Consider the following 72,089-nt stretch of genomic DNA (forward strand, 5'->3'; position numbering starts at 1 on the left):
AAGTAGTCTAAAAAATATTTAAATCATATAAGTTAAAATCAAATATAACTGTCAGTGTAATAAAAAATTTATAAGTTACAAATTAAATCCGAAAGTCCTGACTCCTCCAATGCCTGACCATCCTCTCCCACTGACTCAAGAGACAGTTCTGGATCTAAAGAATAAGCTCCTCCACAGTGTCCCTATAATGCTCTAGCCACCCTTTGTGGAGTTTGACTTTGTAGTTTTGGTACAACTCTCCAATCTTTTATAGTCGGGCATTTCGAATCCCTTCATGATCTGAAAAGTCATACCTCCTCTGCACAAAGTTATCAGAAATCAATTATAAAATTATTCTAATCAAACATAGTGTAAACATATCACATGCATATATATAATTAAAATACACTTACCCAAATCTCCTCCCACACCCGATCTTTGACCGGAATGTCCATCAATCGTCAGTCCACGGACAGTACAAAAATGATGTCAGACCGCCTCACAAGCAGTCTGAAAAAGGAATACATCTCCCATATGGTCTCTCCTACTGGCCTCCCCTCCTGATTGTACTCCACCATACCTAATGCTGGTGGTTCTACACATGCGGCATGCATGTGGGACCACAAAATATCCTACTACATGATGCACCTGCAATGAAAATACATTACAAATATATAAGAATAGACAATAACTATACAATAAATAAATAAATAAATAATTGATACAATAAAAATCTACTCTCACTAGGATCATGTGACATGGATGTTGGTGGAGCTAGATTGGTGGGTAGAGTATGTACCAGAGACATGACTGTCGGTGGAGACTCAAATATGCCGGTGGGACGAAGATGTGCCTGTGAAGCCAAAGCCGATGCTGTGGGAGGAGTATATGCCTCCGAAGCTGATGTGGATGTGAAGGTGGATGCAGAGACGGAGCTATGCATAGCCCGTCAAGCGGTGGGGATGAAAGCTAGATGGCGTTTCGGTGCCATCGTGACCTACAATGTTAATGAACATGAATAAATATAACATGTTGTTGAACAATAATATTAGTAGAGCATAAATAAATAAGCACTAATATTTATACTAGATAATGTACACTAATCAATTGATGGGTCTATCATTATGTAATGCAATAAGGAAAAGCAACAAGGACTAAACAGTAATCCAAAAAAATTTATGCAATAAATTTTACAATAGAAATTATATTAATTTTATAGCCCAGAATCCATCGGCATAGTCCAAAATTCGATGGCTCAAAACCCATCGGCATGGCCAAGAACCTGATGGCCCAGAACCCAATGGCACAGCCCACAGCCACCAGCATGGCCCAAAACCAGTCGGCATGGCCTACAGCCACCGATACGGCCCAGAACCTACTGGCACAGCCCAAAACCAGCTGGCACGACCCATAGTCGCCGACACGGCTCAGAACCCACTGACGGGGGTTTCTTTAAATATTATTATGAAATTATTATAAATCTTATTATAAATGATTACAAATGTTATTATAAAATAAAATTTTAAAAAAAAATCATACCTGCTGCAGGGAGGGGGGTCGCACAGAGCTGTGAGGGTTGCCAGCGGCGACGAGGGGCAATGGCTGGGGGCGGTGCTAGAGGGAGGACGGCGGCCAAAGGGGGCTAGGGCCGAGGGAGGGGGATGACGCTAGAGGGAGGCGAGCGGCATTGGAGGGAGGAGGGCGGCGGCCAAAGGGGGCTGGGGCCGAGGGAGGGGGGCGGCACTAGAGGGAGGAGGGCGACGGCCAAAGGGGGCTGAGGTCGAGGGAGGCAGGGTCGAGGGGGGCGGGGCTGAGGGGGCTGAAGCCGGCAATAGGGCGGGCCAGCAGTGATGCTAGAGGGAGGGGGCGGCAGTGGGTGGGCCGGCAGTGGGGGGGTTCGGGTTTGGTTAGAGAGAAGAGAGAGAGAGAAGCGTGAAATGAAGAAGACAGGATACAAGGGAAAAAAAATTTCAAAACCTATGGCAATGATTTTTAAAACTGCTGCTATAGGTCAATGGCAGTGGTTATCAATCGCTACAACAGATATTCAGCAGTAGTTGTGGCAACCGCTGCTATAGACCTATGGCAGCGGTTTTAGAAACTACTGCAATGTATCTATAGCAGTGATTATTACTTAACCATTGCTATAGAGCCTAAATATAAATTTTTTCATATTTTTTTCTAAATATAATATAAATTTAAAATTTAAAACACATCTTCATAATTCATTATTTAAATAATTATTGTTAGAGTGCCGTGATAAAAGATCGCCTCGATCCGATAGCCCTAGCTATGTCAATCAATAAAATTTAATTTCGATGGTCACGAACGACCGCATAATGATATAATAGATAGAGACCACTAATGGATCCATCTCAGTGATATTTATAGCACACTATCAAAATTTTACTTCATTCGGATATCATTATCATAGTCAATTTAGTATGTAATGATTTCAACCGTTATATGAAAAATGAGTGATCAAAAGATCAAACTACATCCAATTAAGATAATTTTTTAGATAAATAATTTTTGCTACTATTTTAATCATTTGAATGATAGTGATCATAAAATTCAAACCGCATGTATATGAACCATCGAAGAATAGATATTGAAGTTGTAAGAGAAGAAGGAGCTAGCTCGTATTTGTTTCGATCAAGGAACGAATACTGAAGTTGCAAGAGAAAAATAAGCTTATATTTGAAGGATAAGATTTATTTAATTTTTGACTAATAATTAAAGTAGCTTCTTTGAGATTCTGATTGATATTTTGTACAACTTCAATATCCATTCCTCGATCGAAACAAATACGAGCTAGCTCCTCCTCTCGCAACTTCGGTTCTGCTCTTTAATGATTCATATACATGTGGTCTGAATTTTATGATCACCATCGTTCAAATGATTAAAGTGATAGCAAAAATCATTTATCTAAAAAATCACCTTAATCGGATGCAGTTTGGCCTTTTGATCACTCATTTTTTATTTAACGGTTGAATAATCGCGTGCTAAATTGACCATGATAATGATGTCCGATTGAAATAAAATTTTGATAGTGTGCCACAAATGTCACCAAAATCATTGTTGCAAGTTTTCGGATCCATCGGTGATCTCTATCTATTAGATCATTATGCGGTAATTCGTGACCGTCAAAATCAAATTTTATTGATCGATAAAGTTAGGGCTATCAGATTGAGGAGATCTTTTGTCATAATACTCTAACAATAATTATTTAGATAATGAATGGTGAAGATGAATTTTAAATTTATATCATATTCAGAAAAAAATATGAAAAAAATTTATATTCTGCCTGTATAGCAGCGGTTAAACAAAACTGCTGCTATATGTCTATTGCGGCAGTTAGTGTAACCGCTGCCATAGTTGCGAGATATAGCACTGATTATAAATAACCACTGCCATTGATTTGAGATATAATCGCTGTTACACATAACTGCTGTAATAGATCAAATCTATGACAGCGGTTGATTTATAATATATCAAACGTATGGCAACGGTTATATATAACCGCTGCCATAGATTTTGACCTATGACAGTAGTTATACAATAACCACTGCTATACGCAATTTGTGGCAGCAGTTACGAATAACCGCTGCTATAGGTCAAAATTATTGCAGCAGTTATGTATGACCGCTACCGTAGATTCTACGATAGGTTTTCAAACCGCTGTAGTAGTAAACACTGCTATAAATCCTTTCTGTAGTAGTGCATGTTCAACCTAATGTAAGTCATATTGGAATGTGCTATTTTTCTATAGTTAATCAAATGAGCAAAATTTATTTTTGCAGACATTATATACCTAAGAATCAGTTTTCCATAAAAAAAATATTTTAGTAAAAAAAAATTTTTCATAGACCAAATGAATGTCGTATTTGTATATTTGCCTTGGAGAAAAAAATTCAATTATTACAAAGTAGACAGCAAGCCTTCACGTGCAAACTTGCCACCTGGATGGTTATGCATCCTGACTCTTTATGTGCTAAACTGGTGAGTGTCAAAAATAAATTTAAACCAGTTAGATATATATTATATGGAGAAGAATTTGTTTGCATGCACCTATAATCCAATATATACAGCTTCATATGGTCAGTGAAAAATTGATCTAACATTAATGTGCTGCATGACCCTTGGCTCTCTACTATTTCTCATAGTGTGTGGCCTACTTATATTAAAGTAGAGGTGAATCTCTCCGATGTGCAGGTGGCTACTTTTGATAGCACTTGATAAATCTTGGGACCGAACCTTGTTAGCTGCTATATTCCCTGCTGATATGATGACCAACGTATGCAGTGTCCCCTTGCCAAAGGGACAACAGATTGATCAGCTTAATTACCTGGGGCAACAACAGGCTTAATAAGGTGGTAGCCAGAGAGATTTACCCCATGATGGAGTTGGATTTGGCACTTGCAAGTATCTATGCAGGTGAAAACTACTTCCTGGTGGAAATTGATGAACCTGAGCTGACCATGTAAAGTTATCCTTTGCGACAAGTGTATACTTAATGAAAATCTACAATTCTGTGATCTTTGTCCATCATCAATTGAGGACTGTGAACATATTATTATAACTTGTTCTTATGCAAAGCAATGTCGGTAGCATCTATGTGATCGGAGTGGCCTTGGTTTTGTTCTTTCTTCTTCGCCGACTCTAATGGATCATATGTCCAACACCTTGGTAGATGAAGGGCGCAAAGCTTTGGCTGCCCATGTAGCCTGGTTGATTTGGAGCGCAAGGAATGAAAGGATCTTCTCAGACTGTTCTCTCCCCCCTTGAAGTGGTAAGAAGGTCCTTCTTCTTATCTGTAGATTTATTAAAGAACGAACTTAGTTTCCCTTTCATTAATATTCAGTCAACGCACTGGAGAACGTTGCTGTTCATTACAATCTTACCCATTAGCAGGTAGACTTATTTTATGGCTACCCCCACCTGTTAGACAATTGAAGTTAACTCTGATGGCTCTGTTAGAGATAATGTGGCGGGTGTAGGTTTCATTGTAAGGGATGGTTATGGCCACCTGTTTGTTGTGGGTGGTAAGCAATTGCTTCATTCCTTAATTCCCCTAGCTGAGCCTGTGGGTGCATGCATGGCTTGGTATACAAATAATAGTGAATATTTTGGGCACACATCAGTTTTGGTTGGAAGGGGACTCTAAAAGCATTATTCGTTGGATTCATGATATTTCTATGTCTACAAATAGGTCTATGCCCTTACCGAGGGATATGTTGCAATGGAAGAGGCCAAGATGGGTATTCAAGGCGACATGTGCTGATGAGAAGGTAATGAGGCTGTAGATTAGATGGCAGTCAAAGCATTGCAAGGTGAATTCCATCTCTACTGCTGATCAGTTGTTGTAGATTTGGGATGCATACTTTTCACCTGATGCTTTAGGAGTTCTACTCGATCGAGCCTAAGGACAGGTTTTCTGTCTGTTGTCTGTTGTGGTTATGGTTTTGCTTTTAGCTTCTGTCTCCTTTCTCGTTTCAAAAATGAAAAAAAAAAAAAAAAAAAGAGATGGCGAGAGGAAAAAAATGGAAAAATAGAAGCAAAAAATAAAAGCAAAATGTGAAATAGCAATTGGCTCCTCTTACCATGAAGAGCGTATGATCATCAACAAGATCAGATGGCATTGAGGATTTTTTTTTTGATAAAAAAAGGTAATAAGACAAAAAGAGAAAATTAGGAGAAAAAAGAAGAAGAAATACAAGCTCTCCATCTCTCATCAATCATCAATTGTATTGAACCATTGATGGTGCTAGAATGGGCCGGCAAGATCAGAGGAAAAAGGGAACTGTGAAGCATTTTTTGCATTTTTTCAAAAAATGGCAACCCTTTCCTGGTCCTTCACAGTTGACAACATTATCTAATATTTCCTAATAATAATAATAGTTTTAAAAGATAAATTTTTGTTAGGTGGTTACTTCTAATAAGGTGCCTATTATTTGAGACTTTAAAAATTCAAAAACTTTTAGGTAGTTACTAGCTATAAGGAAATATGTTACAACATTAGAAAAATATTAAGTAAAGTTGCATCGGTTTTCAAAAAGTACACATTTGAATTTTTTACAAATCACAAATCCATCGGAACATGGGATAGACAATAACTTTCTTTCTACTTCTGACTTTTTTATTTCTATAACTCTCCTTCTCTACATTTTTTTTTACACTTTATCTCTTTGGGTACGATTCTTGATTAAAGGTGATATATCACCTGAGTTGGATATTGCATCCTGGAGATAAGATTTCCAACAGTCTTTTTATACAAAAACCACTGCTTTCGCCATTTATCTTTGTATATGTTTTGTTGCACCACTTTCTATTTTTTTGAAGTGACACAAAAATTTAAAAATGACTATTCTAAATAGATTCTATGGCTATCAAGATTCAAACTATAGCAATAAAAAAAGCTAGAAAGGCTTGATAAGTTTAAATATGGAAGATAAATGATAAAAAACTTCTTGAGACTCACATTTGTTATAGTTACACTTAATATTTTTCAAAACTTATATTTATACCTTTGAAATGTAACGGCGTTAAGTCATTTAAAAAAAATGAAATGATCAGATTACCATCCGTAATAAATTGATAAAAAATATTTGCTAGCCTTCCCCGTGATCCTCCCCGAGCTCCAAGCTCAGCCATCCGATGATGCTGTTTCTCTCTGTATATATTTCTCTCTCTACCTCTCCCTATCTCTCTGTTTTCCGCTCAGCCATCTACTGGTACAGGGTGATTGATGGTGCTACAGACCTAGAGGGATGAAGCTCCCCATCAGCTCCCGCGGTCAGAACTCTCTTGGAGACCTGAGTCACTGTGTTCTTGACAGCGCTCCTCCAAATGCCTCAGATCGATGGCTTGGCAGAGCGCGACCAAGTACGTGGAAGACATAAGCTTCAGGATCTCTACAGCCTCCACCGTCTTCCTCGCCGAGATGAATCCCAAGGAGTTGACATCTTGGTTGTGCTGTTCAGGACTTTGGACGTGGTTCATGATGGGTTCCTGAGGAATTAGAGCTCTGAGCAGTAGGCTGCCATCGCTATCTCGACACCTTTGAATCCCTAATCTAGGCTTGGGTTTCGTCCACTAGAGAGATTGGAAGGCGGCCCATTGTTGTAGAAGTCATTCCCAAGAGGTCGAAGGCACCGTCGTAGAGCCCCAGGTTCTAGTGGCCACACTCAAAAATGATGCCATTCACGCGGCGGAACTTGGTGGCAGTGCTGTTCGCGACGATGAGCTTGATGGTGAATGTCTCGAGGGCCGGGAGGACCGATAGAAGTAGGGGCAGGACCGGTCGCCGGCGCAGCAGGCCTACGGCTGCGAGGCGAGGCCGCAACAGGGATCGCCGCAGTTAACGTTGCGGTGGGTAGAGGAGGCGGTGGGGTCACAGAGGGGATTGTGCTGCTCGGAGCAATCATGGCATGAGAGGTCAAGGACTCCTCACCTCGACGGCGGAGGGTGACAGAGGCGTGGGCACCAAGGAAGCCAGCGGCACCGTTGACGAGGACAGAGAGGGCTTGCTGGTGCTGGGAGGCGTCGAGGGCGCGTGGGAGGGCGAAGGCACGCATTGGCTTTTCCTTGGAAGTGCCGACCCATGACGGGGTGGTGGAGGCAGCGCCGCCGACGACGGATAAAGGACGATGGGAGAACTAGAGGAAGGCACCACCATCCCCACCTCAGTCGCTGTCCTTTTCTTACCGGAGAACTGGAGGTTTTCGAGCGGGATGTGGTGCCTTTTCTTATTCTCCATTCGAGGCTATTTTAATCATTTAAAAATTTTATTATGATGTGATAATTAAATTTAAGTTAATATTAACAGACTACCGAACTGTATGAATTTGGTTATAGGATCGATCAAAACATTAAGAGTATAACCGTAGATTTTAAAAATTATTAAATATATCTATAATTTTGATTTATTTTCAAAAAAAATTTATAATTTATCTAAATATAAAAATGGACAATGAAAATTTATTTTTAATTTATCATTATTAATGTTACCTATGTGGCCTATGCCATATCCACGAGGGGAAGGAAGCAACGAAAAGTATATAGAATGACAAAAGAAGTGGCTGAAACATGACTATATGTTGCTACACTCTACTCTTAATGCCATTACCAATGGTTTGTTCAATATTTTTCATAACTTAATACAACTTTAGAGTTGTGGAATACTCTCTTGCAAAAATATATCAATGAAGATGTTAGAAATTATTATTTTCTTTTTAATAAATATATTAATTTAAAATGGATGATTCAAAATTTAATATTGAGTAAATAAATATTCTAAATAATATTTCTAATAAATGTGTTGACGTGGGTGAATCATTTCCTGAAACTTTTCAAGTTTCGATAATTATTCGTAAACCTTTACTTTTATGGGAAGACTATCAAAGATATTTAAAGCCAAAAAAAAAATTCTCAAATTGAATGAATTGCTATATTAGATTCAAATTAAATATAAAGCATGCAAAGAAAATGTATATGAGAATCAAAAAAGAAAAAAGCATTCATAACGTGGAAGTTCCAGCCCACCTCCAAAAGCAGAAATAAATTTCATAATGGAAAAAGGAATTCTTTTAATTTCAAGAGAAAAAAAGAAGGCTTTCCAGAAGAAGGGAAATAAAAAAGCAAAGATCCTAACCACTGGAAGGATGGATAAGAAGTTCATAGCAAAAATAAAAAAAAATTGAGAGCAGTAAACTGAAAAGATGTCTTAATAAAGAAATAGAAACTTTCAAGTATTAATTACACCTTATGCAGATTATTTACTAATATCTTATTCCAATATAGAATGTATAAATGAGAAATAATATTTTTTTAATATAAATATTTAATATCAAAGACTTGGGTCCAATAGATGTTACATTAGAAGATAATTAGAATTTTTTAAGGCAAATATTTTATTTTTCAATACGTTTGTTGCACTCCATTCTTTTTCTTTGCAACAGCACAACAATTCAAAAACAACCGACATGAACCAAGGTGGAACGGTTGGCAAAATCCTTACCTCCCGGCCTCGGTGTTTATTTTATTTCATCCGTCCCACGGATGGCTGGACAACGAAGTCCGTAGCATATGAGCCCCAGTCCGTGCATCAATCTTTCATCGAATTTTCCGGAAATGGACGGTCCATCCTTTGCCTGGTTCCCACTTAACAAATGGTGGCACCTGGCAGCTCCGCCCATTTAATGATGCTAAACAAAGGATTGAAATGTACTTGATTACAACAAAGACCACTGTAATCAATATTACTTCAATGATCCACTGAAAAATTATTAAATTTTATAACAAACGTGTTGCACCATAATAGGCGAAGGATTCTCCCCCACCTACTCTTTCTACAGAGGGGTGGATACTCCTTTCATCCATCAAAGGCGAAATACATGTGAACAAAATATAAAAGGCAGAAATGATTTAGCACTTCTTTCAGGATCAAATAGGACACAGACAAGCTTGCTCAAACATGAACGGATGCAAAAAGCCAAGACTAGCGGTCTACAAAAGCTATGATAACCCTAATATATTATAATTACAAGTGCTTATCCAAATTTGATGGATACATTTGTTTGTGTATCATAATCGGGCAACAAGCCTTTGCTAAATCAAAGTGCTGTGCTGAATCATGGTTTCTTGATCAACATATATGCACCCGGATATCTGTTTGTGATTCTCCAACAACGTTGCTTGCCTTTCCATGAAGCAACTTAACTTTGGAAGCGTTTTTTAAACAAGTAATGTCTCTTTGAGGGATCCTTTGGTTTGCTTTTGACCTGACCCGGCCCGCCTTGCTTGTGCTTCCCCGTGCTGCCAACAAGAAGCTCAGTCAAAATCAGAAGAAAAAAAAAAGGGAAGCAAACTAACCAAAAAAAAAAATCAAGAAAATAACAAGGACATGGAGGAAAAAACTAAGGATAAGAAATAATAAAAATCATATGTGATGAAAAGAGAATGGAAGGAATTGCTTGAAGAAAGAGGTTTAAAGAAAAGCTATACTTGTACTCCATGTACACCATGCCACTTGCTCCAGAGAGAGTGCTCATTGATGTTGCATAGCGTCGATGTTTCTGAAGGGCCATACCATCTTGATCTTCTTCCAACTGCTCTAGACCCACTGCATCATCCCCTGCAGTCAGCACCTGCAGTATAACAGATCACCATTAAGACTTCTGAAGTCAGTAAAAACAATCTCATGAGCGGCTAAGTGATAACAACAGTGGTGAGGATAACAAACTTTGCTCAGCAGGTCAAGTTGCTCATCGAGGCTGTGATAGCTAAGATCAACTCCAGTATCAGGTGGCGGCAAACTGGTGATAATCTGAAAGTAACATAACAATTGAATCCAAGTTCTAATACACCTGAAACGTACTTATTAAGTGAAGCCAAATGTGGACAAAACAAGCCATGTCCAAACACATCAGGAAGCATTAACTGACATCAAAAGAAATAATGCCATTTTGCCCCGGAACTGTCCTTAGTCTAGTATAAATTACAGGTCAAACACAGAAACCTAGGGTGTCAGTATACGGAACCAATTTAAAGAATAAAAGCCAAAAAGCCATCATGAACTGTGACCTCAGAATTATGAGCCCGGGCAGAAGAGGTCCAGTGAACAGAGAATTATGGAAAAATATGGTGTATACCAGTCACAACATTATCATAGTTCGAGCTCCGAGCACATATATGCATCAGCACACACACACAGCGGGACTATAGGCAACGATCTTCTTCAATTGTGAGGCAACAGTGAAAGAAGAGAAGGCGCCAAAGCCAATGAGACAAGACATGGCCAGATTCTAGTCGCGTCCATGGAACCATGCATCCTTTACAAATGCATGTGATAGGGTTCTGCTGAACACCAATAAAATAGAAGGTATGAAGCAACCAAAGTTATGTAAGCCAAACTCTACATGGAGCCATCCTTGATTCTCAAGTCTCCTAAAATAAGTCTACAATCAGCGATCTAAATTAGTCAGAACAGGCACGATTTCCTCAAAATAATATCCAAAGAAGACATTTTGACCTTAGGCATGCAAACAATTGGCGTAAAAAAATTCATGATGGAAACTACAGACTGACACTGGAAGTGGCCTGCATAAGGAATTAGAGCAAGGAACCTTGGCCTTGACAAATAAAATGTGATCAGCAGGACTTAAATCATAAGCTTCCTTCAAAGCATCAGAATAAACACTCTTTCCCCTTTTTTTTGGAGAATTAGGACAGGAGGAAGCCCAAGCTGAAATCAGGCTGAAGTTTTCGATCCTTTTTGTTCATAAACTATATACATAATTGGCATGTGAATATGGCAACCGTCCCCCCATCCTTCTTTATTTACACACTTCCCAAGGCTAAGATTGCAATTCATGTATTAAATTTCATGGCAACCTCTTTCTTTACCGCAGTCAGCATGCCCAGGTTTTTTACACATCAATTTACAGGATTAATGCCGTGCTGAAAAGCCAGTGATAAAAAGTTCATAAAATTCTGATATCATATTTTGATATCTATGTTGGGAAATTACACAGTTGACTTCCTCCTCAGCTGTGCTTATATTTTGAAATTGTAAAAACAAAAGGAATTAAAAAATCATCATAGATGAAACCTTCCACAATTCAAGGAATCTAGAAAGCTTTCAGCAAATAAAGAAAAGCAATTCATGAAAGAACTTCTGAGAGGTATAAAGATCAATTCATGTACATAAAGAAGTTGGTTCTGGATGGGGACATTAAACCGCACATCGACAGTTATAAAGATCAAATAATGCATAAGCAGTCCTTATATAACATGTACCATTTTATTGGACCACCAACTAGCGAAGAAATATAATCACAGTTGACTTCCTCCTGGCCTGCTAGTGTTCCTCTAGTACATGACTAATTATGCACTAAGTATGCAATATCCTAAAATAAGCAGTAAGCCAGAAGAAAGGACCATATTTCTGCATTTTTAAGCCTCAGGGAAAAGTTTATGGGAAAAAAAAGCTATACCTTAAAGCTATATCCTTGGTCAATCAAAAACTGCTGTCTCTTAGTTGAGTAATACATCTCCTGTACCCAATATCAAAAGCAAGTTACTTTTAAGCCATAACAGAAATATAAAAAACATACAGATAAGAATTTCTTTCCATGATATTAAATACTGAAAATTCAAGGACCAGTTGAAAGTTGGAAGAAAATATAGTCCCACCTGTGTATCTGTGGATACAAGGGAATAGAAAAAAGCATTGTACTCTTCTTTCCCGCCTGCCATCCTATCTTGAAGTCGACCCTGAAAACCCAGCAACTGCCTAATAACTAACAAATAAACAAGCAATTCTACATTCTTATGCATGTTCCTGTATGTACATATGCATGGGTATGCGCAAGAACATATGAATGCATGTATATGTGTATACATGTAATTATGGATGTCTAAATTCCATATAAGATATTTTTTTCAATTCAGAATTAGAAACAATCAAACTCATGTCAAGCTCATCCAACCAGAGAGAAGAAAGAATTCTTTCAACCTGCTCGAATTGAATCTCTCGGAAAAAAAAAAAGGAATTCTAGAAAACAGCACTATAAGGCTTTTGCTTTCATTAATTTTTCGTGATCTACAAACTGTGGAATGTATCAAGGGTCGGAAATAGACTCCATGCTCGTTCTTCCACTCATGTCGTTGGTTCTGGTACATGGAAAGTAGAAACTGTGCTTTTGTTTTCATTTTTCTATTATCGATCTCCAAAACCATGACATATGCTCTCTATTTATGCTATAAAGTCCTTTTTTGAGTTGGATTCTTCTTGTAGCTAAAGAGGAGAAGTGCAAGTTTTCTACAATTCTATAGAAATTCAATTTCTTTGTTTGAATCAGATTCTTCTTCCAATTAGAAAAGATTGAAAACTTCTCAATTTTTATGCCAGTGAAATCCGGTGCAAATTAGAATGGATTTCTCTCTTCACCGACAGAGGATATAAAATATCAAAAATAATAGAACATTTTAAAAATTCTCAAATTTGAGTAGAAGCTAAATCTTGACTCCTACATCAACTTCATCTTCAATCGCATCACCAAATTCTTCCCTATTAGAAGTTATGGCTTCTTGAAATTTTGATACTCGATTAAGACTTGGATGTAGTAGACTTGCTCCCAAAGTTTATCTAGACCTACCCAAAGAGGTCATATCAGTCCACAATGGGTCAAATGAACCTCCTAAGGGCCTGTTTGGATGTCTGGACCCAAAATCCCATGGGATTCGTGGCTTGGGCCCAAACAACCAACTAAATAAGACTGGATTAGGCTTATAATTATAAGAATCCACAGAATCATGGGAGTGAGCCGGCCCGAATCCCATAGGAAGAAAAAAAGATCTGTTGTCGGGCTGGCCCGCTTCAGTGATTTTCTAGGTTCTTATAATTATAAGCCTAAGTTAGTCTTATTTAGCTAGTTGTCTGGGCCCACCCCATGAACCCATAGAATTTTGGATCCAGACATCCAAACATACCCTAAATAACAAGCTACCTAGAATAATCACTTATATGATTCTAAAGATCTCTTTGAACCTACCATACCAAAAAAACAAAAGAAAAAAAAATTAAAACACACAATAGGAGCAAGTAAAGACCTACCGTCAGGCAGGCCCGCTCCAGTGATTTTTTAGGTTCTTATAATTATAAGCCTTAAAAAGTCTTATTTAGCTGGTTGTCTGGGCCTAACCCACAAATCCCACGGGATTTTGGGCCGAGCCATACAAACAGACCCTAAATAACAAGCTACCTAAAATTATCACTTATATGATTCTAAAGATCTCTTTGAACCTACCAGGACCAAAAAAACAAAAGACAAAAAATTAAAGGACACAATAGGAGCAAGTATTACACATAGGTGTTACTGCAAGGTTTTTTCTGCATGTATATAAAGTGTTTCTACAGTGGGATTGGGTACAGAATATAGATAAGTACATGACTAATACAAAGAAGCAGGTTTTCTTCTCCACTCAATGAAGGTTACTAATCCTAGCAGTGGAACTCATTGGGCATTGGTTTCCTAGGCAAGATCTAGTCCAACACTTTTACATTTTGAAGAGCTCAAATTTAGTTTGACTATTAATACAGAACCTACTTAAGCCATGATTCCATAAACTTCATATTTCAATAATTCAAAAAGCCCATATGCCTGTCACCTAGAAAATTTGAAGACAACAGTCCTAGGCACACAGAAAAATCACTGTAAAACTATCTTAAGTCAACAGTTTACTACAATATTGTGTTTTAAAGCAATATCCATGTGACATGCAGATAGAATGCTAATGGCCCTAAGCCAAACCCAGTTGGACATTTTGGCTTAGCAAGCCAAACAATGTCATGTCTCAATACTAGATCATGCACCAGTAACTTAAAGGTAGGGTACAATATACACATGGTACACTGTTGGATTAGGCACAAACAAATAGCACCATGTGCCGATATAGACACATACCAAGCCCCATACCAGTACCAATACCGTATTGGATCGGTACAACAAACTGAATACTACCAGTATCCTTTGTAAAATGTTGAAGCCAAATCTAATTTCAGCTCGCAAGCCAAAAAATATGAGGCCAGCCAGTTAAAATGAGCTAAAAATGTCTAAGCACATTGACACCCTTAATCATAATCTTCACTCATTTCAAATGAATAACTTAGTATATCTCAGTTCATGCATACCTTTGCCCTAAGAATACGGCCCAAACGTTGAGCTTCTTGACGTCGTGACCCGGCATGAGATGATATCTGTATTATTACATTGGCTTCAGGAATATCAATTGAATTATCACCAACCTGAGAAGAATAAAAGAAAGATATGATTTTACTGGCTTGAAATCAAAGATTACCATATCTATAAAAATTTTGAAGGCACATTCAACAGCAGTTTGCCACAGAATTCAATAACCTATAAAAATTTAAACATAAAAAAGGTTAATAAGAAAGGTTAACTCTAGCCAGTAAGGGACAGATGTAAATGTTTCAAGTACTGACCTAAAAACATTCACACATTAGTCATATATGTACCAATGTGAGGGTCTAAAGTTTAAACAATTAAAGCATGGGAAAGGTTAGTCTATTAATACTTCATTCTTATATCACCAACCTCACTTTTTGAGATGAATAATTAGGAAATACCCCCATACAGGATGTTTGCACAAAGTTAACCTTCACAAATGAACAACAGAGTTCAGAGCTTCTAGTACTTTTCCAATCCTTTTGCCGGGAATTTATGTTTGCATCAATGTGATGTTCTTCCTTGATATTGAGTTTTCTTCAACAAATAGCATAGCCCGTGACACTAATACATAGCACTCAGATGTGCTATCATGTGACAATGTTGATTGATAACCATAATTCTTACATGATTTTAACTTGTTGATACATATTTAATTGAATTTAACAAGACATGCTCAACTCCAAATTAGCAAAAGTACATCAGTTAAAGATTGTACCGTGGTGAGAATCCAGCATACCTTAGATAAAAAGATTGTATTGACGTCTGGGCTATTCTTGAATGCATGAAGAATTCTTGTCCTCTCTTGGTGGCTGAATTGGGGGAAAAAGAAGATTAAGAAAAGCAAATGCATATAAAGAACACATTAATTTCCAGTTAAAAGAAAACCTTGTTGCACCATATATCATAGGTTTCCGGAGCTTCATTGCATATGCAGTCAGTGCAAAAAGGTTATCAGAAAAGACAATTATCTTATCACCACGCTGCTGCTCATGAAAGCGAATTAGAAATTCACAAGCCCTGAATTTATTTGGATTCATCACATAGAGCGCCTGGTAGCAGGTGGACAATAAGAAGCATGAGAAAGATGCTGGAAAGATGATGGCATGGCCAAAATCATAACCATGGGACAAAATCATAATACACACTATAAAGGCTGGAAGATGTATATAGACATGCTCATGGTTTCTGTAATTATCACATAGAATAAGCAGGAGGCTAAAAATTGTTTTATAGCAGAACAGCCATATAATGTAGGAACATTACAGTGTTTTCAGTCTCATCTTTATAATATCATCAAGCCAAAATTTTAAATTGGAAAATCTCATTTATAATTTATTAGCAGATGTTGATAAGTTTCTGAAATAATTTCATTACTGACTCAATTTTTATCAACTAATTCATTGAACTCTAGGTTTTTTCTGAGGAAATCCTGAAATGCAAACACATTAGTAATTCCATACTATAACTAAGAAAACCATTCGCCAGCATCATTAAAATCCCCTCTCCAACTATCAGCAAAAGGCTGATTCAACAATAATTCCAGCACTGATGCACATCTATAACAGGATGTATGCTGGTCCAAGCATCCATACCATTTGATGTGAGATCATAAATTCATCCTAGTTTATCAAATGGTTTCTTGGGTTTTTGTATTAACGATCTCAATATTCAGTATTTCATCTCATCCAAAGTCCTGATGGCCATGTTTTGTAACAGATAAGGGGTCAAAAAAGATTTTTGATTTACCTAAAGCTCCATTTGAGAAAAGTTCAAATGTCAAATCTACACTATAAGGAAATTCTATGCATAATTTTGCTATTTGCAAAACTCATTAGCCCCATAGATTAACTATAATTTTTCCCCTCACTTGCAGCACTTTAAATATGATTAGTGCATATGTTGCACATGGAATTCCATATTAATAGAGGGAATTAAGTACTAATAAATGGAAGCATCAAATATGAGGGTGAAATAAAACAACACCTGAATACTTTAATAATCTAGGTCCCAATGTACTTGAAACAAAAATAAACCAGTAGGAAAATTAATCATAAGGGATGAATAGAGTGGTTCCACATAACATGTACAGTCTGTAATATAAAGATCTACCTGTTTCTTCTTTGAGTTTTCTTTTTTCAAATACTCTGCAAAGAACTCCTTAGTCATGGGACACCATACTTCAGCACACTGAACATTGGCAATAAACCCTCCTTTTACCAAATCCAACCAGTTTGCTTCATACAGTTTTGGTCCGATAAGGAAATTCAAATCTGTTATGCGCTCGTCCTCTCTCACAAGTGTTGCTGTCATAATATCCAAAGCACTATTCAGGCAAAAGCAACAAGAAATATATACATACTAGGCACAGCCAGGAAATGTAATTTATTTGGAAGAAACACTGACCAGTAAGCCCAAGTTTGCAATGAGATTTCGTGATACTGATCACCTTACGAAACATGTGTGCAGGAACAACATGCACCTGTAAACACCATAAAATTAAATTAACACAAAACATCATATCTCACAGATATTGAGAGGCATAAAGATCAATTAGAAGAATTACTCAAAGATTGTTCATGCATAATTGATAATGTCTGAATGGATTATGAGTAATTTAACAGCCTTCAAACGAAAGATTACCTCATCCATGAGAAGTAATCCCCATTCCCTATTCCGTATTTCTTCAATGATTTTTTCAGAATCTTCAGATCGTTTACCTCCAAAAGCAACCATGTTATAAGTGGTCACAACTACACCAGCCATACCACGAAACTTTTCCTTGTTATCAGATGTGAAGCGACTGATCTGATCATCTCTTATGGTGGACCAAAGCTTGAACTGGAAAGCCCACTGATCCACAGAAACTGCATTGGTAGCCAAGCAGAGGCAACTTTTTTTTATCCTGCAAGCTGCAGAAACACCAACTAGAGACTTCCCAGCACCACAAGGTAGTACAATGATGCCAGACCTTGCCCGCCCTGCAAATTTTTATGTTTAAAAAAAGAAAAAAAAAATCTATGCAGCTGTTATATTGGTAGATATCATTTAAAGGTTACAGCTGATAGCAACTGAAACAATGAAACGATGGGATCTCATTAATTGCAATTACAGATTACAAGGAGAGCCATGAGGTTTGATTGCAGTAGACAAATTACTAGGGAAAAGATTTTTCAGCATCTTTAGCCACAAAACAGCATCCATCTTTTTGGAGATACTTTGCATGTCTGCCAATCAAACTAAATTGAGGCTTACATGTACATCACAATCTAGAGAGAAATTATAGTGTGTATCTCAACACTGAGAGCAGAAGTTTACCTTTTAATTGTAGATCAGAAAAGATTTATCAATTATTTTTCAAATTCGCATAGTGGCCAGACCTCTCTCTCTCTCTCTCTCTCTCTATCTATCTATCTTTCTATCTATCTATCTATCTATTTCTATCTCTATCTCTGTTGTGTGTGTGTGTTTACTTTAAGATTCTCATGTTGGTAGATGCCAACAGCAGATCCTGAAATAGTGAGATATCATCAAGACCTTGATTGAAGTATATGAGAGACTAATAGTAACTTAGGAGATGAGATAATATCCATTTTCTTTCACATATATGGTGTCATTCAGATGTCACTACTTGTGTTGTCCTCACATACTATCTATGACACCTTTTTGGTAGGCTTATTATCACTTTTAAGTTCGTCCTTACATCTTACATAAAACTGCAGATATTGTTTAGATTTTTCCAATATCAAATTATGAAAAGAATGCCTCTAACCAATTTTTATTATAGAGCAAGAAAGATTAATGTGCACGCAGACATGAAATCTGCACATATCATATACTGCACATATGCACTAGAACCTTACCATTTCCAAACATCTTACTCAGACTTTTCTCTTGATATGGTCTTGGTTGCGCTTGAGGTTTCAATTCCATATTCAAATCAGGATTCACCTGAAAATTCAAAAAAAAAAAATGCATAATAATAAAAGAAACATGAAAGCCTCACGCATCAAAAAAAAAGTTTACTTGTGAGCAATCTAACATGCAACACAAAACTACTTCTAAATCTGCTTAAACTTCCTTATCCTATCAACAGATATTGTTCACCAGCTGGGATCTTACTCAAGTGATACCACTAAATCTATTTTTGATCACAAAGCTGGTACCACTACAAGAGAGTGGGTTGGGCATGGTGGTTGCATATTACATAATTCTAAGATAACTCCTTTTGATGGTGAGAATATTAACAAGGAAAAACAACAGTATATGAAACAGCAACTATAAAGATTTTACTTAATGTGCTCTTATAACACTGATGGTCTCATCCCTGTGGAACATCTCACAGGATATTGGGATAGGGCACCATCTCAAGTGTCAGGATAGGACCAGCACACCATTGTCCTAGCATCCCAATCGGCATGTTTTGAGACATTCTCTATCCCAAGTGTTTGAACGGGGTGGGACGGCAGTACAACCCATCCATGAGCAAATCGAGATAGGCCCAACCCATGAGATTTAAATTCAAAATTCAAACATTAAAAAAAAAAAAGGCTAAAACCCTTTCTCCCCTATGTTGAAACAAAGATGGCCAAAGACAAAGGGAGAGAGGGAGAAAAGGAGGAGAAAGGGGGAGGGAGAGAGAGGGAGGGAAGGAGGAAAGAGGAGGGTGAGGGAAACCCTAACCTGACCTAGAGAGAGAGAGAGAGAGAGAGAGAGAGAGAGCAGCTACCTACCAAAACACGAGCAGTGGAGGGGGTCAAACAATCGCATCTTCACAAGCGATAGGGGTAAGGAGGGGTGTTTGCATGTGCAAGGCAGGCAATCTCTTGAGGATCCTGAGCCGGGGAGAGACGAAACATGTGATTCAAGCGGTTTAATAGCCGGGGAATGTGGGTTTAACAAAGAACTGGGCTACCTCGTTTAAGCACCTAAACCATGCTGGTTCCCAAGCGGATCAGTTCAGCACATTCCGAACTAACCAGTTTGGCACGATTCAACGTCCCCTACTCTAAATAACTCACTGGAGGTGACTAAAAGGAGGAAGAGAAGGATGCTCTCAAACTAAAAAAAATCTGAGAATTAGCTGAGCTGCCAATCGATAACCAAGTCATAAGGTGTCATTGGATGTACATAGTTAAGTATCATTCCAAAAAGCTTTGTTGATGAATAAAAGGCTTTAAGTATCTTTGGAATGGAATCATCAATAGGTTAAAAGCTTGTATTCTATGACCGAATATACTTGGGTCTATGGAGTTAACTACTTTGAACTCTTTTCACCATTAAAAACTAAATTCATGCAACAACAAGGGTAATTGCAGGACTCATTATTTCAAATGAATTCCATGAAGGCATTCATTGTAATTAGCACAAGATTCCGGAATGCACTTCACGAGTTGTAATGTTTCACAAACCTGGATTTTGTTAAACCAAGAATTCATATGCCTTTCAAAAGAAAACAAGTCATTACATGTGTAAATCTTCGTACACAAGGGGCAATCATGACAGTTATTTACATGAATCATGTTACGATCCTTGTGCTAACAAAGAAGTTGAAATTGATATGGTAACTTCTTAAACAACATAAGTATCTGAAATTTTTCTTAGATATAGAAGCAGCAAAAGCTAAAATGAGTCCAAGTTTGGTTCCAAAACATAGTATGTATTTCATATTATGACAGAAGTCATAATGCATGGAAGCAGGACCATGGCTAGAAGATACACTACAGGACCAACTGGATCCCGTAGTGGAATAAGGATCTATAGTAGATGACCTATGAGCACATATAAGGATGGTTGGCAAGCTTTCAGTATCAGCTATCACCAGGCTAGATACAATCTCTATTAGAGCTCAGTTTGACAGTCATGAGTCTCCGAGAACTAATTCTTGGGAGAAAGTGGTTTAGGTTTGATATTATGACCTAAACCAATCCTAAGCCAAAATGGACAGGCTTCATCCAACCCATCCCCAAGCTATGCAAGTTTCAGCATGTTAGGTCAAAATTGACCTTTTTGATAAGATTTTGGTACGTTTGGACCTGCCATTCTAATAGATTTTTTAAGATTATTTTTCTGTCAGGATTCCTCATGGTTGAGGCCTTCAAGCATTTTCAAATGCTTAAATCTTAAGTTGTGAATTTCACATGGTTAAAAGCATGCAGATGTTCAGTAGAAAGAAACTCAAAGGACCATTAGTCCTAAGTTTATAGACCAAGAAAACAATATATAGAACACCAAATGGTTTCAAATACTATGATATGCTATTAAACGATATTATATATTTTCTTGAATAATTTAAATATCATTTTTATGAAAGTCCTATTTTTAGCTTCTTCAATCAAACTCTCAAACTCAATCTACAACTCAAGGCAAGACCTAATTGGATCAATGGAAGTAGAATAAAACCATGTCTTCAAACTTTTATAGCCTAAATTGTGCTAAATTAAAAAGGAAAAAATCATGAGAAATGAATGGAATGCTTTGTAGTGGGTGGATCAACTACAACTTGGTACCTTATTGTAATATAGAAAACCAAGTGACATGGAAGAGAAAAAGACCTAGGTGTTTCAATGCACTCAATGTCAAAGTCAATACAAGGTAATCGGTCAGAGAAAATGTTGAGAGTTTATGGGTAAAGACATTGATGCAAGCAATGAGCTTATGGTGAATGGTCCAATTATGATACATCGTGTTAACTAGGCCATATTCTATATTGAGGAACTAATGGTCAATTAGCTCTTGAAGCATATCGAAATTGAGCATCCTTTTATTCAAGAAAACATGGAAAGTCAGTTTATGTCAATAACATCAACTATATGAACTAAGTGAGCAGAAGGGAAAGAAATGCTCTAGGCTGAAAATCTATTTATCAGATATACGTAATACAAGGTGTGTAAGGTCTCCTCAGATTGTTATTCTATTCTATGCCCTTACAGTTTGAGGCCTAAGTTTTAAATTTGTAAAATCTCTACAGGTGACCAGCCTCGGTTACCACTATTTCTACACCCTAATATATGTACAAATGAGGATATGCTCAAGATCAGTGCGTTCCCTCCTTCCCTTGTTTCCCTTTTTTCTTCTTTTTCTTCCCCTTCCACTTCCTCTTCTGCATTCCAATCTTCCATTATCTTTCTTCTTTTCTTGTCTTGTTTATTTGCTCTCTAATCTAAGGCTTGGAGCCGCAACTTGGAATATAATACTAAAAAATTATCACATTGGTTAGATCTTATTGGAATATTAAGAAACTTCTAAAATTATATTTAGCAAGTGATGATGAGAAAATACGACAAACCGTATCATTTCTAAAGTCATACTCCTCCAGCATTGGAAAATTCAAGGCATTTGGTAAGCAGCGTTGCTTGACATTCTCAACCTGCATTTTTGAAAAGGAAGTATTATTTTAAGTGGCATTTTTTTTTTTTACATTTTTGGTATATAAACAAAAAATTACCTGACTTGGGTCTATTTCAAAAGAATGAGTTTCCTTTTCTTCAGCTGCAGCAGCGAGTTCTGCTCCATTCAGCAACTCTTCATGGCCACCTTCTATCTCCCCTGCAGTTTTGCTAATTGTAAAGGCTTCACCACCTTGAGAATTCTGAAGAAAGAACAATTAGATAAAGTATAATTTAGAAAGAAAGCCAAAAAAAAACAACTTTCTATTATGTTGGATGTGGCAATATGCAAAGATGACCATTTAAAAAGCACTCCGGCAATTTCAGAGTTTGGGTCAACAAAAAAATAACAAGTCCATTTGTTTGAAATCTCCAATTAGGGGCTCACTGGAAAAAATGGCCAGGGGATGCACTTAAACACACACACACACACACACACAAAAGAAAAAGGAAAATCTGCAAGGCCATTCAAATGCATGACATGAAAAGATCAAGTAAATCTGATCACACATAGCATACATCCTTATGTCTCCAACACATTTCTAACGATTAGATCTAACCATATGTATCAAAGCATGTGTCACTGAACTAAATGGTTAGACTTGAAAGATTTTGATATCTGACATGACTACATTTAACATGAAAAATTCTAAAATCCCAAAAAACACACATGCAAAAAGATATTTTAGTTTAACCAGGATATATAATAAGCTATGACAAAATCATGCAATTAAAGGAGCTCCTTGAAAGCATCAAACAACCACACTGCAAAGCACGGTATTAGAGAATGTTATGCACTTGAAAGGTTCAAGTTAACTCATATTTGACATCTTGCTTCGCAAATACCTATCCACACCCAACTGCCCAAAATAAAAACTATTCAGGACCACTGGAAATGCAAGAAAGTTGACAAAATCTCAAAAAAGAAGGTCTGGGTGCAACAGGATACCACTTTTGAGATCATTTGCAATAAACTAAAGAGAAAGTCCCGCTAAAAGATTGGGAATACCTCAGGAGTAATCCGTGCCCGGGCAATAACCTCATCTCTAAGCAACGTCTTTAGCACCTGCACTCAGAATATCAAGTTCTCAGCAAGCCAATTAACAAGCAACATTTAATGCAATTCAAGGGAAATCCAAATTCTCATAGTTTGAACAATCATTACCTCTGGAATAGGTGACTCCACAAAATACCGATTTTTCTTCAGCACAAGCTTTACTTTCCCATAATTGGCAGTGGAAGCATGGATGAAATCAATCATCTCACGTGGCAACTTCGTCTTCGACAACTTATTAAGAACACTAATGATGGTCTCCGTCTCAAGTCCAACAGAGACCGCAGCATACAAAGAGTGCGGCGTTAAATTGTACTCATGCATCGATTCCGGCCTATTCCCAAAATGCTCATATTATCGAAAAAACGATCAAACTGAAGAAAAGGACAAAAAGAGACATCGCCAATAGGGTAGGGAAGGGACCTGCAAACGGGCTCGGCAATGGCGATGAGGAAATCATAGGCTTGTTTGTAGAGAGTAGAGAACGTCTCCAGAAAGATGCGGCCATCGGCGCAGGCCCAAAGGGGGCGGTTGGCATGATCCGGCTTCAGCTCCAGCTTGGTGAAATCTCTCTTCTTGGTGTCCACTACTACCAGATCAAATTCCGACCGTCAAAACAGAAAAAACAAAAAAAAAACAAAAACAAAAACAAAAACAAAAAGCACGCAATTTGTTTCCCAAAAAGAACTTTAAGGATAAAATACCTTCTCGGCCATCTTCATCGAAATCGTCGGCATAATCCCCAATGTCATCGTCTTCGACGATCTGGGGAGCCTGAAAGAAGGAAGGAATTAGAGAGGGAAACATAAAGGATGTGGAGTTTCTTGGATTCGATCGATTGGTTCACCTTTGATGAGGTCTTTAGCTTCTTGCTAGGCCGACCCCTTTCTCCTGAAACGAAATTGGAGAGAAATTAGAGAGATAGTGGGAGGGAGGGAGATCGATTGGAGTTCGAAAGGAAGGAGAGAGAGGGAATTACCGTCGCCGGCCATGGCTTCGATCGAGGGATGAGAGGAGAGAACGAGGAGAGAATGGAGGGCGAACTTGAAGCCCACGCTTTGCGCTCGAATAAGAAGGGGACGGGACTTGCGAATCGCCTCTATGTTGGGAAAAAAAAAAAGAGAGAAAGGAACCGCCTCGAGAGTCTTAATATTCCAACATAACGCGGATCCGCCTTATGCGGCCGGTGGATGAGCACGGCGTGGAGGCGAGGTTGATTGGCACGGCGAGGCGGTTTCTGGCGGCGGCGAGAAGAAACCGTAGATTTGGGGAGGATTTGGGAGGGCGACGGTGGCCGGTCACGGACCTCACGGTCTCTTCGCGAGCCTGGAGGGACGGGTTGGGTCCTTTGGGCTTCGCCGAGTAGGAGTGGGACGGGTTCATTTAGGGCCGTTAACTTTGTTAGACTTAGCCGCTTAATCAATTAAATTAATATATATATAATTTTAAATATTAAATTAATATAATATTTAAATATTCAAATAGGTCCGTGAGCTTTTTAAATGAGTATTTTACTATTCAAATTCAACTCAAAAAATTAATCGGACTATTCGGACTCAAAACCAGCCGAATCAAATCGAATTTGGATCCAAGTTGAGTTTTGACAGCTTGCGAGCAACTTAAGTCATTTGCATCCCTACTCAGGAGCAATACCACACAGACCCTAATAATCTACGGTATCTTATAAAGCGGGTTGAGATTATGTTGGCATCAATGTCAGTTTATATAAAATCAAGGTTCAAAAAGTTTGAGATATATTAAGCCATGTTGTTATTTTCAGATAACGTAGCAATAAAGCTAGTTTCAATTTGAGTTCCGATCAATGTCTTTTAACTCGTACTGTTGAACCAGTTTAACTGTGAACCGATCTAGTATTCAACACAAATGACCCTTTTGTGCCGAGGATGAAAATTTTGGAGAACCATATAAACTCATTGTTGAACCATGGGTTGATTTGAACCACTCCAAGTTCAAGCGCGTCGATTGATTCTTTTCTTTTTATTTTTAGTAAGACGAGTCGGCTGATTCTTGAAAGCAATAAAAGGATGATGAAATTGGCTCATTAGGGATTCATTAATTCAACTCAAGCCCTCTCCTTGATTTGTCACCTTCCTTTCATCCTATGGACCTATACCCTCATCCTGCACATCCGACGTTGGTGTGATCAAAGGTGGGCCAAGGGCTAGCCACCAACCACCACTCTAGCATTAGGTACCAATGAGTCGAACCACTCACGAGCTACTCAAGTTTGACTCAAGTCCAAACTCGACTCGACTCGATTATTATCGAGCTTGAGTAATTCGAATAGTTTTTTGAGTCGAGCTCGAATAACAAGATACTCAGCTCAAAAGCTTGTAAGCTTACTCAAATTTATATATTTTTAATAATATTATTTTTATTTATAATATATATCAATACATATATTATTAATTGATTAAGGCTCTATTTCGAGCTCGAGTATGGCTCGGTTGATATTTGAGTCGAGTTGAATTGATCTCAAATTTTGCCTATTTTTCATTGAGTCAAGCTTGAGCTTAGGATATTAAAGCTCAGTTGATCTCGAATCGAGTTTCAAGTTTGAGTATTTTGAATTGAGACGAGCTCGAGCTTTCAACTGCTCGACTCAGCTAAGCTTGATTATGCCCCTACTCTCTCTCTCTCTCTCTCTTTGACACACTGTTCCCATTTCTTGCCAGATGTCAGTGAATGGTTGATGAGAGGCACCAAGACCCTATCCACCTTCCTCTCTTACCTCCCACGGTGGATGGCAAAGCTTGATGGCAGTCGAGACCAACTAGATGGTAGCAAAGTCAAGAAGCAAATCTCCCTGCCTCCTTACTCTCTATGACCATCTTGGTGACCTAATGACTGGAGCTTGGTGGGAAGCTAGAGAGTAGCAGCAAGCCAGCTTGTTGATAGGTTGAAAGGTAAGAAGGCTAGCAGCAACTGAACCCTCTTAACCCCCCCACCCCCTCTAACTCTCTTGCTAGACCCTAATGGAAGGCCGATAGGGATGGCAATTTTAACCAATATATTGGTTCCTACGATGGATATGGAATTTTAAAAAAATATTTGAAGTAGTTTTAGATCAGATACAGATAATTATATTTTTCATCCCAAAATTTGATCCTACAGAATCTTAATATATATCTTCATTTTAAAATTATAACTATTTTATCATGTTTACATGTATTCGATCTGATTCGACCCAACTCCTTTTATGTATCCAACCTGACTGGATCCGTATCTCTACTTAACCCGACTCGATCCAACCCGAGACAAATATAAGGTGAATATGGATATGGGATTTTTAATTACAAGATGAGTATGGATATTGGTCGATTCGATTCATAGTCAATCTATTGCCATCCCTATAGGTTGGTGGACAATAATCCATTGTTCTCAATAGTGCTACAAATGGGTCAAATCGGCCTGATTCGAATTAGGTCCAACTAGATTCCTGTTTGAACACTTTGGTTGGATCAAATTCAAAAATTGGATCCAATTTAAAATTCAAAGCATGTTCAATTCTTTAATTTTCAACCAAATCTTAATCCAATTTGAACCCAATCTAACTTGATCCAATAACCCAAATCATATAAACCTCATTTTTCTTTATTTCAAATATCTTTCTCAATTCATCAAATGAACTCTTGTTTAACTTAATTACTTTTTTCATCTTAATTATCATATATTTCACTTATTTTCACTCACTATATTTAAATATTCATATTTCATTATTTGTTTCAGTGGATTCTCATTAATGCCCTCAAGTATGCATTTGTGTATGTATATATATATTAAAAGTTATAGTTTGTAAATTGGACAATGCCAACTAATTGGATGAAATTAAAATTTGTGAATAAAAATTCAAGTTTAAGTTGACTCTTTTTAATTTTATTTAAAATTTAGTGACTTATATATCCCATTGTCAATTTTTATATTTTAGCTACAAAATGATATCTAGATGCTCGACTCAAATTGCAAATTTGATATGACTAGTCTCAATTTAAACTCGAATATTTTAGGTTAAGTGTAGGTCATACTTAAACCTACTCAATATGAGTGATTTGTGGGGTTTAAAAGCCTTTTTATGGATTGAACCCAACCTGATCAGTAAACGGATTGGTTCCAAATCTAAAATCATGACTCAAGTATGAATTAATTGAATCACAAAATCAAGCACTCCTCGATCTAACCTAACCTATTTGCAGCCCTTGTCGTTAGTAGATGGATCTTAGTAAGGGATAGACCCTTCTTTCCACTTACCAACCATGTCATCAGTGGATGGGTCTCTTATCCTAGGCGGATAGCTTTCATTAGTCTGACCTAATAAATGAATGCCTACATAAGATCCCAACCATTTAAACATTAATTGTCTAGCGCTAAATATTAAAGCTTCGTTGTTATATTTCATGAATGCGACCTCAAATTCATAATTTATTGATACTTAATCACTTATAACATATTAGAGAAAAATGAAATTTAGTACTATCAATAATTTATTATAATAGTTAATAGTTGTATTTTTCATACATATTCATAATTTTAATCTATTTTTATATACATAATTAATACATTTATTGTGTTATCATGATATTTGGAATTGAGCTGCTTCGGTGATTGAACTATTAGATTATGGAGATGCCAATCTAGCTATTCTTGCCTTCTTTGTTCTATCATCCAACTTTATGACACTAACCCCTCATTTGGTACGAAGGATGAATTAAAAAAATAATAGATGAAGGAGGAAGGATGGGTGAAAATGATTTCCTCCTCTATTTGATATAGGAGGAATGAAAGAAAAGATAGATGATATTTGTATAATATTTTACTAAACTATCTTTGATAAAAATATTATTATTATTAATTTATAATATTTATTTATTTAAAGAAGTAAATAATCTATAAACTTATAATCTTTATAATATATAATTATATTAAAAATTATATAAATATTTAATTTAATACATGATTTCATAAATTAATTATATAAATAACTAACTAATTTATAATTTAGTTTAAATAATTGATTAATATTATACAAATAGTTAATCAAAAATAGTAAATAGAAATAGAGAAATAGAAGATAATCTAATTTTTAATTATAAATATTAAAATTATATATGACAATTAAAATAATAACTAATAAAATTTAATAATATATGATTAATACTATATATAAAAATATATATAAATAATATTAATAAAAAATAAAGAAGTATTATATTTTTATCAAAAAATTAATAAGAGATAATTTTGTCAATGTTAAAGTTCATCCTTCAATGCTCCATCCTTTCTTTCTTCATCCTCTTAATTTGGGAGGATTCAAAATTGTGAGCCAGGATGGATGGACAATCTACTTTTTTCATCCATCCTCCTTATAATTTTTTGAACCAAACGATAAATGGAGGCTATCCAACCTTTCAATCACATCCATCTACCCTCTCATGACCCCAATCAAACACAGCATAAGTCTAGCTGTAAAATCTTTTGGCATCCATGGAGCTCCAAGAATTAGCAATCTTTGTTTGGAAATTGTTGTGAGTAACCTGCCCACCAAGCAATATTTTTGGTGAATAAACTATTGAAACTCCTACCTGACAATGTTTTCATGAATTTTCAGCAATCATGAGTCAATTCAACACAATGTTTTTTTTTTTTTTTGCTTTTTTTTTTTCCCTTCTTCTTCTTCTGGTGGAACGCACACATTTTATGAGGTTTGTAACATTTTTGAACAAGAGGTGAGAAGCATAGTTGCCATTCTTCGGGATATGCTGCATATTAGCCCAATTTCAAGATGAGGATTTCTCTCTCTTTTCTCATCCACCTTTTGGGGAACAAGAAAAAATAGACACCCATGCTTTGCATGATAATTTGGTTGAGCCTGGAGAGCTAATTAGGCCAATAATACATAGGGGATTGTCACCCAAACAACCATGTCCATTCTGGTTCGATGGGAGTTGATCCTGGCCGAATCGGCAAAGGCAAACACAGATGGTTGGTTTCTTTCACATCAACTAATCTGAGAGGAGATTTTGCTAAAGAATTCTTCTTTTATACATAATGTCCAGTGAAAGAGAAGCATTCTACTTTCTACAGCCACATTCATCAGTCTCAAATAGTTGGGACCGGCTCTTTATGAAAAGGTTGAAGAGTTGACAGACTTACAAAAGAAAGCTCAAATTATGAAGGTAAATCCTCAAAACCTTCACAAATATCAATGTAAGTTTACATTTGCCTCATAAGTCATCCCCATGTACCAATTAGAAGGGGCAACATTCCAAGCAATGATGATCTCCTGTGTGGAACAAGAGGTGATCTTAAAGGAAAGAGATTGGCCTCCCAAAGAAGTAAAGGTTTGGTAAGCGGCACCCCAGTTGTGGCTCATGCCGATCCAATCTGTTTGACATCCTTTTACCCACATGCTTGGCAATGTCTCCTCCACCTCCCACATTCGTCACATACACCAGCAACCAATACCCATTACCTTGGAATTGGAACCGGATTCCACCATCCCTGATGCATGGCACCCTGTACGTGTGCAAACACACAATAAAACCAACATTTTTTCGTATTATTTAAAAATATTTTAAACCAAGCTAAAGGATGAGCCTTCGCACAACTATTGTAAGCCCACTCCATTGTGCTCTGGAGGTCATAAATTTGAAATACAGGAGCAATCTCTTTGGATACGACTGCATGTATCTAACCCAGCAATAGCATGCAGAAGTCTGGTGCACTAGGCTGCTTTTTAGGAAAAATGAAGAAATATGTGAGGAAATGTGAAGGTTTGCAAGAATGAGTTTTGCAATGAGGAGTCCTTGAATTATGTTACCTGCGGTACATGATCGGCACGATACCGGCCTTCCAATCTGCAATCTGCATGAAGGCAGGCTTCGACATGTCGAAATGCACCCTTGGGGGTTTGCACCACCCGCCGTTGTTCGAGTCCTGGGACCAGTTGGGTGGGCAGAGGTTTGTGGCAGTCACGGTGGTGAGAGGGGAACCTCGGTAGCAATGTGGAGATCCATAGCAACGTATCTGGTAGCAGGTTCCACAGCCGTATCCGTCATTGAACATTGTGGTGCTCAGTGCTGCAGTATCAGTCCCATAGCCAGTGTTGAATAGATTTCCATAGCCACAAGCTCCACCTGTGGGAGAAAAGCACGATAACATTGATTAATAATGGTCATACCGGTTACAAGGATGAGTGCATCCCCTTCAACTAGATCAATAACTTATCGAGCCACATATTTGTTATTCTCTTATCTACCAACCTATATACTAGAGGATACTCTGCTCATAGAAAAGGCCTAGTGCATCATGCATTATTTCAAAAAATATAGCAGACCGGCAATGTTGGGAGGATGGAATTTGTGCCTTGCATGGTATGTTCATTTGTTGCTAGAGTTAATAGCAAACAAATAACCATGGTGCAAAATGGAACGATGGAAAAATAATACAGAATTAGATTGAAGATTGCTAGCCTCTCTTTTCCTATAAAAGAAGGACAAGAACAGTAGCATGAAGTCATACAAATGGACTTCGAGACTTAAGCAAGAAGGTTGATGTAGTGGAGACACAAACCCATAGTTTCAGATGCACTCTCATCGCCATAGAAGGTTGCATAGGCCAGTGACCATGAGCTTGGTTGAAACCGGGCACCAACCCTAGCTGCTGTCATCGCCATCACCGTTGCCACGCCCAAGAGTCTAAGTTTGCATGACAGTGAGAAAAAGGCCATGTTGCTCCTTTGTTTCCTGACCAAACTGCCGCCAACTATTTGGGAACACTTCGGTCCCTTTACTTCTTCCCATGGTATATATAGTGGCTAAGGAACTTTTACTTATAAGCGTTGACATGTGAGTTTGCTTTGAGTTGGTGGCACGAATTAGTTGTGCAATCACACGAGTTTAACACTCAAATTACTTTTAAGAGTGGAGAACAAAGTTTCTACTCATCTGGAATTGAGATATGGGGTACTTCAGAGGCTTTGGATTTTGACTTCTGAATTCGGATTCATGGGAAGCAAAAGGTATCAAAATTGGTCGGCTGTGGCAACGTGCCAGCAAGTTTCAACTTCAAAATGAACGTGCAACAAACTAAGATATACGTTGTCGTTGTTTTTATCCTTTTCTTGCTGAGAGGAGAAATACAATAATGAGCTTGAGGTTTGAAGATGCTAGATTTTATGGAGTTGTTGATCTCTATCATGGATAGTTCCATGTTGTTGATTGTTAGGTAGGATATCATCTTTTTAGTCATCCCTCATGTACTGGCATATAGGATGATGGATATCTTGGTTGGGGCGCAAATTCCTCCTACTGAGGTCCTGCATCTCATCTCAACCATTTTAATAGGAGAAGCTATTGTGACTACATTTTTGTTTTTTTTTTTTTCCTTTATCACTATGTTCTTATTTTATATCTAGACTTTTAAATAATGATTTACCTGCAGGTACTCGATCCCTACCCAACCCGGTTCCAATCGAATCCAACCCTGACCAAAATGGATTAGGTATAGGTCCAAAGTTTGACCTCTGAAAATTTGGATAGGGTCTAGATTTGAGGTTTTTAGCCCTCCAATCCAACCCGACATACTTAATTTATATATATCCTTCATTTTACATGCAGATGCTTCATTTTGAAACTTTTGGTACATGAAAACTTGTTTTATAACTTAATGGGATAGAAAGAGTAAAAACAATCACATGTTAGAACATATCTGGATGTTTATACTTGATTCGAAGTTAAGAGTATTTTTCAAGTTCTAATCAATCATTGTTATCAGAAAAACTATCAAGTATTTGTTTCTTGTGATTTAATTCTTGGAATTTGTAGTTCAGTATTTCGCTGATATGCTTCTTAAAGCATTGGATGGCTCTAATTTGATTAATTGTTCAAATTATATAGCTTGATACTCGATGTCCATCCACATCAACCTTGGATAGGGCATGGGATTTAAAATACTTGAACCTAACTTAAAATCTGATAGGTCTCATAATATTTTTATTGCCCAAATTTGGACCCAACCTGATGCTTCAATAGAAACACTAGTACAAGCCATTTTAATCTAATGCTGCAAATGGTACATGGGAAAAAAAGAGTATGGAAAGTGGGGAAGACAAATACCATTGCAAGCAAGAGACATTACAAGACAAATAATACAGATGAAAAAGTCACCCAATCACCAACATGCACACATTGTCTATTGTTCAGACTTTAACAAACCAGCTCCCTGGCATTTCTGAAATCCTGGACGATCAAAAAATGACTTCTGTGGATGTACACTCATATACTTCAGCAAACAAGTTCTTTGAGAGAAAATTATCATAGTGATTTTACACTTTGGGTAAAAGCATTCATGTCTACTTGGAATAGCCAGCAGGAGGATAACCAGCTGGCGGGTAGGGAGCCGAGGAGTAAGCAGGTGGGTAGCCATAGCCTTGAGAGGGAGGTGGATATCCATACGGTTGCCCATATGCTTGTTGGGGTGCATATCCAACAGATGGTGGAATAGGCTGTTCTATTCGTGACATCTGCTGAAATGGAGGTGCAGCCATCATCGGTCCTGGCCCAAACTTTCCATCCCTCTTGTCCATTTCAATCTTATGCTGTGTCTGAATTTATCCGACAATGATATCAATGAAGTGTTATTGAGGCAGAAGTTTGAAGGAGTTCAAATGTGTAGAATGTAGAGTATGTTTTTGCTTACCTGCATGCATGCACAGACCCTGCAAAGTTGATGGAAAGAATGTTGTTATTATGAAGATGAAGAAGAAGACTAAAAGGTGGAAAGTTCGACAAAGGAGGAAAGTCTTACGAGCAGTAAACCATGTCAGCAAAGCAGGACAGTATCTGCGCTGCTTCTTGAATCTCATTACTTCCAACAATCATTGCAATGATGGAAAATATACACGCAATTTGTTGGAGGAAGAACATGAATGCCTGCAGTTATTGGGCATGGAATAGTGATGATACATTTCTATTACTAGCAACTGGGCACATACAATACACGTTAAAAGAATAAATTAAAAAAGATTAAGGGTTAGAGGATAAGAAAGATGAAACATATGGATTAGAAAAAGAGTGTCGATATTCTTGTTTGTTTTTAAATTTTATAAAGAGTCCAGTGGGTTAGGGATGTGAATGAAAGATGAGTGGATCTCTTTAAATAGAGTCCATTTGATTTGAGAAGGACAGAAGTACACACAGGCCCACATGGATCATATATCTAATTTCTTAATCATAATTGTTTTGCTGATATTCACAGAGAGAGAAACTAAGGTTATTCTGGACACAAAATTTGACAGGCAAAATCTAAAATAGCATATTCCTTTCTCATTTATTAAAACAGCCGAGACTAGCTTCAGACATGGTAAATTTGATGCGGGTGTGAGAGAGAGATATACAATAATGCAGTTGTCGCATTGGGTTGTCTGGATATTGAATTCATCTTGCAGCAAGAAGCGTGTTGAGGCAACTGAATTACCAAAGCAGAGAAAAACCTGAAAAGGTGAAGTAGTTCAGAAAGTACTATTAGCCAAAAACTTCCAGCCAAAATTATTCAATGCAAAGTAAACAAAATATAGATACATTTCCATCTTCTCAATGAGCACAATGTTACTCGGACACATGACACAACTGTCAAGCATCCAAGAGTGTTGGGTACAGGATCTTTCAGAATATTGGACATGCGGACACACATGTACTATATAGAGTCTTAAATATGTACAAATAGATGGATATAATGAATAGGTTGTTGGATCAATTGCTTTCAATTTCACAGAAATCACAAAACCTTTGCCAAATGGTACAATAACACTCAAAAGTTTCTAGGAATAGATAACAAAAGTTGATATATAATCATGATCATATCATGGTTTACTGTTTTGAATTGTCAAGGAGTGTCCTAAAGCATCCAAGTTTCCAAGTGTCTAGATAAGGAAAGAACCAAGATTTGAAGTGTTCGAATAACACTGAATGAGAAAAACATTCACTTAGAACAAAATGAAGGAATATACTGCAGAAGTCGAGCAACTACTAATGCGATTCTCACATGATAGAACGATCAAGCTCAGTATATGTGCTTAAGTGTTAAAGTGATACAGCAACAAATTGATTTCTGCTTGTACAAAGCTAATGAAACCTTTAACCAATTGGTGGCACTGCCAGCCAACACTGGACGAAGGTGTTGGAAGGTTTAAGCAGGTTAGGCAGGGTGTTCTGAAGAACCATGGTGCCGCTAGAATTGAGTTTAATGAGAAGTAGGCAAACATTCACTAGGACTCCTCCATGTGCCACAACTTGGTTATGTAGAGAATCATGCGAACTACAAAGGTTAGTCATGATATCCCATGGAAATATGTGCATGCAGCTGCACTTAGAGGAAAGGGATCCTGGAGTGAGTTGAGAACATACCGTATAAGAAAAAAATTTGTTTAAGAGAAAGGAATGTGACACCAGTTCACACGAGTTTGTAGTGCCATATAATTTAGTTGCAACATATTGAAAGAGCATAACGAGTAGCTTCTGTAGGTGAAACAATGGTCGTCATGCACAGATTAATTTTCTTAGAAATGACTGAACATTAGGTTTCAGAGTCCGGAAGCTTAAAGTACAGATCATCCATAGTATCCAGGCTATTCATACTAAACCTGATACTCTGCTACACTGGTCTAGGTATTTTAGATTAGTTTCGTTGAATTAGATGTGCTTACTGTAAATTAATGCTCTTTGCTTACAACTGTAATTCTACAATCCTAAAACTCATACTATGGTAATAATAATATCAAACAATAAACTTCCAGCCAATATAATGGGACAACAAGAACTTTCAATGAAAATGAAGTGAAATTAGAAATTCAAGACAAACTTTGTACCTCAGCACCAAGACAAAACTCTGGGCATCGACTTTCTCCACATCTGCCACTACATGGTAGATAACCAGCACAGCAGACGTACCTACAAGAAAAGGAACAAATGAGAACATCAAAATCTGAAAACACCATGATGTTCCATAAACCGAATTTTAGATAAGGAGTGAAAGAGATTTACCTTGACATGTCATTATAAAGAGCCCTTTTGCGGAGCATGTATGACACACATGGAGCACTACAAGGAAAGAAATGCTTCAATGAAACCACTGCCTATCAAAATATGTGTATGTAGAACTGGGAAAAGAATGAAAAACTAAGACAGAACTCATTAGAACATGCCCTAAGAGAAAATGCTAAATATGGACTGTCAAGGGAACAGAAGGCTGTTGATAGCTGGATGATGTCCCCTATCTAGATATTAGTAACATGCAATCATGTGATGTTGGGTGAGCAATTGAAAAAAAAAATTTAGTTGGACCTATAGACTAGAATCTTAAACAAGTCATTAGGACTAGTCAACTGAGGATCGAAGGTAATACAAATAAATTTTTTTCCATATAGCAGTGCTTATATTAAATTAGAATCAGTATAAAAAGTAATAGTGTGAGTCATCAAATTTGATTACATAACAGCAGTAATGAAGAATCAAAACTAACTATGTTCTTCTAGGAAGTATTCTATTTTCAGAAGATATAGCCTGCATTGAGCTATACAGTACGTAATGAGCATAAAGGTCCAAGAAAGCTAGAATAGTACCAGACACAGATCTGGCAATACTTAGGTACTTGTCAATTGATGAGGATTTACAAACAACACTGCATGAGGAGACTTTCCATATGGAACTGGAGGGAAGTTAAAATGATGAGGTAAACACTAAACTGCTCTCCCAAATGTCTCCAGCCAACACTGTTTCAGTAAATATGCCTAAATGAGCAGTAAAAAGCCAATCTCAGTATATGCTGGTTCTTGTGGTCTGCAGCATGATTTTTATGCAGAATGCAACAAAAGGATGTTCCCAGGGCAATGTGACAAATATCAAAGTAAACGTTAAAGGATTCAAGTGCTAGTGTTGGCACACTGCATGTATGCCAGCCACTGGCCTGGATGGCACATGCTCAGAACTGTGCCACATGGACCTGTGGCAGAGCAGCACTGCTCAACAGCAGCCAGCGGCCCAGCACAAACCAAATCCTTAAAGGGTGATGCAGCAGAGTAGTGTCCCATTGCAGGCATCAGCTCAGCATGGTCAGCATAGACCAAATACTTGAATTTTTGGTCGTAGTTATGTGTATTCAAAATTTCAAGTGCTCCATAATTTTGAAAGCTTTTTATGTTGTTGACTACATCTTTTCAGTCATGGTGTTATATGCTTGATTTAGAAGGCATATGGTTGTGCCATATTAATCTACCGAAATAAACCAGAAAGATAATATATGACTGAAAACCACTGATGGAAGGATAGGCACGTCCCCACATTCCAATGAAGTTAGATCCAGATCAAACTTTGACTACTGATGTAAATACAGTGGCAAATTATGCCCATGGGATGTGCAAGATATGCATTATGCAAATGCAGGGTTGCTATGCAGCACATCTACAAGCATGATGTTCACTAAATAATTTGTTGAATAACAAAAAAGGAATGAGCATTGGACCTGCTCCATGATAAGCAGCACCCATTAGAAACATATTTATGTACTTGACAAAGAAAAAATGATAGCTAACTTAGAAATGCAATTCTTACCAACAAAATTTTAATAATCAACTATGAAGTGAGATTATTGAGAAGCAAGGACCTTAGTAGAAGATGATCTAAATGTTGATGCTGTATATGATATTGTGAATTGAAGTCCACGATGTAGGCTTGAATTATTGCCCAAAGGAGTCATTATAGACAGAGAAAATTGGAGCAATGCAGCTCAAGGTAAAAGCTATTTGACAGGAGAACATCAGAGTAGGAATAATTTGCCAATGTAATTGTTATCATGCATCAACTTAGAAATAGAATACAGTCAAACGAGATGCACAGCTTTAATAAGAGCTAAGCCAACAGGAGGAGGAAGATTTTAGTGGACATAGTACATAAGATTTGTAAGTGCTCACCATTGCTGATGTATACAGTGCCATACTCATTATAACTGATAGATTATTGAAGAATGTGCAAAGCAAAACAGAAGATTTATCTCTTGAATCGACAGTCCAGAATCTTCACCTTGGTTAATACTTGTTATAACCAAAAAAAAAAAACCTATTTGGGAAAGATATGACTAATGTAGATCTGCTAATTCATTTGAAGGATATGATGGTGATATGAAAACTAGAACAGGCTCACTGGGTAGGATCGTCAATGCAGCTTTTGTAATAGCAATAGCAATATCAATAGCTAGTAAGGGAAAGGAGATTGTAGATAGAACAAACACCCAAGTGAATCGTTGCTGACTGTCTCTAATCTTTAGATGGTAAAATCCATCCCTATCCTCTCATTATTGTTTATTGGTCCTGTCCCTTCTCAACATTAGAAGATGTTCTTGGCTCTTGGGGCAAATTATTCGTAATTGCTTTATCATTATACCAGTTTATAACTTCCTAACCAGTCATTCTAGAGTTTTCTTTTGGAATCTTGATAAATAACATGTGAATGTTGGAAACAAGAATACAGAATCTTTCAACAGCTAGATCAGCAGTTTCTTCCTATTATTTCAGATGCACTGATAATTTAACTAACAACCATAAATTTGCAAATGTTTTTTTTTTTCTTGACATAGTCTGCTCTGCAACTAATTTTCCCAAACTTGACCTTTTAGAACATTGTCTAGTGTCATACGAATGACTCGAAGAGCCAACTATTGAATAATTCCGAAAAAAAGGAAACTCATCATCCCTAGGTCGTTTCTCTAAATCTATAGTCTTAAACATTAGTAAGCAGTTGAACACTTGGAGCATATTGATTTTAATAGTTCATAATCTTCAAGTTGTCAAATCAATTCCTTGCTCTTCAAATAAAATGTTTTATCGGTTCTAACCCTAATTAAGTCAAGCAAATAAGAAAAGTTGATAAAATTTATCTTTTCTCCATTCTTTATTCTTGATGTGCTTGTCTTCAGGTCATTCCCAAATCTTCATCACTCGATAAAGTTCCAATCGATTAAAGACAATAGCCTCCACAACAAAACATTTAGGGTTTATCCTCTGTATAGTCCCCGCTTATGATTTTCTTGCTTGCAAATTTATTATTTAATGGAGTTAACTTAGGTGCCTTAGTTCACAAATACAAAATCAATAAGCAAAACCGTTTTATCAGGTTAACAAGTACTTTGAAGTCAAAAATACAGTTTAGAAGTGTTTTGATCCCGATAAATATTTCGTTTAAGTGATAAAATTGATCAGTTTTGCAAACTAAAATTCTCCTTTTCCTCCCCACTGGTTCCCTATGAATCCAATCTGCCATTCTGTTCACTCAGTTACCTCCAGAGATCGAATCCGTTCATCACTTAGAAACAATCGATGGACTCATAGACATAACATCATCCCTCCCTTTACCAATTCATCACCATCAATGAAACATATTATCTTTGCTATCACCAAAAACAAAGCACGATAAAATTCAAGTGATCTTCAAATAAAACTTGAGTAAGCACATCTCAGACCCATAATATCAAACTCCACCATTCCACCACTCAAACCAAAACCACCAAAAATTAAAAAAAATGATGTATGAAGAACACCATCAAAACACAAAAGACAGAGAAAAGAAAAAAAGGAAAAAAAAATTAAGGATCAGAGAACTCACCACCACAGCGCCAAGCAGCAGTCTGCAGACAGAAGCAAAAACAGAGAATTTTTAATCAGAAAAACAGAGATAGATATTGAAGTTAGAAATAAACAGATAAATAAAAGAAGATATTCTCATATTATTGTGATTATAAATCGTTACAAGGGAAGTCGGCCTGCATGGTGCTGATGAGGTCGGTGTGCCAAAGATTGCGGTAGTTCTGCCGCAGCTGCATCTTCTCCATATTCTCCTGCGACGCCAACGACATCTTCCACCGGCCGAGAGGACAGAGAGAGAAGGGATTCTTAGGAGAATTGGAAATGGAAACAAAGAGGAGGAGAGGTGGAGGTGAAGAGATAAGAGAGAGATGAAGGATTGGAGAGAAATGGTCAGAACTCCGAAGGAGAGCAGCGGAGGAGGGGTTTCAAAGTTCCAAACTTTGGAGACGCCGAAGACTTGGTCAACTGACGTGTTCTTTAAGGATAATTATACGAGGCCCAACGATATTACCAAAGCGTGTGCGCTGCCGGCATTAACACGCCCTATGATGGGGTTGGTGCGGTGGTGTACAGGTTAAGGCAAACTTCCTGGTGAAATTTCTTGGGCCTCGTAATACTTCGTTCTAAAATTCTTTTGGAGGCTGCTGAAGGGCCAATGAGACGAGACGAGGAGTTTAAATTATTTAACAGTCTCAGCGTCAACGCGACTGGAAAAAGTACACAGTTTTAGGCACGTGAGTTTCACGTGCAACTGAATGGGCTTCTCTAGGCCTATTCAACGCCCAGAATTGAGCCCGGTCTATGTGACTTTGGGCTTCTCTAGGAATGCTTGGCTTAGCCCATGGACTTTAGTATTGCAACAAAGGACACTTTGAAATATAAAGACTCTTTCGCTGGGGTGCCTAGTTTCTCGTGCCACCATATTATGCGAGAAGTAATCAAGTTGCGATTTATTGAAAAACTATACAAGTATGAAGCACCATGAAGCAGTTTGGATCGATAGTCATCCCACTGATCTTGCCTCTTTAATTACAATAAATTCTTAGGGACCTGTTCTCATGTGATTATAGTGAAGTTTCTTTATTCTTTGTTCAAAAAAAAAAAAAAAAAAAAAGAAAAACAGAGAGAGAACAGGAAATTATAAGAGTATGCAGCGATTCGAGTTAGTTAATATAACATGTTCCTCCTTGAGAAACTGTCTTGGATTCAAGTTTCCACAATATTGATTAGTTTAGAAATTTAGAACTTGGATGGCATGATTACGGATGTGAGAAACACAAGCTGAGATTATGTGCTCTGTTCAAGAGCCATTCACGCTACATGCGCTCGGTCCTAAAAACCATTATCAGAAAACAAAGCAATTAGCAAAAACAATTAGGATGCATTTGGTTACAGTTTTTGATTTTTAATTTTTAATTTTTAAAAAATATTTTTTATTTTTTTATTTTTATTATTGAGTAAAAATAAAAAATAAAAAGTATGTTTGGTAACTATGTTGCTATAAAGCAAAAAGTAATATTTGGGGATGGTAGATAAAGAGTTTGACGAGGGAGAAGGGTTGGAAAAGGAGGGAGAAAGAGGTGGAGAGATGAAGAGCTCGACAAGAGAGAAGAGTTCGGGTTCTTTACTTTTTGATTTGATATTTTAGATGTGAAAAAATAAAAAAAATAGAAAAATAAATTTTAAAAAATAAAAAATTTTTATTTTACATATAAAGAAATTATTTTGATGTTACTAAACATTATATTTTTATTTTTATTTTTTAAAAATTAAAAAATAAAAAAATATTTTTTTAATGACTAATCAAATGTACTTTTAATTAAAAAGGGAAGCACGAGCGACGCATATACTTCTGCCTCAAGATGTTTAAAAGAGTACATGAAAGCCATAACATCATAAACTGTATAGAATATGCATTGAGTTGCATCTAGATGTTCATAAGAAAGTTGACATACTTCTCATATTACTCCAGTCTATCACCATTCAACAAATTAAACAAACAAGTCATCATTCTCTAGATTAACCTATCATTTGTGTTACTTTCAAAAATTTTGCTATTGGGTCCATATAAAATGTCTCTTTCGGTGGCAAACCCATTGGATCATTGGATGCATGCAAGAAAGTTAGAAACCCATTATGTTATTATCAAGTCAGGCTTATCTTTGCTCCAGAACCAACAAAACTTCATGCTCGACCCAATGGGCCGAACCTGGCATGCGATGGATGGCGACATATCCCTAAGGTTTCATCCCAGAGGACATGCAAAACCTAGCCTTTTGGTATATTATTCCAACTTAGGTAGTGATAAGAAAAGCAAATAATCTTATGCTTTTATTCAATAAACCACAAGCACTTAGTATTAATGAATAAAACTTAATCAATTCCTCCATAGAACAACTAATCAAAAGTCTTTTAGATCCTAGATTTAGATTAGGTGCATTTAACTAAGAATTTTAACAATATCAATTTGCTATACTTATTTTAAGCAGTGAATAACTAATGTGGGACTAAATATATGCTTGCACAGGCCCTTGCATAAGCAATCAACATCTTGATTTGCCATATAAAGGATATAAGATACTTCAAATGTTAGGCACCTCCATGAAATTGACCTGCAATCATCAATAACGCTAACAACTCTCCAATTATGCAGTGCCGTCTACTTGAGCAATGCAACTACAGCATCTCGACAAGACAGTAAAAATGTTACATAGATCTAACCTCATGATTTGGAGGTATATTGGTACATTATCTTAATAAAATCTTGTCATATGAGGAAGTGCGATCAAACAACAATCAAATATGCTTGTTCATTAAGGATACGTTTGGTTATATTTTTTTGATTTTTAAAAAATATTTTTTATTTTTTTTTATTTTTACTATTGGGTAAAAATAAAAAAAATAAAAAGTATATTTGATAACTACATTGCTGTAAAGTAAAAAGCAACATTTGGGGATGTCAGGCGAAGAGCTCGATGAAGAAGAAGAGTTTAGAAAGGGAGGAAGAAGAGGGTGGGGAGGTGAAGAGATCGACGAGGGAGAAGAGTTCTGTTGGGGAATACCCACCGACCGACCGACCGACGGCCGGAGGGACCGACCGACCGACCGACCGCCGGAGGGACCGACCGACCGACAGCCAGAGTGACCGACCGACGGACGCCATCACCGGCCGATTAACGGCCCATAACCGACTGAGGATGTGTCGGTCGGGCATACTTTTCCCGACCGACTGAACCTGGAAGTCTGATGGTCGACTCACGTAAGACTCGCTGACCAACAGAGGGACCCGAATCTCCACCCGACGCCATTCAGATGGCCACCGACCTAGGGTCGGTCGACTCCTCCGATCGCCGTACAGCCGCCAGAGCTTGTCAGTCCTGACAGCAACATGCGGCACTGCCATCTAGGGGCGTTGTCCCGCCTAGGGCATTGTCAACCCTAGTGATTTGACAGCCCCACGGCGATATGACACTTTTACGGCGACTCTGACAGTCTACAGTGAGTTGACAATTTCTCAATTGTCTGCGCCATTAATGACGGCGCCATACCGTGCTCCACTATATAAATCGGGGAAGGCAACAGTGCAAGGGACCTGGACTTCTCGACTTCGAAACCACAGGCTCGCTCTTCCCTCTCTCTCTCTCTCGATTGAGCTCTCTGTCTTCATTTCACTGTTGCCCAGTCACCTCTCTGACTTGACCGTCGGAGGGTCCCCGCCGGAGCCGCCTCCGGTCAGTGTGGACTTCCCTTTTTGCAGGCGTTCGTTCTCCGGCGATCAGGCGACGAGACGATTGGCCGCAACAAGTTCGAACTTTTTACTTTTTGATTTGGCGTTTTAGTTGTGGAAAAGCAAAAAAAGTAAAAAGACAAGTTTTGGAAAGTAAAAAATTTTTACTTTGCATATAAAGTAATTATTTTAATTTTTTTTATTTTAATTTTTTATTTTTTATGATATTATCAAATATTATTTTTTGATTTTTATTTTTTAAAAATTAAAAAATAAAAAAATATTTTTTTAATGATTAACCAAATGCAAATCCACCAAGGTTCAATGCACTTGAATTAGTTTATAGTGGAATGCTATAGAATTTGATGTACCATCAAGATCGGACCCTCATGCCTTTAAACGAAAAAAAAAAAAAAAAAAAAAGTTAAATAGAGCTGCAAGAGTTTGAGCAAGGGACAGGAACCTGTGTGTTTGTTTTCTTTTCTGAAGAATGTTGTGTTTGTTTCGGTGAAGACTTTTGAGATGGGGGATAGAGGGAGAGAGACCTTACAACGAGGCATGGAAATGTTGGCCTTCTAGACATACATTCTTGCTTATGGGAGGCATCATGTTTCATTAACAATTCTTTAGTAAGAATTTTGGTCTGTCTGGAATTATGGGTTGACCATTGGTTAAGTAGCCATGACTTGATAGTCCAAAGTTCACAAAGTTACGGGTGTTGTGCAGAAGTACTCTATTTCACTGAAAAAAGTAGTGGTATTATAAAATCATGACGATGGTTCCAAAATTTAATTAAAAGTTAAAAAAAAAAACTGTTTAGTGAATGAGTGGATATGCCACGTAATGATCACCAAAAATAGTGCATATGTGTACCAGATGACAGGTGCAAGCAAATAAAAATAGATGCTTATCAGAGTCAATATAAGACTGATCACATCGGACATTCGGACAAGCATTGGTCTTTTGATCTAATCCTAAATTTTCTAAATGAATTGCATCCACTCTATTTGGCTAGAGTGGCAGAAATTGTACAAAAGACTGGGAAAGACTAGTATTTAGATTCAACCTATTGAACCTAACCTAAGTTCTGGCTACACAAGTGGGTTGGATGAAACAATAATTTAAAACCAATATTTTCTCTTATCAATCTTGTTTCTCTTATCCTGTTTTATAAATGAGATTTTCGTAACCGTCAGACGTGGTCCCATATTTTATGGCACTAAATCATCGGACCATAATTGCATAGTGAATCGTTAATTCCTAATAATCGCACTGTGATATACGATCGGTAACCGTTCGTGACGGTTATGGTATATCTGAATTGACTGACGACTATATGTCGGTAGAATCTATGAGCAACCATCGGCTAGTAATTCTGTTATGTCGATGGTCTAAGTCGTCCGCTGTCGATCGATAGTAGTCGAATCATTAGTCGGTCAGCCGACAATAGGTTGGTGCGGTACGCTCAGTTGGTCGATGAATTGTCGAAACCGCATAATCAACCGATATAGAGTCGGTCGGGATTGTATGTCTGGTCGGTCGGCAGTTGTTGAGCTGAAGTCGGTAGTCGGTTGACCTGAGTCGGGGGGTTGATTGACTTACCCTCACAGTTGCCCCCCACTCCCAAGTTCAAGGTAAGTCGACGTGTATATTACCACGTAGTTTGTCATGTTGGACGAAGGGAGTTATTTTTTATCACATCGAATCCCGATTTTGATGCCGTTTTCTTCGAGATTCGAGTGATCGACTATTTTATTGTGTTGGCAAGTACAGTCATCTGTCACACTGATTGGATGATTCGGTATCAGTTATCAGTGTCAGACGTCGTTTCGGAAAGTCGATTCGGCATCTGATGATATGATTCTAACAAGTAGATTTGTTCCACGCGTCCGAATGTTATTGGATCGAAATTGTTCATGCAGATATGGGTGATGTGGCTCAATCTGGGGCAAGTGCGTTGAACCATTCGATCAATGATCGGTCCAGATGTTGCCACATGTCATCATCTGGTAGATTTTTGATTTGACCACCTTCATCTCGACCATTGAGGGATCCTATATAAAGGGTCGCTCTTAGCCAAATTTTCACTTTTCACTATTTTTGGTACTGGGACTCTGTCGGATTGTTGCCCCAACGTCCAAGGTTATCATTCTCAACTTTCAGGTCAGCTTTGTCTTTCTTTTGAGTCCTTTCCTCTAAAGTCTCTGCCTTCTTCAGAGTCGTTCTCATGGCTAGGGCTTCTCCTTCTCGGGAAGATCGGTCGGAGAATCCGACTGATGAATCCCAATCGAGTCCATGTGGAGGCCTCTTCACTTTCGAAATCGAACATTGAACGGCTCTGAGAGCAGTTTTGTATCCCAGAGCAGTTTCAACTTTTCGCCCCTGGTCCGAAGGTGAGTTATTCACCCGACCATCGGCCCCAGAGGTGAAAAATTGAAACTGCTCCGGGATATAAAACTGCTCTCGGAGCCGTTCAACGTTCGATTTCGAAAGTGAAGAGGCCTCTACATCTGGACTCGACTGGGATTCATCAGTTGGATTCTCCGATCGATCTTCTCGAGAAGGAGAAGCCCCAGCCATGAGAATGACTCTGAAGAAGACAGAGACTTTATAGGAAAGGACTCAAAAGAAAGACGAAGTTGACCTGAAAGTTGAGAACGATAACCTTGGATGTTGAGGCAACAATCCGGCAGAGTCCCAGTACCAAAAATAGTGAAAAGTAAAAATTTGACTGAGAGTGACCCTTTATATATGATCCCTCAACGGTCGAGATGAAGGTGGTCAAATCAAAGATCTACCAGATGATGACATATGGCAATATCTGAACCGACCATTGATTAAACGGTTCGATGCACCTGCCCCAGATTGAGCCATGTCACCCCTGTCTGCATGAATAATTTCGACCCAATAATATTCGGACACATTGAACAAATCACGTCGACTCACTTTGGACTTGGGAGTGGGGGGCAACTATTGGGGTAAGTCAATCAACCATCGACTCAGGTCAACCGACTATCAATTTTGGCTCAACAACTGCCGACCGACTAGACATACAATCCCGACCGACTCTACATCGGCTGATTATGCGGTTCCGACTCTTCATCAACCAACTGAGTGAACCGCACCGACCTATTGCCGGCTGACCAACTAATGATTCGACAATGATTCGACTACTACCGATCGACAGCGGATGGCTTAGACCATCAACATAACAGACTACTAACCGACGGTCGCTCATGGATTCTACCGACATATGGTTGGTTCTAACGACATATGGTCGGTCAGTCAACTCAGATATATCATAACCGTCACGAACGGTTATCGACCGCATATCACGATGCGATCAGTGAAATTAACGATTTACTACGCAATTATGGCTCGATGATTTAGCACTATAAAACACTGGACCACATCCGACGGTTACGAAAATCTCATCTATAAAAGGAGGTAAGAGAAACAGGGCTAGTAAGCCAACTCTGGGCCAAAACTCTGCTATTACCTATATTCAACTCATGTTCACTAATTTTCTTCTCTGACTTAGACATAGGAGAGTCTCCGTCGGACACAAATTTGATCTGTGTAGATACTGTTTTACAGATGTTCGTTTCCGACGATGGGCAACGAAGAGTTGACCGCAACCGCAGCCAAAAAAATTATATTCTAATAATAATAATAATAATAATAATAATAATAATAATAATAATAATAATAATTTTCATGCAATCTGCGAGTTTATGAATCATTTGGTGCGGACAACTGGAGATATATCAATGGTGGCCACTGTTATCATTTGGTTTATTTTGTTTTATTCTATTAATTATTTTAAATTATCCAAAATAATAATTGGGACCATGGCATCTACGACTTAAGCACTGCTAAATGTACACGTGTAGACAAAAGTCATATGCATAGCGTAAGTTACAAGCAACCACCTCTTTACGTAAGCCCGGCAACTTCATATGAGCCCAAGATGCAAGAGAGTTGGCATGGCCATGTTGCATGGTTTCTATCTTCTCCTACATGCACATATGCCTTCATATTTTTCTTAAATCTTAGGTAAAACTAACCAATTGACTAACTACAGGAAGAAAATTTAATATGTGTATCCCTCAAATTCACATCTTCTTACAATCCAGAATCTTATTCAAAAAAATTAATTAAAAATTAATATTTAGATTCTTTGATTTTGTAGAAGATCTTCCCAACATATAAATAACATAGGACTAGATACATGCTATAGCTCACAATCTATATTTAATAAATGGATAAATCTCAAGGTCTATATATATTAGATATCGATAACCCTAGGTGTTTGCATGACCTATAGTCTAGGTCATTGTCCAACTCTTGAATCCCATAGCAGAGCAAAGAATAAAACACCGGGACAACTCATGAGAAACCTGCGACTCCTCAAGCGTGTGTATGAGTTGCTGTCACTGGATTTTTTTTTTTTTTTTTTCTTTTCCACCAATGTTGTCATGGGACTTTTAAGCCAAACAGCACCATATCCATGTGTAACTGTAGGCAAATTTAGACATCTTTGTAGTTATATAAGCATCAATACAAGGACAATGACCCCCACCCCACCCATGCCGTTTGCACAACAAGCCGGTCCATCATGTAGGTAACCCTTCACATCAAGCTCCAAGCCAGGGGACCCCTTGACATAAGGTTTTATGCTTTTATTGCTATGTATGTCCTTTGCCCTCAAACCATGGTATTTATTGGAAAGTGAAAAAATGGCTTATGACTATTACCTTAAAAAAAAAAACAAAAGAAAAGAAAAGAAACATAAGGCTTGCGATTAAGCTTTTTTTCAACTAAAAAAGACTGGTTTTCAGGGCCCTCCAGCTCCTTAATCATTGATAAGGACATTTGAGGACCCAACAAAGGTCATCCTCTAATGTGAACTGAATAGAGCACTTTAGTGTTACACAGTGACAAGGAATCCATTCACCTCTTTCCATGCTACCAAGATAAGAGGGGAGAGAAGAATGGGATCAATATTTATTAAAAAGTTAAAATAAAAAGGTTCTAAGATTAAGATTTGAGGATTCTCAAATGAAGACCCTCTCTCTCCAGATACTGACCATTTAAGTTTTCATGCGTCACACTGCTTACTCTTCAACAACTCTCTCTCCAACAGCTATCAAATAATTCCCCTCCAAAATATTATGTGAGGCTCTTAAAATTTTTATAGCATATGTCAAACTTTTCATTGCTATTCCCAGATCCGTTGTTAGAACCGTAGTATCAAAAATCCAGACTCCATCTGCAACAAAATAATCCGAAGACAACATTGAGTGGTGGATTCCAAGAAAATGAATAACCTGGGAGAGAAGAACCATATATGGAATAATTTCTAGATTTTAACTATTAATCCATGATTTTTTTTTTCCTAACTCTAATTGTTCATGTGCTTAGTTTGGCTTATGATCCCAAGCATGATAAATGTACTTAAAACATGTCAATTCATATCAACATGGTACCAGCTAACTTTGCTTCCTGCTTTGCACTTTATTGCTCAGATTATTCTATTACCCTATACCCTAATAGCTTTTTGCTTCAAATAATAGTTGTCTACCTTAGCCCCAAGAATTTATAAACCACCTAATACTGTTTTGCATTACAAGAATGAGTAGCAACTAGTTTACACTAGATCTATTAAATCGAAATATGAATTGGAAAGAAACTGAACCATATCCGAATTAAATTATCTTAGATCCCTAAAGCAACTTAGAAACAATTTGTACTAGTATCCAACCAAGAAAGCTATTATTCGTTGGCTTCCATCTATTAGTCAATTTTTTTCCTCCCCTTTCTTAGAAATTTTTCAAAAACTTAAATTCATTAAAGCTAGGGATTCTGCACAAATCTTCTATGTTTTGGAGGAGACTAGGTTGCTCTAACATCATAGTTAGAAGTACACAAGAAAAACAATGTTTATACCAAAAGTATGTAAAAGTTCATGAGGAATGTAAAATCTAACATTATAAAAATCTTCTACAAGAAAATGTAAAATCTTATTCATCAAGTAAAGTTATTTAGTTGATATTTTTCTTCTATTAGTCTTTTTGTAAAGGTATCTTGCATTTAAATTAGCACTGACCACAGAGTTAATAGGGGTCTTTCTATCTTACTAGGTGAATCTGATTCTATTTATATCTCCATGTACCTATTTTGGCGAGATATATTATTTTTAAAGCATGAATACTTTTTAAAGATTTTTTATCTTGTACTCTGTAATCTCCAATATTGAATATAGTGAAAAATCTCTAATCATCTCTGTTCGTGATTTTTCTCTTTGATTCAAAGGATTTTTCATATAAATCCTGAGTTTGCATTGATCTTTATTTTCTTCAATTTCTCTTTTATATGAGGTCTTGCTGCCATATATTTTTTTTCTTTTCTCTTTCTAAACTTTAAAAAAGCAAATTCATGAATGATGAGATTTCTATAATTCTATACAAAATATCCTACATCCAAAGAAGACCAGCGTAGTTAACATCATAATAATCTATAAGCAGTTATCGATATCAAAAATATATAAAAGGTGAATGAAGAATGTAAAATGGATGAATGTAGGCACTGAAGAAATTACTTCAAAAAGAATGAAAATCCAAGCCAAAAAAAAAAAAAGAAAAAAGAAAAAAAAAAAAGGAATGGGACGCAAGTGGATGTGGGATTTCTCTATCGGCACATGCAATTTGTCAAATGCCTTAACATCCATATTAATTCCTTGACCTTTCAAGTAACAAGTAGGACATGTGTGTGCCACATGAGAAGAAAGTGATGGACGACAAGCTTTGCTCCATCCTCTCATCCTTCAACGTGGGAAGACTCACATCTCCAGTTCTTCCAGTTCCTACAACGTGCAATGACTTTGCGATGGCCTTTAGATTTTTATGCAACGAAAAGAACTCCAAAGTTGGTCTTTTGTCGCCTTTGGAGGACTTTTTGATGGCAGAAAGCATCTGCAATCGACTTTTTTTTTTTTTTTTTTTTGAAGAACAATCGATATTCTTCCCATATTAGAATATAAAAATAAATAACCGGATAGATGTGCTTCACAAAGCTATGTCAGAGCCTTCACGGAATGGGGGGAGTGCCAGATTGCCAAAGGTTCATGGGAGTGACCTCTGCCAAGTCTCCAATGAGTTGCTAGAAGTAAGGACCTATGATGTAACAGGTTTATGAGTTGTTGATTTTGAGACAACCAGGGCAAATTAATAATTATGCAAGCTAATTAACCTTTGTGACTCTTCTTCTATACATTTGTTCATAGTTCATGATCCAATAGGAGTCGAGCTATTATTAGTGCAAATGGTGAAAAATCAACTCTTCTTGCGTCAAAAATAGTACCAAACACCATAGAATCATGTGAATATGATAGAAGAATTTGTGCAATATTTATGTAGTTTAGCAATAAGAGTGGTAGTTAAAAAGAGACTAATAAACATCATAAACACATGCAACTAAAATTTACTCTGCCCTATCAAATAATTGACCCCACCTAACCATAATGAAATAGGTTTGATCCAACCTATTTAGAGTCTATGGCGAGGATGAGTATTCATTCTAAAACCCTAGTGGATTCAAGATGAGCTTGGATCATAGCAATGCTTGCCCTAAACTCCACCAAATCAATTATGATGATTATGATGATAATGCAGAAGAAAATAGTATAATTGATAATGAGAAAGATTAATTATATGAAAGGCTACAAGATGCATACTTAGTTATTCATGTTTTTAATTTATTGATTTTCTTAATTTAAGAGATATTTGACTTTTTAAAGAACAATATTTCTATTTGGTGCTTCTATTATTGTGGAATATTTGATTTGTTATATTTTGTGTCTTCGATTTTTATTCTGTTTGATGTTACGTAAAATACTGAAATTTACTTTTATTTTCTTTTCTAACCCGCATTTTGAACCTACTCCACCTACTCTAATTCATTTAAAACCCAGTTCACTCGAGTATTCATCTAATTTCATTATCAAATGATCAATTATAGGATTAGTTGAATGAGATTCCATCTAATTTCATCAATTGATCTTAATTAGCTAATTTGAGTTCATCGAACTAATCTGATTCACTAATCTGATCCAATTCTATCCAAATAATCCATCATTTTTATCTCTTCTCCATCCTAACTAAAGATATTAAAATCTAATTATGATTCGTCAAGTCCTGTTTGATCAATTTCCATATACGCAAGTTGATTGTACCTAACTTTATTAACTTTTAAGCCTAAATTTAATATTTTTAAAATTAAATGAAATGAGCTCAGATTAAGCTCAAATTTAATCCATAGCCTCCCCCCATAGCGTAAGTACATCGTTTAAAATTTTACATGTTTTTAGATGTCTCTATCCCACCAACAAAAATTATCCTAAAAATATCTAAAATCCATCAAAAAGTTAAAAAAGAAATGGAAAAAGATGTGGATACTAACTAGATATGATATTTTTGAAACTTTAATTAATTTTCTTAAAATTAAAAGGAGGGAAGCACTCTTAACTACTATATCTTGGAGACAATATCATATTCCTTGAACCAAGCTCTTGATCCATGGTTCGCTCCCTCTCCTAAAGAAGACACATGGATGCTACTTGGTATCATTTCCACCCTTCTCTAATTCAAGAAAAAAATAAAGAAAAAAAGAGAGGAGGAAACAAGTTGGATTGTGCCGATCTATCCTTGGAGAAGCACCTTTCCTTTTTTTTGTATTATGTATTCTTTGTTTTGATCCCATAATATCCAAAATAGTATGTAATCGACTTGATATGATTTCTCTCTCCTTAATGATGAAATTATTTGTGTTGCGACCAATCGCCTCGTCGTCCGATCGTCGGGGAGCGTGCACCTGCAAAAGGAAGTCCGCACTGATCGGAGGCGGCTCCGGCGGGGACCCTCCGACGGTCAAGTCAAAGAGGTGACTGGGCAACAGTGAAATGCAGACAAAGAGCTCTGAGAGAGAGAGAGGGAGAGGGGCGAGCCTGCGAATGTGGGAGAGACGGGCGGATCGATCCCTTGCACTGTTGCCTTCCCCGGTATATATAGTGGAGCTAGATATGGCGCCGTCATTAATGGCGCGGACAAGTGAGGAACTGTCAACTCACTGTGGACTGTCAGAGTCGCCGTGAGGATGTCACATCGCCGCGGGGGCTGTCAAATCATCAAGGTTGACAATGCCTCTGGCAGGACAATGCCCCAAAATGGCCGTGCCGCATATTGCTGTCAGAGCTGACAAGACCTGGCGGCTGTACGGCGGTTGGAAGAGTCGGCCGACCCCAGGTCGGCGGCCAGCAGAGTGGCGTCGGGTTCCTCCGGTCGGTCGGCGAGCTTTCCGTAAGTCGGCCATCAGGCTTTTGAGTCCAGTCGGTCGGGGGGGAGATACGTCCGACATACCCTCGGTCGGCGATGGACCGTTAAATGGCCGGTAGTGGCGTCCGTCAGTCGGACGCTCCTGGCCGTCGGTCGGTCGGTCCGATCAATCGGCCGTTCCGACCGTCTATCGGTCGGTACGTCGTCGGTCAGTCGGGCAACCGGTCGGGACGCCAGTCGGTCGGTCGGTCGGTATCCCCCAACAGTTGCCCCCCTCCACTCCTAAGTCGGACGGTGAGCTGGCGACTAGGAGTGGATTTGTCGTATGCGAGGATCCGACCGTACCGCCGGTTGATACGGTGTCAGGCGCCTCATAAATGTCGAGAGGCTTGCTGGCGTCCGTCGCCTAGTCGGCATCAGACGTCTAGTCCTATCAGCATCAGTTGTCAAGTCGGCGTCGGACGCTCCATCGTGTCGGATGTCCCGCTGGTGTCAGCGATAAAACCGGCGCCAGGTGTCATGTCCCATCGGGAAGTGGAACCGTCATTCCCGCCGCCCCTTCAGGAACACCAAACGTCGCGTCCCGTCGGGAACACCAAACGTCGCGTCCCGTTGCGCCACGTGGCGTGTGGCCATTGGTTCGCGTTCGGTGGAGCGGATGGAGGTGACGTGGCACGATCTGAAGGGTGGTGCGTCGAACCATCGGACCGTCGAACGGCCCTGATGATGCCACGCGGCGACATCTGGGGAGCCTTCGTCGATCGTGCCTTCATCTCGACCGTTGGGGGGCACTATATATATAAAGTTACCCCCCACAGGATTTTTTACCCTTCTCACTTTTACAGTCGAGACTCTGCCGCTTGAGCCTCCGCTCCAGGTACTTCTCCGCTTTGCCCCCATTTGCGATTTCTTCCTTCCAAGGGCTCCCATTGTCTTCCCCACCTTCTTCTTCTTTTTCCTGGCCATTTCCTTGAACTCATGGCCAGGACGTCCCCATGAGGTAGTCGGTCGGGTGAACCGACCGAAGACACTCGGTCATCCCCGGAGGTGGAGGCTTCTTCACTTTCGGGGCCGAACGTCGATCGGCTCCGGGAGCAGTACTGCATCCCGGAGCAGTTTCGGCTGTTCGCCCCTGGCGCCGATGGTCGGGTCAATAGCCCGCCCGAGGGTCAGGTGGCGTTCTATCTGGAGGATCTCCAGGCCGGCCTCAGATTCCCGGTTCCGGAGTTCGTCCGGAACGTTCTGGACTATTACGGGCTATGCCCGGCACAACTTGCGTCGAACTCGATTCGGCTAATAGTCAGCTTTGCCCTCCTGTGTCGGCTTTTGCCGACCGAACCTCGGATCTCTCTCTTCCGAGTTTTCTTTGTCCTCCGTCCCCACCCTAAAGCCCGAGGGTGGTGGTACTTCATTCCTCGGAAAGGGCTCTCTTTTATTACTGGTCTTCCGACATCCATTCACGGATGGAAGAATCAGTTTTTCTTTGCGTCGTCCTCGGCTCCATGGGGGTTTCCCGTCCGTTGGGGGAATCCCCGAACCGATCCGAATGAGAACAGTCGGGTGGAGGCCGACGATCGGGAGGACTTCCATCGGCTAAAGGATATCTCGGTGCCGAAGCAGAGCGAGCTCGTCACCGAGCAGGCCTTGTACGACGCCGGCCTTAGCCCGGTCCCCCGTTTAGGTCGGTTTGCATTCTTCCGACATCTTTATTTTCTTTTCTGCCTTCTTCTTTAGCTCTGACCTTTAGTCATTTTTTTTTCAGATATGCCGCCGAGGATGCGACTGTCGGCAGCCGACATACGTCAGCATGCCGTGAGGAAGAGGCCGGCGGCAGGTGCCGGGCCGTCGCAGCCTCCCAAGAGGCCCCGCATGGTCCCGCCGAGCGAACCAGCCGGGTCGGAGGCGGAGCCGGTGATCGCACTGTCGGTGCCGACAATGCTTGTAGATGTCCCGTCCGAGGGACCGTCAGTCGGGGGAGCTGCTTCGCCCGACCGTCGAGCGGCTGATTCTGTCGGGGGCACGCCGACCGACCGACAGATTCCGGAGGTTCGGGAGGAGGTCCGCGAACCTGAGCAGCCGACGCATGCCATCGCCGCGCCGTCTGCCGAGACTCGGTCGGGTTCGAGCTTGCCGTCGATCTCCGACGTCAGGGCCTGGACGGCCAGCCGAGGTAAGGCCCCAATGGCGTCGGGTGACGAAGGTCGGTCGGCGGGCGGGTCGGCCGACTTTCCGCTTCCCGAGGGTGCGTCGGGCCTGGCCAACCACGACTTGGCTAGGAGACTATGCCAAGAACTCCTCCTTCCCGCCGACATCGAAGCGATGAAGAACCAGCGTGTCTCCGACATGCTGTCGTCCTTCTATCCGATGATGATTCAGGTAAATTCTCCTTCTCTCTGTTTTTGATTGTAGCCTCGCGAGTTCGGCTTACTAACAGTCGGCTCTTTTTCGTGCAGCTGGTTTTCAATATATCCGAGCTGGAAGCCGGATATCGGAAGTTTGGGGACATGTGCGCGGCCTGGAGAGATAAGGTCGTGGGCCTCGAAGCCGAGAAGGCCAACCTTCTCAACCAATTTCAACAGTCGGTCGATCAGGAGAACCGACTCGAGGGGGAGGTCTCCCAATTTTTGGAGGAGGTCTCCGGACTCAAGGAGGCCAAGGCGTCGCTGGAGTCGGAGCTCAAGTCGGCGAAGGATGACGCTGCCAAGAAGTCCCGAACCATCCGTCGGCTCCGACACGAGCGAGACAGTGTCGGCAAAGAGCTGGAGGCCGAGCGCGAGCAACTCCGAGCAAGTCTCGGTAGCCTCGCCAAGGCTGAAGAAGGCCGTGCCGCCGCGCAGGCCGACGCAGACGTCGCCAAAGCCGAGGCAGAGTCGGCCAAGGAGGCTTTGAGTCGGGCGATTGAGGTCTTTCGGGACTCGGAGGAGTACCGCGAAGAGCTCCTGGAGAGCGGCTACCTTTCGTACCAAGTCGGGTACGAGGATGCTCGGGAAGCCATTCGAAGCTTGTACCCCGAACTTGATCTCGGCAGTGTGGTTCTGCCAGAGTCGGAGGCCCCAGCTGCGGAGGAGACGGCCGGACCAGCGTCGGAAGGTCTCTCCACCCGGGCGGAAGTCGAAGACGTCGCAGAGCCGGTTGCCGAAGATCAGTCGGCCCCGACGGCTGAAGTCAGAGCAGAACCGCCGACCAACTCGCATCGTCGTCCAGTCGAGGACGTTGACTCCGATGATTAGTCGGTTTTGTTCCGTCTTATGTTTTGCTTTGACTTGTAATCGGGCTTCGGCCTTATCTTTGTAGTCTTTCTTTTATCTATGGATAAAATTTCTTTAAGTATTGAATGAAACTTCCCTTTACTTTCTCCCCTTGTTTGTAATGCCAAACATGTCTGCAATATCGAACGTGAGTCGCTGACTTAGTTAAATCACTAACTCACGTAAGTCGGTAGGACTTCAGCAACTTATGCAGCCCCGAGAGTAAAATGTGTCCCGACTTTAGGTCGGCTTCCGATAGTCGAAGTCGTCGTCCGGCGCAGTGTCGGGGAAACGATAGTAAGTCGGGTCCCCATGCTCTTGCGTCGGGTTCTGTGTCTTCCGACGTCCGGTAGTAAGCCGAATGTCGTTCAACCGGCCGTTGGTCGGTCGGCAAGTCGTGGATGCGACTAAGGTCGCGTCGTGTGATAGACGGCGGTAAGCCGAATATCCCTCGATCGGCCGTAGCCTGGTCGGAAGTCGCGACAATAGTCGCATGGGCTTTTAGCCTTTCTTTGGTCGGGGCCCGATCGGCCAGTCGGCCGATGGATTCTGCCCGAAAATTCGACCGTAAGAGGAGTATGAACTCCCACCGCAACAGATGCATCGGCCTTTGTCAGGGGCGGATGTGTTGCCGAAAGTTGAAGGAGTGTAACTCCCGTTCATAAGAGTCCGTCGGCCCTTGTGAGGGTCCGACGTGTCGTCGAAGGAGTGTTGACTCCCGTCATTGTAGATGCATCGGTCCGTGTAAGGGCCTGATGTGTCGTCGGTGCCAGGTCCACGTCGATGCGTCGGGGCTGAGCGCCGATCACTAGTCGAAGAGTTAGAACTCCGATTTCTCAAGCTGAACTTGTATTCCGACTATGGAATTACAAAATTCACTGGTAATACAGCTTCAAATTGTCGGCGTTCCAAGTTCGGAGAATGGGCTTCCCTTCAAGGGTCTCCAGCCGATAGGCCCTCGACCCGAAGGTGTCTGCAACCTTGTAGGGTCCTTCCCAGTTGGGAGCCAGCTTCCCTTGGTCCAAGGGCTTCGACACTTCTGCCTTCCTCAAGACCAGGTCGCCAGTCCTGAAGAGCTTTGGTCTGACCTTGGCGTTGTAGTACCGGGCGACCCTCTGTCGGTATGAAGCCATTCGAATTTGAGCCCCATCTCGTAGTTCTGGGAGAAGGTCTAGGTCGGCCCTCCGACTTTCGGAGTTGTCTGGCTCTTGGTACTGCTCGACCCTTGAAGAGGGTAGGCCGATCTCGAGCGGGATCATCGCCTCTGTCCCGTAGGCCAAGCTGAACGGCGACTCTCCGGTCGGGACGCGGGGGGTCGTTCGGTAAGCCCACAGAACGGAGCCCAGCTCGTCGGCCCAGAGACCTTTGGCTTCGTTCAGTCGGGTCTTGAGTCCATGGAGCAAGGTTCGGTTGGTCACCTCAACCTCACCGTTGGACTGTGGGTGCCCGACTGAAGTTAGTCGGTGGCGGATGTGGAACCTGGCGCAGAAGTCTCTGAAGTCTCGGTTGTCGAATTGCCGTCCATTGTCGGTGATGATGGTGTGCGGCAATCCGAACCTGAAGATGATGGACTTTTGGATGAAGTCCTCCATCTTCCGCTCGGTGATCTGCGCCAAGGGCTCGGCCTCAACCCACTTCGTGAAGTAGTCGATGGCGACGATGATGAACTTCCTCTGGCCCGACGCCGGTGGGAATGGGCCGAGAATATCGACTCCCCACTGAGCGAAGGGCCACGGAGCGACAATGGGAGCGATTTGGCTGGCCGGTTGGTGCTGAATATTGGCATACTTTTGGCATGGCTCGCACCTCCGGACCAACTCTGCCGCATCCTTCTTCATGGTCGGCCAGTAGTAGCCTTGTCGCAAGACCTTGAAGGCTAAGGACTTGCCCCCCAAGTGGTTCCCGCAAATTCCTTCGTGAACCTCCCGGAGAGCGTAGTCGGCGTCGGTCGGCCCCAAGCACCTGAGCAGAGGGAGGGAGAACGACCTCTTGTAGAGTCGGCCGTCCATGATCACATACTGCGATGCCGACCATCGGAGTCGCTTGGCCTCCGTGGGATCTTCGGGACTGACCCCGTCGGTCAGGTACTGGACGATCGGGTCCATCCAACTTGGTTCGGACGTTAGCTACTGCACTTCTTCGACCCGATCGATGCTCGGCTGCTGGAAATTTTCGACGAACGTCCGACCCAAAGAGTCATAGGCCGACGTTGCCAGTCTGGAGAGAGCATCAGCGCGGGCATTCTCCGATCTGGGGATGTGGGAGATCTCGAAATACTCGAGGCGTGCCACGAGATCCTTCACTTTCTGAAGATACTTGACCATGGTCGGATCTCGCACCTCGAAGTCGCCCTTGACCTGCCCCACGATCAGCTGAGAGTCGGAGAATGTCCGGAGGCTGTCGATGCCCAGCTCCTTCGCCATCCTCAAGCCCGCGAGGAGTGCCTCGTATTCGGCTTGATTGTTGGAGGCCTTGAAATCGAACCGGAGGGCGTATTCGGTGACTATCCCATCCGAATTCGTGAGCAGGAGCCCGGCCCCGCTTCCCTGAGCGTTCGAGGCTCCGTCGATGTGGAGTACCCAGGTGGAGATCGGGTCTGGCTCAGAGACCGTATCTCATCCCGGGTCTTCAGCTCCCGACCCTTGGTCGGTCGTCGGGCATTCGGCGATGAAGTCGGCCAAGACCTGGGCCTTCAGGGCAGGCCTTGGTCGGTATTGAATGTCGAACTCGCTAAGCTTCATTACCCACTTAGCGAGTCGTCCAGATGTGTCGGGCCGGCGCAGTACTGCCCTCAGGGGCTGGTTGGTGAGTACCACGATGGCGTGGGCCTGGAAGTATGGTCGAAGCCGTTGCGCGGAGACGGTCAGGGTGAAAATCATCTTTTCCGTCTCCGAGTATCTGACTTCGGCGCCGTAGAGCACTTTGCTGGTGTAGTAGATGGGCTGATGAGTTCGGCACTCGTTTTTTCGAACAAGCACCGAACTGATCGCCTCGGAAGATGTGGCCAAGTAGAGATACAAGGTCTCCCCGACTTGCGGCTTTACGAGCAGCGGCGGGGAAGCCAAGTACCTTTTCAGGTCTTCGAAGGTCTGTTCGCACTCACCCGACCAAGAGAAGCCGTTCGCCTGACGCAGAATCTTGAAGAACGGGAGGCACCTTTCAGCCGACCGGGAAATGAATCGGCTAAGAGCGACGATTCTTCCGTTCAGCTGTTGGACCTCCTTCTTGGTGTTCGGATGATGCATGTCGAAGATTGCCTTTATCTTCTCAGGGTTGGCCTCGATCCCTCTCTGAGAAACGAGGAATCCGAGGAACTTCCCTGAGGTCACCCCAAAAGCACATTTGGTCGGGTTGAGCTTCATTCGGTGTCGTCGAAGGGTGCGGAAGGTCTCCTCGAGATCCTGAACATGGTCCGAGATCTGCGTGCTCTTTACCAGCATGTCGTCCACGTACACCTCCATGTTACGCCCGATCTGGTCTTTAAAGACTTTATTGACGAGTCGCTGGTAGGTGGCGCCGGCGTTCTTCAATCCGAAGGGCATCACCCGGTAACAGTAGAGGCCCTTGGGAGTTACGAACGCGGTATGCTCCTCGTCTTCAGGCGCCATCCGGATCTGGTTGTACCCGGCGAAGGCGTCCATGAAGCTGAGCAGTCGAAATCCGGACGTCGCATCCACCAGCTGGTCGATCTTCGGAAGTGGGAAGCTATCCTTCGGGCAGGCTCGGTTGAGGTCGGTATAGTCGATGCAGATCCTCCACTTCCCGTTGGCTTTCTTGACCATGACAACATTGGCGAGCCAATCGGGATACGTGGATTCTCGAATGAAGCCTGCTTCGAGCAGCTTGTCCACTTCTTCGTCGATGGCCCTCTGCCTCTCTGGAGCGAAGGACCTTTTCTTCTGCCTCACCGGCTTCATCGTCGGATCGATGTTTAGTCGGTGAGTAATTGTTTCTGGAGGGATGCCCGACATATCTGCTGCCGACCAAGCGAATATGTCGGCGTTGGCCGTCAGCAGCTCCGCCAGACGGCGTCGCTCGGTGTCGGGCAATTGAGACCCGACCCAAACTTTTCTGTCGGAATTTTCTCCTATCGGGATCGCCTCGAGCTGCTCGGCCGGCGAACCCCATTCTTCCTCCTCCCTTTGGTCCAGTTTGTCGATTGTCAGAGGATCCTTCGTCTCGTCGTTTTTAGCGGAGATTTGGAAGCATCGTCGGGCGAGCTGTTGATCTCCGCGCATCTCCCCGACTCCATTTTTGGTTGGGAATCGAACAAAGAGATGGTACGTCGAGACGATCGCCTTGAGGGCGTTCAATCCGGGTCGTCCGAGTATGGCATTGTAGGCCGAAGGAACTTGGGCGACCGTGAAAGTGAGGGAGACCGTGCTTTGCCGTGGTTCGGTGCCGACCGTCACGGGCAGGGTAATTTCTCCCTCTGTCGTGACGGTGTCTCCGGCAAAGCCGATCAGGGGCACAGGGATCCTCCTAAGTCGGTCAGTTGACAGTCGCATTCGGGAGAAGGTCGAGTAAAACAAAACATTTGTCGAACTTCCATTATCAACAGATTGGCACGCCAGGAAGGGGTCGAACCTTCGACTTTCTGACACCGTATCAACCGACGGTACGGTCGGATCCTCGCGTACGACAAATCCACTCCTAGTCGCTAGCTCACCGTCCGACTTAGGAGTGGAGGGGGGCAACTGTTGGGGGATACCGACCGACCGGCCGACCGACTGGCATCCCGACCGGTTGCCCGGCTGACCGACGACGTACCGACCGATAGACGGTCGGAACGGCCGACTGATCGGACCGACCGACCGACGGCCAGGAGCATCCGACTGACGGACGCCACTACCGGCCATTTAACGGTCCATCGCCGACCGAGGGTATGTCGGACGTATCTCCCCCCCGACCGACTGGACTCAGAAGCCTGATGGCCGACTTACGGAAAGCTCGCCGACCGACCGGAGGAACCCGACGCCACTCTGCTGGCCGCCGACCTGGGGTCGGCCGACTCTTCCAACCGCCGTACAGCCGCCAGGTCTTGTCAGCTCTGACAGCAATATGCGGCACGGCCATTTTGGGGCATTGTCCTGTCAGGGGCATTGTCCTGCCAGAGGCATTGTCAACCTTGATGATTTGACAGCCCCCGCGGCGATGTGACATCCTCACGGCGACTCTGACAGTCCACAGTGAGTTGACAGTTCTTCACTTGTCCGCGCCATTAATGACGGCGCCATACCTAGCTCCACTATATATACCGGGGAAGGCAACAGTGCAAGGGATCGATCCGCCCGTCTCTCCCACATTCGCAGGCTCGCCCCTCTCCCTCTCTCTCTCTCTCTTTCTCAGAGCTCTCTGTCTGCATTTCACTGTTGCCCAGTCACCTCTCTGACTTGACCGTCGGAGGGTCCCCGCCGGAGCCGCCTCCGGTCAGTGCGGACTTCTTTTTGCAGGTGCACGCTCCCCGGCGATCGGACGACGAGGCGATTGGTCGCAACAATTTGTATCTCTCTTTTCTTGTTTATTTTAGCTCAACTCTTGTATCTTAATTGCGTAGTTTAGAGAATTTTACTTTCTTTTAAATTGTTAGGATACTGAGTGCATAAGATCCAAAACCTCTTGATCTTCTTCTTGTTTTCTGAGGAAAGAAACAAGGGAAGGAGACCTTCCCCCGTTGCTACTTTATTGCTCATAAAATAAGATACAATGAACGAGCTCTCACCTCATTATTAGTGAAAGGGGGATTCAAGATAAGAAGGAGCAGGAATGCGAGTTGCTGCAAGGAGGTTTAGAGGGTCACCTCTGATAATGACTATAAAGACCCCTTGATCTTATTATTTAGAAAGCGTTTATGTTATCTAAATCCTAATTGTAGCATTCTAGGATGTATTTGAAGGCTAAGCTTTTGGTTCTGAGGCTTCCAGATATCCTGTGCTTATTTTGTAGGTGCATGGTGTGCATTCCCCAAGGCCTTTCCGCACAGGGAAGTGTGAGCCTGGAATGCCTAGAAGGGGCCTAGTTGGCTATCTTTATCCATCCTTTTCTTTTAGTTTTGCAAATTTTCCTTGCCTTAAAGAGCTGGTCATGGCCCCAAGCCTATCCCTGATCATTGCCATGGCCATCTATAGAGAAGTTCACACGTATAACTACAAACTACATGGATTGTGACATAGAATTTGGCATTTCTCATGGGAGAAATTATTTATACACCACATCCGGTGTAGAAAAAATATACCGTCTCATCTGATTAGGCCACGTAACCACCGCTTTCTAATACGTATTTAATATCCGCTGTTTCACTTTTCGTTTGAAATTTTGAATTACAAAAATATTTTTTCTCTTCTGAAAAAATTATGACATCATGTTTCCATATTATGACATCCTATACTCAAATTATGACTTCCTACATAAAACATCATTATTTATTTTTTAAAAGTCATAAAGAGAGAATAGCATTTTCATCATTAAAAATTTATAAAATTTTTAAATGACGAAAATATCTCTCTCTTTTTAATGACATCCCGTACAGAAAGTCATAATTTGAGCGCAAGATCTCATAGGATATTATAATTTTTCGAAACAGGAGGAGCATTTTCATCATTCAAAATTTCAAACGAAAAAATGAAACTGCAAACATTAAATGCATGCTGAAAAACGATGACTACGTGGCCTAATCAGATGGGACGGTATATCTTTTCAATACTAGGTGTAGTGTACAAAAAATTTCTCTTTCTCATAGATCATGACATATTGCTTATCATGTACATGATAAAATGTCATGATCTATAGGATGGATGAATCCAGCTCGACATCCCAAAATGCAAGCATGTTTGAATCCTTGGTACAAATCCACTGCTGGCCTAGCTGTATGGAAATTAACTCATGTTCTCGATTTAATGACAAGGACAAATTATCAATTACGTATGAGCCTACCAACATTAGCTATTTGCTCTCATGAAGTTTTTGCCGGTTCTAGGTCTAATTTGTTATCATTAATTTGCTCTTGCATTGTATGTTGTCATCATACTGGATCATGAACTTCAACTCTTGCTCTCTTGATAAACTTAAAAAAATTTTCTATGGAAGTGATGATTTTGTGAGTAAATTTACACATTTATATTGTATCTAATAAATTATTTTTTAACTCATGCAAGGCAATCCGGTAAACTATCATGAGCATAACATACAAATAAGTTGATCTTCTTCTAGTCGCATTCATAAAACATGATCTAATCAAAATAGAGCTATGAATGGTGCAAAAGATTAAAAATCAACCCTTCTCATGCCAGACATAGCACCAAACACTACCGGATCATATGAAGAACGATCTAAGACTTCAGGCGATGCCGCATAATTTGGTGTAGAAGAGTAATAGTTAAGAAGAGACCGATAACTACAATAGATGCTGCGCCATTATGGATTTTGAAGTGCAATCCAAAAATAGTCAATCATGAAGTCTTGCTTATTTCATACATGATAAGATGATACCATCCATAGAATAGATGAACCCTACTTGATATCTCAAATGGCATGTAAGCTTGGATTCTCTACAAGCATAGCTGCAAGAAATTTTTAAAGGACTTAACAAAAGTTTCTAATTCCAAGACAACAATAAATCAAGAGTTATGTGTAAGCCTACTAAAATTAGTTATGTATGTTAAAGAAATTTTCTTCAGCCCTAGCTCTAGTAGATTATTAGCTAGTTTTAAGTTGTAATGCCATTGTGGCAGTGCTCTTAAGATTATAATCTTTTTTCTCTCCCTCTCTCGCTATCTTTAATCCTCTTTCCCATGGAACTAGTGATTTTATAGATAAAATTTATGTTTCATCTAATAAATTATTTTTGTGGTGTTTGCAACACAAGCTCGTAAACCATGTGATTATAGCATGCAGATAACTTGACTCTTCTTCTTCTCATTTGTTTATAATTTATGATCTAATTGAAGTCATGCTGTGAGAGGTGCAAAAGATTAAAAATTAATTCTTCTCGTATCAAACATAGCACGAAGTGATACAGGGTCATGTGGCCAACGATAAAAGAATTTATGTGAGGCCCTATGGTTTAGTACATAAAATGGATAACTAATGAGAGACCAACACATATGACTTCAATGTATACCACATGGACTGTGAGGCAGAATCTAATTATTCTCATAAATTATGATATCTTGCTTTCTGCAAACATGATAAGACGTCACAATCCATAAGATCGATGAATCCTACTTAACACTTCAAATGGCGTGTAACTTTGAATTCTCTGCAGGCCTTACAATAAAAAATTTTCATAGCAAGTGACAAGTTTTCTGATTGCAAGACGGACAAATCGAGAATTATATATGGACATACTAAAATTACGTATGTACGCCGAGGAAATTTGTGGCAATTCTAGCTATAGTAGATCTAGTTGCCTTTAAGTTTTACATGTTGTCATAGCATTACTCGTAATATTATATTTGTCAGCTCTTCCTCTTTCGCCATCCCTTGTAGACATCCCCATGGAACTTTTGATTTTATAGATAAACTTATTTGCTCTTACAAGTATATGTTTATATTTCATATATATATATATAATTTTTTATTTTTTTTGCAGGGTGTGTAATACAAGATGGTAAGCCATCACTACAAGAAATTAAATCACAAGCGATGGCTAAATAGCCATCGCTAATTAGATCATTTACCGACAACTTTTATATATATATATATTATTTTTTATTTTTTTTGTAGGGTGTGTAATACAAGATGGTAAGCCATCACTATAAGAAATTAAATCACAAGCGATGGCTAAATAGCCATCGCTAATTAGGTCATTTACCGACAACTTATTACGACGAAAATTTTTTTCATTATAATAAATTAAAATAATTATTAATGATGAAAATTTTATTATTAGTGACTGCAAAACTATCGTTAATAGTTAATTGTTATTAGCAACGGCATTAGAGACAAAATTTAGCCATCGCTTCTAATTAACCCTTATTAGCGACGGTATTAGCAATGAAAATTTACCATCGCGAAAATTAAGCCTATTTACCCCCCAGGTCCCCGATGGGCTCACAAACACCCTCCCGCTCCCCCACCGCCTCCCTTTCTCTGATCGTCGTTCTCCCCAGCCATGCCATCGGAGCCTCTGGCCTCCTTCCCCCAGCCTCGTGCCACCGTCCCTGCTTCGAATCCGACGTCTCCATCAGATCTAAGCTTCCCGAGCCCCACCCCTTTCTTCCCCGGCACTGTCGGCCATGTCCCAGCACTGATGTCCCACCGCCTGACCTCCCCTCATCTTCTTGACCTCCTCTTTTGCTTCTCTGCCATCGTGCCCCATCAAATCGGGCTTCCCCTTGCTGGATCCGGCCTCCCTCTTCTTCTCGTGCCCCACCTTCAGGTGAATAACCCACCTTCCAGTGCCGTGCCATCAGACCATCGCCCTTACCTCCCCATTTTGGATGCCCAGCCACTGGAGCACTACATCGCCGACCCACCATAGGACCCACACCAGACCGGTGCTACCGTCAGAGCTGTCAGGTGATTTTTAACTATGACAATGGCTCCATCGTCGTTGTCGCAATCCATTCCCATCTTTTTAAATTTTTAATATTTAAAATTATATTTATCTGATTAAATTTAAATTAATAATATTATTAATATAAATAATATTATTAATAATATTATTTAAATTAATATCTCGAGAGGTGGAACTACTTTGAGAAGTTCTCCGACGAGAGTAGCCCTATTGCTTTCGACGGTAGAGATTCGAGATCGGACCACCGCCAGACTGGTTCTGGTCTGCTCATCTACTTCAGTGGCAGTCGGAGCAACTCGATGATTGGAATCTAGATCCTAGGCCCAGCCCAAAGTTCGAAAAAAATTCTCAGACCGAACTCAAGGAGGGCCATGGCCTGGCCACCCCAGCCTATTTTCAGCTCTATTTGTAATCCCGCTCGGTACTTTGGAATCTCCAGAATGAAATTTTCCTGGATGCCATATTGGTGTGCTTGCATGGCCTAGTCGTCTGACACGCTTCAAGTCTGCGTGCGTGGGACACGTGTCCCGACCGTCTCCATTTGCAATGATGTCCTTACTTAGAAATCTAGTAATTTAAAAATTTTAAGAGTATTGCATTGCATATAATGATAGATCATCTTTTGATTAATGTACGTATTCTATGACATTCATATATTTATATATTTTAATACGGATCGAAGAATTATGTACATTGATCAGTTGACTGTCCAGTTTGGACAGTTTGGAAATTGTAATTAATTTTATGGACAATTATAATAATCAAATGGTATATTAAGGATTCGAAAGAAAAAAATACTATCGAAATTTCTTTCGGTTCCCTTATTGCGTATCGTTTGATTACTGTAATTGACCTATAAAATTAATACAATTTTTGAATGGGATAGGACCTTCTATACCTATTAGTTGATGATAGGATGTATTTATTATGTAAGCCACTTTAAATGATAAAATATTTGTTAAGCATTTTATCTTATATTTATATATACTGAATCTTTAGATAGTGTACCATGGACCGTAGTTGGATGGACTGTCAAGTAGTCGATGGGGTGATTTATACTGAATATAAGGAGGATATCAAGTACTTCTGCGATTAAGCTTTTGAGAATGCTGCACTCTTAGTTCAAGGATAGGCTCGTTGTCCTTGTAAGAGATGTATCAATAGAGAAATACTTGATAGGGATGCAATAATTGCCCATTTATATAGGAATAGATTTATGCCAAACTACAAGCATTGGTATCTGCATGGGGAGATGTGAGAGATAATTGCAAGAGTTAGAAGTCATCAGTAGGACAAAGATACAAACAGAATGGTAGACATGGTTATGGATACGGCTGGTCCTGAATTTAACTGGGATATGAGGGATGATCCAGAAACTGACAGTGATAATTTCTATCGTATGTTGAAAGATGCTGATGAACCACTGTGGTCGGGATATGAAACATACACTATATTATTAGCTGTGTCAGAGTTGTTAAACTTGAAAGCTGAGTTTAATTTGACAGTCAATTGTTATGATAGGATGGTAATAATAACAAAGAACATGCTACCGAAGGATGAGAAGCTTGTTGGGAGCTTTTATGCTTCAAAAAAAATGATGAAAGGATTAGGCATGGGATACGAGAAGATAGATGCATACCATAATGATTGCATGCTTTTCTACAAGGAGGACCAACTGAAGAGTACATATAATGTATGTGGTAAAAGTTGATTTAAGCTATGGCATGAAAGTATTTCAGAGGATATCCCAAAGATACAAAATTCAGTTTGACATACTATTTGACAAGCAAAAACCTCAGAGGTTCAGTAAAACTCATAACTGGATGAAGCACATCATCTTTTAGAAATTATCATAATGGTCGATCAATTTGATCCATCATAATCTTGACATCATGCACATTGAGAAAAATATATTCAATAATATTTTCTACACTATTATGGATATCAAAGGCAAGCCGAAAGACAATCCCAAGGCTCGAGTAGTATGAAGAATGTATGCAAGCATCCTCTGTTAGAGCTTGTTGAGGTGTCACCTAGAAAATTTCTAAAGCCAAAAGCATCTTACACCTTAACAAGAGAGCAATTAAAGCATGTATATGAATGATGTAAAAATCTTAAATTCTCAGATGATTATACAAGTAATCTAGCTCGATGCGTCAATGCTAAAGATTGTAGGTTCTATGGGCTAAAGAGCCATAATTGCCATATCTTTATGCAGCGATTACTCCTATTAGCTTGATATGATCTTCTTTCCAATTCTATATGGAGTTCTTTGATTGAGCTTAGTTTTTTCTTCAAAGATATTTGTACTACCAAACTATCCACTAACCATATCTCCGTCTTGAGGCTAGCAGGTTAGAGACTATGTGCAAGTTGGAGAAGATATTCTTTTCTAGTTTCTTCGACTCCATGGAGCATCTCGTGATTTATCTGACATATGAAGTTAGGATGGGGGGACTAATGCAGTATATGTGGATATATCCATTTGAAAGATACATGCACAGTCTCGAGAAAAAAATGAAAAATAAGATCAGAGTCAAAAGTTCTATTATGGAGGCTTACATAATTGAACAAATTTTTAATTTCAGCCGACACTATTTTAACCTCAGTGTACAAACAAAGCTGACTCAAGTGGATCGAAATGATGATGGTGGTAAGGGATTAAAGTCGGAGATCTCAATATTTAACTATCTCGTTCGTGACTTTAGACACGAGGCTCGTTGGATATCAACTGATATTAAAATTCGATAGGTAGAGATACATATTTTACTAAACTACATGAAGGTCGATCCATATATTGAGCAAGTAACTATCATAATCTCAATTCTTTAATCACTTATCATCCTGTACTTATCTTATGTATGTATAAACAATATGATGAGATGCTAAGACAGGACAACTCGATGATAAGCAAGAAAAAAATTTTCACTCAGTGCTCACAGAATTTTACAAATTGGTTCTATCAATTGGTAAGCGACCATTATCATTTTATTTATTTTAATTTTTTTAATTTATTTTTTTATAATATGCAGATCATGCAAGAAGGTGAATCCATACCTAGGAAGCTAAGATTATTAGGTTACAAGCCAACAAAGTACGTGACATGTTATAATGGCTGTAACGTAAATAATTTTAAATTTCACATGAAGCAATATAGATATTATAAGAGTACAATGAACAACGATGTATGTAAAAATGACAGCTAGTGGGCAGAGATGGAGAATGACTACTATAGAATCCTCAAAAAAGTGATCAAATTGACCTACCTTAGAGGTAATAGTGTCATTCTGTTTAAGTACCGAGGGTTTGCTATCGATAATTGTATGAAGATTGATCTACGGTACATACTTATTGAAATCAAAATATGGATCAAAACCATATGTCAATGACCTCTTTATGCTAGCCCAACAAGCTGTTCAAGTATATTATATTCCTTTTCCATCAAGAGAGAGAGAAAGAAAAGATTGATGGGCTGTATATAAGGTTAAGTCTCAAGCCGTTCATTACGAGCTCGAAAAAGAAGAAGAAGAGCTTCATTTACCATAATGCTTTCAGGAGGATAAAACATTAGAAGTTTATCAGTATTTAATAGATGCAGAGTTGGTTGCTCCAAAAATTCTCTTACATAATAGCCAATATGAGACGGTAGATCATACTGAGTTTATTTTTAAGGAGTATCTTATCCAAGAAAGTGAAGAAGAGAAAAAAATGGAAGAAGAAGAAGAAGAGGAAGAATCAGATGAAGAATCCGAGGGGTACCAAATATCTGAAGAGGCCGATGAGTAGTGCTCCTCGTTTGCGATGAACTTCTGAATGTTTGACTCATTTTAAATACTTGTCTTGCATTGCCACCCATTTGAAGGGTACCAAACATTCGAAGGATATCAAATATCTAAATATTTATCTTACATCATTTTAATTCTTGCATTTTCATCCATAATTGTATAATTTGTAAATCTATTTATTTTTATTTTTAGAGATTATAGATCATGTCTTTTCGAGGTCGGAGCCATCACAATCAAGGAGAGAGCTCTTATGCTGCTAGCTCGCATGCTTCTACGCCACACATACCACGCGGTAAATTCTAATACTTTAGATATTCTTCTTTATGTTATTTTATCCTTTATTGTCTAATATAACATTCTTTATGATGTCTTGATACTCTCAAGTTCAGATGACGTGGGGTCACCAGTGACCCCATAGTCACACAGAGTCACGTTCGGCTCTCAAAGTCAAAGATGTGGTACAGGATTCACCTAGCTTACAGCATCTCTGACTCGATCGGAGGATAGAAAGCTGGTCTATGTTCAGAGCTGCACGTAAGTACTATATATCTTCACTGAATATATTTAAATTTTAGCCATTTTAGAATCTAATATTTATTGTTCAAAATAAATTTTACAGCATATTTACACAGCTTGGGGTGCCTCATGTGGTTATCAGCATCATCCGATGATTGATATGGGATCGATGAACGAGTTCTCCAGTTGGCCATTGGAGACTCGTAATGCAACCTAAGAGATGTTTTTAGTAAGTCTAAGATGTTTAATTTTTAAATTCATGGTAGGTTTGTATTTTATTTATTAATACATTGTTGCTTCTACTTACAGGGATACTATCGATTCGAGACTCCTTAGAATTAGGAGGCTGGCCATAGGACCTTCGAGGAGGTAGCCATGCAGAGATTCTAGGCTTGGCTGTATAGCCTTCGGCAGTCCATTATGGAGCACTCCAATTTCGAGTCACCATCGGATTGAAAGTCTTACACAGATCACTAGATGCGGATGGACATATGGGAGGCCCTCTACGACCAGTAGAATACTGAAAAGTACTCTAGTAGATGGCAGAGGACACGGCAAAATTGGTCTATCCAACAGCATCCGATCAAATACACTGATGGCTCCGTTGGCATATATATTATGATCGATAGATTAGTAAAAGATCTACACTTAAATTAATTTCACATTGAATTAATCATATATATATATAAATTAATTTAATTATTTATTTATTATAGATACAATAGATAGGTCGTGCACCAGGGCAGCTACAGATATAGGAGGCTATACATCAATTTAGGAGGACTGGTGATTACTTAGATCCTTGATCTTGACAGATCATGGTAACAACTTAAAACATTATTTATTAAGTTTTTATATATGATGATATTTATGGATTAATAGATTTCTAAACTGTATAGGCAAATTATACGGAGTATCTCGTATCGCGGTACAGTGAGGACCCATCCTCTCAGCCCCTCTTTGATCTTTAGAGATGGCTTAGGGCCACCGGAGGGATAAGTAGGAGCTAGGTCATAGGATTCGGCCACAGCTTCGACCCTCCAGCAGCTCGATACTCCTCTCAGAGCTTAATAACCCAGACGTGAGCTGACATACATGTGGAGGAGGTCGTGGAGAAGCTTTAGAGCTAGTGACCTTAGAGCTTTCGAGACGGCATCTGCGATATAGTCATTGAGATTCTCTAGGATCTGTATCTATATGATCAGTTGGACTCATTGTCACAGCTATCAAGACAGATAAGTCTATTAATAATTTTCTTTACTTGTTTAAAATTTTATATTTAGAAGCTTCACATGTTTAGACTTGAGTTTGGAAAAGAGATATAGAGATAAAAATTCAATCTAATCATCCAAATAATAGGTCGGGGATGTCTATAGCTCCGTATCATTGAATAAAATATATAAAATAATCTATTCAAAAATCGAAGTAGTATATCAAAATAGACATCTTCGTATCAACATATACACTTTCGTATCAAAACTTATTAATAATATTTTATTTTTTTTCATTACAAGATGATGGAACATCTGGCTCTCATCCACCAACTGCTGGAGAGGACGTGCAGGAGGAGGATGAAGAGGATCTTACATAATTTTTTTTGATATATATATAATTTTAATCCTTGTAAAGCAATATAAATTTATAAAGTTATATAATTTATATTTTTAATATAATATAATTAATTTTATATTTATAATTATATTAAATAATTATTATTTTATTTATAATAGATTTTAAAAAATATTATTACTTATTAATATGATTATAATAGATTTTAAAATATTTAATTATAAATTTTTAAAAAAATTAAAAACTATTAGCGACAGCATTAGTGACGGTACCTACTATCACTAATAGTTTTTTAAAATTTTTATTAAAAAAATAAAAAACTATTAGCGATGGCAGTAGCTATGAAATCACCGTCACTAATAATTTTTTAATATTTTAATTAAAAAAATTAAAATTATTAGCGATGATTTTTTATCACTAATACCGTCGCTACTTATCGTTATTAACGATGGTGAATTTGTCATCACTAATAATGGTAATTAGTGATGAGATTATTTTCGTCAGATTTTTAGCGATGGTGTTCTGTTGCTAATACTATTAGCAATGGCAAACTGGCTATTAAAATGACAATTAACCATCGCTAATAATCATTTTTTTATAGTACATCATGATTATAAAATATAAATGAATTGACTCTTTTTTTACCAGTATATCCATAATTTATGATTTAATTGAAGTAAAGATGTGAATGGTGCAAAAGATTAAAAATTGGCTTTAGTCATCAAACATAATCCCAAACACTATAGGATCATATGAATAATTGTGTAAGAAGTTATGCCTCGTTGTTTCATACATGATAGTTGTAGCTAATAAGAGACTAATACACATATCACATGGATTATGGAGAAAAATCAAAAGTTTGATAATTCTCATAAAACATTAAGGGTGAAAATGGGTTAGATCGAATCAGATCATAAGTGACTAGGATGGGAACTGGGCGTAGACTGACCTAATTTTGGATCGGACTTAGGCCTAGGCCCGAAACAATTCAGATCGGACTTGGGTCTAATTACAGAACTCATTTATCTTTTAGGCCGGGCTCGAGTATACTTTTGGTCTGGGCCGAGCTTGAATCCAAATTTCAACCTGATTAATAGTCCGAAAAGCCCAATCAAGCTCGACCTCAGATGGGTTTAACTGTTTATGAGTTGGTTCGAGTCAATTAGCCTGTTTAAGAACTTGAAGATGAAGAGCCTGGTAAAATCCCTCTTCTTGAATCCCATCTGTTCATCTATCCAAAAAAAGGATGATTAAAAACCCCTCTTCCTCTCTTCCGATCTTCCCTTATCACCAATGGCATTGACGAGCTCCCTGAATCCTCATAGGTCTCACTCCCCTCCTTCGACTCCCTAATCTCTCTCCCCCGCGAGCTGCAATCTTATCTCCCATGACAGTGGCCGCAATGGCGGTCCCTCGGGGTCAGCAGTCGCAAGAACGGGGTGTCGATGACGAGAACTATAGACATCGGGGGGGAGGAGAGAGACGAAGGATGAAGGATCCTCAGGCACCGGGGGCAAGGGGGTGTGGTGCGGAGATGCTGCGGATGCCAGGGGGACTGAGGGTGGAGGACCC

The 72,089-nt window shown here is 39.6% G+C and overlaps 3 protein-coding genes across 4 annotated transcripts; all 3 read right to left on the minus strand.

The window, feature by feature from the left end:
- Positions 1-9,388: 9,388 nt before the first annotated feature.
- LOC105054955 (general transcription and DNA repair factor IIH helicase/translocase subunit XPB1) lies at positions 9,389-24,435 on the minus strand. 2 transcript variants are annotated; one of them, XM_010936626.3, is made up of 20 exons: positions 24,151-24,435; positions 24,019-24,062; positions 23,876-23,945; positions 23,595-23,757; positions 23,283-23,505; positions 23,127-23,183; positions 22,177-22,320; positions 22,018-22,098; positions 18,593-18,680; positions 17,373-17,710; positions 17,136-17,211; positions 16,842-17,035; positions 15,618-15,781; positions 15,469-15,541; positions 14,675-14,788; positions 12,175-12,255; positions 11,976-12,035; positions 10,223-10,306; positions 9,985-10,127; positions 9,389-9,795 (listed from the first exon to the last, which is right to left on the minus strand). In XM_010936626.3, the coding sequence occupies exons 1-20, from the start codon at positions 24,161-24,163 to the stop codon at positions 9,696-9,698; spliced, it is 2,310 nt and encodes a 769-aa protein (XP_010934928.1). In that variant the 5' UTR covers positions 24,164-24,435; the 3' UTR covers positions 9,389-9,695. The 2 variants fall into 2 exon arrangements, with proteins under 2 accessions (XP_010934928.1, XP_010934926.1); XM_010936624.4 differs by having other exon boundaries at positions 23,595-23,760; positions 24,151-24,411.
- Positions 24,436-29,332: 4,897 nt separating this feature from the next.
- On the minus strand, positions 29,333-31,039 carry LOC105054997 (expansin-A7-like). The gene is given in 4 exon segments (XM_010936683.4): positions 29,333-29,601; positions 29,603-29,705; positions 30,010-30,325; positions 30,762-31,039. Coding segments are annotated over 4 exon segments (786 nt in total). The 5' UTR covers positions 30,919-31,039; the 3' UTR covers positions 29,333-29,391.
- A 1,241-nt stretch (positions 31,040-32,280) lies between these two features.
- LOC105054956 (uncharacterized) lies at positions 32,281-39,234 on the minus strand. Its single transcript, XM_010936627.4, has 8 exons — positions 38,987-39,234; positions 38,843-38,864; positions 35,231-35,287; positions 35,056-35,137; positions 33,586-33,681; positions 32,997-33,121; positions 32,889-32,907; positions 32,281-32,793 (listed from the first exon to the last, which is right to left on the minus strand). Exons 1-8 carry the CDS (start codon positions 39,090-39,092, stop codon positions 32,542-32,544), a joined length of 759 nt encoding a protein of 252 aa, XP_010934929.1. The 5' UTR covers positions 39,093-39,234; the 3' UTR covers positions 32,281-32,541.
- Between the last annotated feature and the right edge of the window lie 32,855 nt (positions 39,235-72,089).

This window comes from Elaeis guineensis, chromosome 12 (genome assembly GCF_000442705.2).
Source record: "Elaeis guineensis isolate ETL-2024a chromosome 12, EG11, whole genome shotgun sequence".
Taxonomy (NCBI): Eukaryota; Viridiplantae; Streptophyta; class Magnoliopsida; order Arecales; family Arecaceae; genus Elaeis; species Elaeis guineensis.

Coding starts and splice junctions, on each gene's coding strand:
- LOC105054955 (XM_010936624.4), bottom strand. Junction 23,946..24,018: donor AGCTAAAGACCTCATCAAAG/GTGAACCAATCG, acceptor TCCTTCTTTCAG/GCTCCCCAGATCGTCGAAGA. Junction 15,782..16,841: donor AAAACTCAAAGAAGAAACAG/GTAGATCTTTAT, acceptor ACCTGCTACCAG/GCGCTCTATGTGATGAATCC.
- LOC105054956 (XM_010936627.4), bottom strand. CDS start 39,092: ATGTCGTTGGCGTCGCAGGAGAATATGGAGAAGATGCAGCTGCGGCAG. Junction 38,865..38,986: donor CATGCAGGCCGACTTCCCTT/GTAACGATTTAT, acceptor TTCTGTCTGCAG/ACTGCTGCTTGGCGCTGTGG. Junction 33,682..35,055: donor AGTTTTGTCTTGGTGCTGAG/GTACAAAGTTTG, acceptor TCACCTTTTCAG/GTTTTTCTCTGCTTTGGTAA.